At 37.3% G+C, this 71,840-nt stretch overlaps 5 protein-coding genes and 1 long non-coding RNA gene across 10 annotated transcripts; 4 read left to right on the top strand and 2 right to left on the bottom strand.

Moving 5' to 3' along the window:
• Positions 1-11,858: 11,858 nt before the first annotated feature.
• On the bottom strand, positions 11,859-16,208 carry LOC131012809 (protein FAR1-RELATED SEQUENCE 5-like). Of its 3 annotated transcripts, XM_057940810.1 has the most exons (3): positions 15,864-16,208; positions 14,007-15,206; positions 11,859-12,770 (listed from the first exon to the last, which is right to left on the bottom strand). In XM_057940810.1, the coding sequence occupies exons 2-3, from the start codon at positions 15,202-15,204 to the stop codon at positions 12,733-12,735; spliced, it is 1,236 nt and encodes a 411-aa protein (XP_057796793.1). In that variant the 5' UTR covers positions 15,205-15,206; positions 15,864-16,208; the 3' UTR covers positions 11,859-12,732. The 3 variants fall into 3 exon arrangements, 1 of the variants encoding a protein (XP_057796793.1); XR_009097459.1 differs by lacking the exon at positions 14,007-15,206; XR_009097460.1 differs by lacking the exon at positions 14,007-15,206 and having other exon boundaries at positions 11,859-12,742.
• A 2,009-nt stretch (positions 16,209-18,217) lies between these two features.
• On the top strand, positions 18,218-20,032 carry LOC131012807 (F-box protein CPR1-like). Its single transcript, XM_057940809.1, has 2 exons — positions 18,218-19,453; positions 19,645-20,032. The coding sequence occupies exons 1-2, from the start codon at positions 18,465-18,467 to the stop codon at positions 19,847-19,849; spliced, it is 1,194 nt and encodes a 397-aa protein (XP_057796792.1). The 5' UTR covers positions 18,218-18,464; the 3' UTR covers positions 19,850-20,032.
• Positions 20,033-23,354: 3,322 nt separating this feature from the next.
• LOC131007888 (uncharacterized) lies at positions 23,355-24,142 on the top strand. Its single transcript, XM_057934800.1, has 2 exons — positions 23,355-23,413; positions 23,488-24,142. The coding sequence occupies exons 1-2, from the start codon at positions 23,355-23,357 to the stop codon at positions 24,140-24,142; spliced, it is 714 nt and encodes a 237-aa protein (XP_057790783.1).
• A 2,894-nt stretch (positions 24,143-27,036) lies between these two features.
• LOC131012806 (protein JASON-like) lies at positions 27,037-30,004 on the bottom strand. Of its 2 annotated transcripts, XR_009097458.1 has the most exons (7): positions 29,724-30,004; positions 29,564-29,624; positions 29,380-29,474; positions 28,316-28,531; positions 27,855-27,922; positions 27,679-27,734; positions 27,037-27,181 (listed from the first exon to the last, which is right to left on the bottom strand). XR_009097458.1 is itself a non-coding variant. In XM_057940808.1 (6 exons), exons 3-6 carry the CDS (start codon positions 29,416-29,418, stop codon positions 27,731-27,733), a joined length of 327 nt encoding a protein of 108 aa, XP_057796791.1. In that variant the 5' UTR covers positions 29,419-29,474; positions 29,564-29,624; positions 29,724-29,989; the 3' UTR covers positions 27,037-27,730. The 2 variants fall into 2 exon arrangements, 1 of the variants encoding a protein (XP_057796791.1); XM_057940808.1 differs by having other exon boundaries at positions 27,037-27,734; positions 29,724-29,989.
• Positions 30,005-32,589: 2,585 nt separating this feature from the next.
• Positions 32,590-33,740, top strand: LOC131012805 (uncharacterized). The gene is made up of 4 exons (XR_009097457.1): positions 32,590-32,719; positions 32,813-32,874; positions 33,066-33,138; positions 33,463-33,740. It is a non-coding gene; the product is annotated as an uncharacterized LOC131012805 (long non-coding RNA).
• Positions 33,741-45,031: 11,291 nt separating this feature from the next.
• LOC131012804 (uncharacterized) lies at positions 45,032-49,436 on the top strand. Of its 2 annotated transcripts, XM_057940807.1 has the most exons (5): positions 45,032-46,173; positions 46,263-46,589; positions 47,717-47,960; positions 48,023-48,482; positions 48,587-49,436. In XM_057940807.1, exons 3-5 carry the CDS (start codon positions 47,898-47,900, stop codon positions 48,730-48,732), a joined length of 669 nt encoding a protein of 222 aa, XP_057796790.1. In that variant the 5' UTR covers positions 45,032-46,173; positions 46,263-46,589; positions 47,717-47,897; the 3' UTR covers positions 48,733-49,436. The 2 variants fall into 2 exon arrangements, with proteins under 2 accessions (XP_057796790.1, XP_057796789.1); XM_057940806.1 differs by having other exon boundaries at positions 48,023-49,436.
• Positions 49,437-71,840: the final 22,404 nt, after the last annotated feature.

The raw sequence follows: 71,840 nt of genomic DNA, 5'->3' as shown, positions 1-71,840 counted from the left end.
CAGGATTGCCAAGGACTTTGGTCCAGAATATATCGCCTTCATGCTAGATGAAGAACCTTCATCTATCAAAGTGGCGTTCTCTAGACCAGACGGACTACTCTGGAGGGAAGCAGTCCAGAGTGAAATTGATTCAATCATGCAAAACCACACTTGGGTGTTGGTTGATTTACCTGAAGGTTGTAAACCCTTAGGATGTAAATGGATCCTAAAAAGGAAATATAAAGCTGATGGATCAATAGACAAGTATAAGGCGCGCTTAGTCGTTAAAGGATTTAAGCAGCGTGAGGGGTACGATTTTTTCGATACCTATTCACCAGTGACGAGGATTACATCCATTCGAGTGCTTCTCGCGATTGCTGCTCTGCACAATCTTGAGATTCATCAAATGGATGTTAAAACTGCGTTCCTAAACGGTGATCTAGAAGAAGAAGTCTATATGGAACAACCTGAAGGGTTTGTAGTACCTGGACAAGAGAAAAAGGTATGCAAACTAGTAAAGTCTCTCTATGGACTAAAACAAGCGCCGCTGCAATGGCACTTGAAATTTGACAATGTCATGTTGTCAAATGGCTTCAAAATCAACGAATGTGATAAATGTGTCTACATCAAGAGCACTAGTAATGGGTACGTTATGGTGTGTCTCTATGTAGACGACATGTTGATTATGGGAAGCAACAATCGTATCATTGTTGATACGAAAAACATGTTAAAAAGGAATTTTGACATGAAAGACATGGGGTTAGCTGACGTGATCCTTGGAATGAAAATTCTCAGGACCACCGATGGAATAACTTTGACACAATCTCATTACATTGAGAAAGTGCTCAAAAGGTTTAATGCGTTTGACAAATCGCCTGTAAAAACCCCATTAGAACTCAACGTTCACATGAAGAAAAACATGGGTGAACCTGTCGCACAGGAAGAATATGCAAGAATCATTGGGTGCCTTATGTATATTACAAATTGCACTCGACCTGATCTTGCATGCCCAGTGAACAAACTAAGTCGCTATACAAGCAATCCAAGTAAAGAACATTGGAAAGCGCTTGAGAGAGTTTTGAGATACTTAAAGTATACTCTAAACTTTGGAATACACTACACGAGATACCCCCCGGTACTTGAAGGGTACTGTGATGCTAACTGGATATCCGACGCGAAAGACTCGTTATCAACGAGTGGTTACGTGTTCACTATAGGGGGAGGAGCAATCTCGTGGAGGTCTACAAAACAGACATGTATTGCTAGATCCACCATGGAATCAGAATTCATCGCTTTAGACAAAGCAGGTGAAGAAGCCGAATGGCTACGAAACTTTTTGGAAGATATTCCATGTTGGTCAAAACCCGTGCCGCCCGTCATGATAAACTGCGACAACCAAGCAGCTATTGGGAGGGCGAAAAGTGGGTTGTACAACGGTAAGTCTCGACACATACGTCGACGACATAATACCGTAAGACATTTGATCGAAAGTGGAGTTATCTCAATTGACTATATAAAGTCAATAGATAATCTGGCCGATCCGTTCACTAAAGCTTTGAATCGAGATCAAATGTATAAATTGCTAGAGGGAATGGGTGTAAAATCCACAAAATAAGGATGATTATAGTGGTAACCCAACCATGATGACTGGAGATCCCAAGAACGTGGTTCAATGGGAAAACTAAGCTATAAGATTCCAAGTAGAACACTCATCTACTTGCATTCCCTAGAGAGCAACTGAGTGTTGAAGCCTGCTTAGTGGTAAGGTTAAGTCATTGACTTTTAATGATTCCTAAACACCTCGGGGAGGTTGAGTATAGCAGGATACTCGGGAAAGAATCACCTATACAAGTGAGATGTGGGGGCCGCATCGACCTAACACTTATGAATCCAAAGAGCTGTCCAAGGCCCGCAAAGGACAAAAACGTGAGAACGAAATGAGGTTGAGGCGTTAGTGTGTTAATACTGTTGTCTCGGTATACACGAAGGAGAAATGGTTCAAAGACATCAAGTTCTACCAATTCACCAGTATATCCGATAGTATTAACTAAGGATGGTTCAAGGCCGCAAACCACCTATTCTAATGCACTAAGGTCTCTTGAGAACAGAGCTTGTGTCTGCATTTGCATTTGGCTATTTCCACTCATGTGGGGGATTGTTGGAAATTGGTTGTGAGTAACCAATGTTTGATAATTTTTCGAGTACCGAAAACATTTAATTTAGCATAATTAAATGGGACAGGATCGATCTACGTTCCGAGTAGATGATCGTAGTATATTTATTTACTCAAAACCAATTTCCGGTGAGTGAGAAATAATTGTTTAAAGTTGGGTACTTGAAACATTGAGCTGTGGGAAAAGATAAGCATTAAATAAGATTTAATGCTTATCCCACATCGGAATGTGGATAACATTTATTAAAGTATAAAAGTTATTACATCACAGGATGTAATAAAACTGTGTGCACAAGTGACGGGTTGCAAAGCCCACACGCGCGCGCCGCCGCCGCCGCCCGCCCGGCCCGGCCCCGGCCCCGGCCCCGTCGCCCGACGCCCGGCCCCGGCCCCGGCCCGTCGCCCGACGCCCGTCGCCCGTCGCCCGACGCCCGGCCCCGGCCCCCGGCACCCGGCGTTCGGCCCCGGTCCCGGTCCCGGTCCCGTCCCGTCCCCGTCACCCGACACGCGGCCGTGGACTTGGACTTGGATCTTGGCAATTGGTCTTTGGGTGGTCTTTGGGCTGGCCTTTGGGCCTACCTTAGGCCCACATCGACTATTATCTTTTTGGACCAATGAAAACTTGGTTCGAATGGGATGAGGCCCAACTCGGTTGGGCCAGCGCATGCACACGAAGCCCACTAGGGCTTGGCCCGGGAGGACCCTTGGTCTCCCAGGAAGCTTCCCACGTAACTGCTGCTGTCGGAGGAGTCATGGCAGATTCAAACAGCAGGGCTGTTACTGCCTGTAACTCCCGACACCATTTGAATACCATCATTGGTATTAACTCCGCAGGCTCCCCCATTGATGTGGACTGTGCCTATATATAGGACAGCCTCCATGCATCATCGAACACCTGAAAATCATACAAGCAACATCACTCTGACATTCTGCATACTGCACTGTTGAGTTCTGTTCTCGCCTCGTTCCAGTTCACCGGAGCTCGTTGGTGTGCGGTGCTGCTACCTACGAGACGAAGCCGTTTCATCTTTGGGGACGACACGCCAAACCGAGAGCACTACCGGGGCGTATCTCGTCTTGCGGACAGAGGATCCTCCTCGACTCGGCTGCCTTTACTGGTTTATTAGATTGTAATTTTCAATACAGTTTTCCCTTGTATTCTCATCTCCTACATTTCTGTTTCATTGTAATACGCCCGCAAGCTGTAATTCCAACAGATACTCCCACTAAGCAAGTCAAGTCCATCAAGCAAGTTTGCCAAGTGCATGACATGCTCGCGCACTGAGCTATGCTCGCTCATAAAAATAATAAGATTACTTTCATCAAATTTAAACGAGCAGCTCGGTCCGACTCTCCAAACACTTTCTTGAGATTCAGCATGATTCTAAGAGCATCGTCCATACCCTGATAATAGAGCTGCAAGATTTGTGACATTATTCTCATAATATAGTATATAACCACATTATTCGTCTTATGTCACCTTTTATGCAATTCTTTTTTCCCATCAGTTAACTCATCGTTCGGACATATAGAACGTGGAGTAGTAAGAAGCACGAAAAATTTATGCTTGTTCGTGATGAAGATAAACTCCAAATTGCGTTTTCATGTATATATGGACCGGTTAAAGACTTTGTGCAAGAATAATAAACAATAGGAGACATAGACATATACGAAAAAATTAACATAAAAGCACATAATTCGTAACAACAATATTGAAACCTTTCGATAAAATAATATTGATGAAACCTCCAACTACCCAAGGAATCTCATGTGTAAGCCACGTTAGGATGGTCGTTTATACATGAACCCCTCAATCAGACTATCAACCTAGTCGTTTAATTTCAATCCATGTCAACTTAATCTTTTGACAAATGAAATTAATAGTTGGACTTTAACTAAACCATATCATATTTAAGAAGGGACTCCGTTGGGGAGTTGTACTTAATATGATATCTAAGCAATGACCACAATCTAACTTTAAAAATTAAATTCTCGAAATTAACATACTCACTAGGACCATGCCACATTCAATTTAATTTCTTAGTTATCTCGTTTAATACCATCTTCTAAAGTAATTGTGTAAAATTATACGAGTAAGCCACGTTAGGGTGGTCGTTTACCGTATAACTCCCACTACTTAAATAGATTAAATATTTATATAGAAGTCTCAACTTGACAAACTCGTGAGAAACAAAGGTGAAGTAAGCCACGTTAGGATGGACGTTTACTCATATTGTCAAACACTTTATCTTGAGAACGTTTGTGAAAATCTAAATAATTTTTAATCAACTATAAAATTATAAAACTACTTAATCTTTTTCTTTCAAAAGGATTGATCATGCAAGAGAAACTCACATAATCCTAAACATGCTTTTCTAGAACTCAACATATAAAACGTGCTCGCAGAAATTCTAAAACATGCTTAATAAATGCGATAAAACTTATCATGCTCGTCTAAGCGCAATTAATAAACAAATATTAACAAATTGGATATGCTATAACTGCGATATCCAACGCAAAGACATACACTACATGCTCTTGCATAATTAAACATCCACGACATGCAAAGAAAAAAAAATCTTCGGAGCCCATTCGTGGAATCCTTTCTAATCTATTAAAAAATTAAAAAAGAAAAGAAAGGAAAACAAACAATAAAAAAACTGGGCCAAAAAGACCCCACAACTCGGACCCAAAAGACTAGGCCCGCAAAGGGACTGCTCCAGCCGATTCTTCTTCTAATCCGCAAGCCCAGATCCAAAACGGCCCATGAAATGCAGCCCAAAACCCTTCCAGACCCGGATCCAGACACCAGGATCCGCGAACCCAGCCACTCTGACCCGCGTCTTCCTCCTTTTAGCAGCTAGGGATCCGCGCCGCCAAGTGCGGCGCCGCCGTCTGCCATCCGTCGATCTGCCACGACGTCCACCCAGGCCCCCCCTGCTCAGACGCACATCCGCCATCCCTCACGGCCCAGCCTCAGCATCGCCAACCTGAAGCAGGCCCGATGCCGATCGTGGTGAACTCACGAAACTGCTGAAGCCGCGACGCCCTTCTGCCAAAACTATTCGTTGCATAGCCGTCGAGCAGGCAGAGGTTGCCGGAGCAACCTCAGCCCTCAACGCCAACGAGGAGCATTGCGGCGGTAGCGCGAGGAAATGCCAGAGGGCTGCCACGGTTTCCAGAAGCACCTTCGCGCCGGGCGGCTGTATCCCACGAATCTTGAGTGCGCTAGGTACACCGGCGCCTGCCGGAGGCGCTGCGTTGCGTGCTGAACTCGCATAGTTCCCCATGTTCTTCGTCCAGGCCTCGTGTTCTTCGTTGTGCTTCCTTCTTCGATTACAGATTACATTCGAAAACAAAAACAGAAATCAAAATTTTAATCTAACCACGAATTTTATCGTGGTGGAAAAACGATTACAACGTCAAAACAACGTATCCCACGAATCAACAAACCAAGAAGAACAACAGCAGATAAATCGAACGCGAATTATCCGATAGAGCCAAGAAAATAAATTCGAGCTATGATACCAATTGTAGGAATATTAAACTTAATTAATACTCAATTTGTTCGATGATCGTTTCTTGGATTATCTTAATTCAGCATACATCGATTAAACCTAGCATCCTCCTATTAATTTAAATACTGCACCGAGGAGTTCAGAAATACCTGATCGTTTGAAGCCTCAAACGTCCTCGAATCGTATTTTTCCCAGAAATACGACTTCTTCGTCCTTCAGAAACCTTTCTGTGGCCGCCTATTTCACCTCAATCAGATTTCTGTAGAGGAAGTTATGGCCGTTCTTCGAAGACTGCCAAAACTTGATTTGCTGCGAAAATCTAGCTCCAGCTCTGATCTTCTTGACTGTGTCCCGCTCAATCCCCAACGTCGGATGGACGACGATCTTTGAGGATTCCCTGGAGAAAACACCCACTCAACAGGTGCCACTCAGCTATCACAAAAAAATCTAATTTTGTAATCTGAAATTACATATTACGTATGGTCTATCTCTGAGAGCTGAACTATATTTTTAATTATAAATACAGGATATGGGCCAGACTTATGAGTTAGATTATTTTTCTCCTACTGGGCTCAGGAGTCTTTGGGTCAGCCCAGGGATCAAATACAAGGAATAAAGATGTGCCTCAAATGAATTAATTCTTATGATCAGCCCAAATCATAATTAATTCATAAATATTAATTCATTCCATTAGAGAATCAATATTGACTTACCCCTTTATTGCCGATGATGAGTCGGGGCTTGTATTTAGACTTATCGAACCCCCGTATTTAAGATATCCAACATCCATTAAGTAATTAAAGCTTCTGACAGCTTATATTAATTAATATCTTATTAATCCTTAAGTAGTACCACTCAACTTTATTATTGCACCTGAACTTAATCAACATGCAGGGTTTAGTGCAATAAACCTTTTGAGCTTCTTACGGGGATGTTATCATCCTATACGGGATACGGTCACCTAATACAGATTACCAAACGTCATATATAAATTGCTATCACCCAAGATACAGAGTACTCAAGTTAATATGTAACTCTCACCCATAGTAAGTCAAAGTGATACACAAATTTATATATACACCTGAAATCTTATTAGGATTTAGGTCTAATTAAGTCACCGAGATCTTGATTCTTCACTTAGGTTAGACAGAAGAATACATCTCATTGTGATCCTATTGACGAGTCCGTTTTTTGTGCTCTTTTCGTGTCTGTTTTTAGGGTTAGATCGAGTCTTTTTGCATGTTTTTGTGTGTGCTTGTGTGCCTGGGAGGGCAAGTTTTGGGCACAGGAAGTGTGCATGAGGAATAAGGAGGAAACTGGCTCCATTCCGTGAAAGAGGCAAGTACCCGACTATAAGCAAGGGCACAGACCATTATGTGCCCACATCGAGTACCGCGCGGAATAGGATCGTGTTTGGGCAGGAGGCCCAGAAGAAGCCATATGAGCAGAAGCAAGGGAAAAGGCGAAGGAAAAGAGGTCAAGAGAGAAGTTAAAGATGGGCACAGCTGGAATGAATAGGCACGGGCGGGAGAATCTACCCCTCGGGTCTAGAAAATGAATGAAATCCACTTACCTTCCACAGCTGAGATTCTTGCCATACCGGAGGCTCTGCAGATCCTAGGGCACACCATGGAAGAAAAGAACCAACCATGCAAACCCTAGCTCAGCCGCTGCCTGTTCAGGGCCAAGCCCTAGCCCAAAGCCTTCTCTATAAATATGGATACACCTGCCCAGAGGAAGAGTTCGGAAGTTAGGCAACATCAAGCTTCTTGGAGAGCTCCGGCGGTGCACTGTTCCAGGCCGACCCCCTACGCGGCCACTTTTCTTTAATAGCTTTCCTAGTTCTTTGTTCATGTGTTGAGTGACTGTGAGGCAGATACACGACCACAGGCCACCTTACTTTTCTGTTTTATGTTTAGTTTGTCTATGCCCGGAGTTGGTGCCGGGGCGGCAAGTGCTTTGTTTGATTTCCGCCTAGACTATTTTCAATTCAAGTATATTTTTCTTTACTTACTTTGCTTTTATTTTTACGTCTATGAGTAGCTAAGTTCTTTTGCCCGGTATGGGCTTAGGGATGGCAACGGGCCGGATCTGGACCGGGTCTGGCCAATACCAGATCCAGATCCGTTTTCATATACCAGATCCAGATCCGGATCCAGATCCGCGGATTTGAAAATTTTGGATCCAGATCCAGATCCGTCAGATCCGCGGATCCGCGGGTCCAGATCCATGGATCTACTATTTTCAAATTAAATTCAAAAATAAATTCAAAATTCTAAAATGAATTCATATCATTTGTGATACAAACAATTCATATCAGAATCAAAATTTGAGTCATTCGAATATAAACAATTCAAATCAAAATCGAATTCGAATATGAATAAAGCAATTCATTCCACTTGTGATACAAACAATTCATATCATTCGAATATGAATTCATAAATTTCGAATATAAACAATTCAAATCAGAATCAAAATTTCAGTCATAAACATGCTCAAAATCAAAATCTAACCTTTGATTCAGAGCATCCTGTGGTAGACAAACTCATGGCTAAACGACGGCGGCGGTGGAGTGCGGCGAGCCGGACTGAAGTGACAGAGGCGGCAACGGCGGTGGAGTGCGGCGAGCCGATCTGGAACTGGAGGCTGCACTGCCGCTGCTGCTGGCGGCCGAGCGAGCGCGGCGTGACGGCGGCCGATGGAGGGAGAGAAGCAGGGAGCGAGGCAGGGACGGCGAGCGAAGCAGGGAGGGCGAGCGAAGCAGAGATCGGCGATGGAGGTGAGGCACGCCGACTCCAGCAGGATCCTCGCTGCAGTGCCCTCGTTGTTTTCGGCGATGGAGGTGAGATGGGAGATGGGAGTGAGTCGCTAGGGATGGCAGAGATGGAGGTGGTGCGGCGGGGGAGTGAGAAACCGAGAGGGAGATGAGAATCAGGAGATGAATTAGGTTTTCAAAAGTTAATTCTATTTTTTTATTTTTAATATATCTAATATTATTAATAAAATAAATATAAAAAATAAATAATATATTTTTAATTAAATCGGATCCACGGGTCGGATCTGGGTCGGATCCGGATCTCAAATGTCAAGATCCAGATCCAGATCCGTTTTAGAAAATGAGATCCAGATCCGGATCCAGATCCGCGAATCCAGAAAATTGAGATCCAGATCCATCAAATCGGATCTGGATCCACGGATCTGGACCGGGTCCAGGATCCACTGCCATCCCTATATGGGCTAGTTGAGGTTGATGTGGGATAATTATAATTCGTGGTCAAAACGGGCACAGGAGTTGTGCAGTCACATTCCCGAAGCATTTGGCCTGATTCCAATACAACTTGGCCAAACCTGGAGCTTCAAGCGGACGGTGACGCTCTGGGCATAACCAAGTTACAAGCAACAAGTGGAACCATTAATGGAGAAATCCGGTTCCACATAGTGCGGCAATTGTGGGAAAGGTGATCGTATGTCTTCGGACATGCTTATGGGTCATTTGGGTCCGTCAGCCACATGAAGGGCACGGATGAGGATGGGGTAGGCTGCGCACGTGACGAGTAAAAAAAGGAGCCCAGCCTATTGACTACTGTCCATAACCAAAGATGTGACCGCACAATAAAAATTCTTGAACCTATGACCGAAAGGATTATCCCATATCAAACCAAGACTATGCCCAGACCGGGTCCTTTTTATTACTGATCTTTCTCTTATGTTTTATCTTTCAGTTTTTACATTCTGCCCATAGATAGATTTCAATTCTGTTTTGGCCACAGATTGGCGAGTGACAGCTTTGCCCAGAGACGGGCAACCAAATATAAAGCTTGCGACACGAGTACTGTGATACACCGATTCCCTGTGGGTTCATCCCTATTACTTGCCATTAATACTAACTTTAATTGCAGGGCATAGGAAAATATAAATATCATTTGGCCGAAGTCTCACGACGGGCTTCGGCACCTATCAATACGTTTACACGCACCAGTATACACAAGTAGCCAAGACAAACTACTTCCATCTATACTGCAGCCTAAACCAACAACTTGTCCTAGAGTCGTCTCGGCTGTGATCAAGTTTATATCTCATAAGGTGATTCCAATTATATAGTCTTCTATGATCTACAACACCATATAATCTACTTATATAGAGATAATTGGACATACATATGCAATTATGAACAATTTAGATAGGAGATTAGATAGTGAACTCACGAATTATTGTTTATAAGCATAAAAGTTCTTGCTTTTAGTATACAAATCCAACAGCCCTGTAATGGGTCATATTTGGAAGGGAAGCTATATGCGCTTTATTACACAATCAAGGTGGAGATTGTTGGGGTGTTTGTGTAATTAGCTTATTCTTGTGGACTCAATATCAGATTCTATAAGCTTTTGAGGACCTACTGTGAAGAAGCTTCATCAGTTAGTCGAAGTGGTTAGTTGCTTGAGTAAAAAACAGAGATCTCAGCCGTTCATCAAGATCTGAAGATCAGTTTCAGCTAATAAAGATTGTAGTTAGAGTTAGTTTGCTTATGTTACGAACTTGTAAGTAATAAAATTATTGAATATTGAAAATTATGATGCAAATATAAAATACAGTCCCTTTATAGGCTTGAGAAATTTCTAATTAAAACTATACAAAAAGATATTGTTTAGGCCTCGCACAGACACCATCGTCTTCACTAATCCACATAAGGCTCCAATGATCCGAAAAATAAAAATAAAAAAGGAGGGGGACTGAACTGAAAGAATTGAAATGTGGATTTAATTCGCCACATTTCAAAAGTCAAGTAAAAATTATAATTTTGAAATAGTTTGTAATTTTATTTGCCAAAATCCCTATTTATTATCCCAATATTAAATTTGTGGAGATGATAACGAATTTTCACTTAATTTTGATTCTATATATGAGTAAATTTTTATTTTAAATATATATTTTCTTTCGTACGGTTGTCAATTACTTTCAAATTAAAGTTGAGGTGGATGCTTAAAATGTTAATATTGCTAAAACGATTGATGTACTAAAAGAATAATCAAATGTATTTGAAGGTGTATTTTTTTTATTTATTTATACTCCCTCCATCCCATAAAAAGTGTCCTAGTTTATTTCGGCACAAGAATGTAGGTGCATAGGATTTATAGAGTAAGAAAAATAAAAAGTGGTGGAGCTCCTTTTATTATGAATAAATTTAAAGTGAAGATTATTAAAGGTAAAAAGGTAAAAGGTGGTGGAGTCCACTTACTTTTTTTAGAATTATGACACTTGCTACGTCCTACGGGACACCTCAAAAAGAAAACTATGACACTTGTTATGGGACGGATGGAGTATATAAAATCAGAATTAAGAGAAAGTATACATATTTAGGAATACCCCTATTCATATCTAGAGAAGTAGGGTGTGTTTTCTTTGAGGTATAATGAAGGAATAAATTACATTTACCATCTTATACTCGTTTGCTTTGAAGTATTGAAAAGTTCATGCAAATTGTATAATTTTTTGGGCATCTCCTTATCTCTTGGGAAATGGATAATTTTATACCTACGAGAGGGCAATATACCAACTAATAATGAGTGGATAAATATATTATCCTATAAAATATAAAAAATGTGATCTCTATTTTAAATGATAATTTTATACATCATTATATTATCAGTTTTGATATGCTAAGCACCTATTTGAGCGATTTTTGTGAGCACTTATTCTTATCTCATTTAATTCCCTTCCACGTTTTTAGTTAGTTTCTTTGAATAATTACTGATATCTTTATTCTTTTATAATCATAATGGAGTACCATATTTGTCTCTTTATTTCACCATTTCTTATATTCTTTTTTTGCCACACATTCTGCTCCATTCTTCATCTTTTTTTTCGCCGGACGTCCCCTGCCGTCCCTCTTCATCGTACTTCTCTCTCGATATTTTATCCTCTCCATCTCGTCGGCGGTGGCGACTCATTGATTGTGAATCGAGGTCCTAAAAATCAGCATATCAACCCTCCCTTACTCCTCAACCTTTACCCGCAGCAATGAAGCTCGACGTCGGAGACTCATTTCCGAAGGCATTACTCTACAAGTTTGAAGGCCGTGGGGTTGATTCAGAGGTTTTGTGGTAGATCTGGGTCGTGCATTTGAAGGCAGTGGGTTTGTTTGAAAAACTTCTCTGAGACCTTTCTTCGAACACTTGGCGAATGCAGTAAATTTGATGGGCTAATAGATTGATCTGAAGTTCCAAGATTATGTGCACTAACTTTGACTCGCTGCTTGGTGCCCTTCACTTTATAGTTGTTTTGTTTTTTAAGAACAATTGCTTATATGCTTTATGGTTAAATTTTTTGAAACTTATGGTGTCTGATTTATGATATTTGCTAAAATAAAGTCATCTGCTATTTGAAAATGTGTGCTGTTGCTTCGTATTATTACTTAATACGATGAACTAGTGGTATTCATCAATACAAATATGGTAAAAGTTATAGCTATACAGATTGTTCTCAAGTTCAATACAAATGTAACAAGTATGAAATCATTCACTTTCTTTCATATGTATACAGATGGGTGATATGAAAAGAAAACCAAATCCTACTAAATACCTAAAATATTCTGTATCAAAGCCCTTTTCAAAATAGAGGATTACTCTCCAACAACAAAGTTTCATGTTTAGTGCAGCACGTCTAATGTATACCAGCTACAAGTAGCATCCACATTAATACATTTGTTAGAGGTGAGACACTTATTCTCAAACATAAAGAAAGCACATACAACAAGTAGAAACATATACTAGTCGGTGATCATCCCATAAACTAGTGAGATTCAATACAATGAACTAGAACATAAAGAAAGTATAAATTCATCCAACAATCATGAATAACTGGACCACCAACAATTGTCATCAGTAACAAAGCATCTCTTCGAGTTCTTATGTAGTAGATCAGTGTGTCTCTCTATCTCAGAGAATAAGAATCAGAAAAAAAAATGTCTATCCAGTAGAAAAAATAAATCGGTGGCCTTAATCTCTTTCAAGCAGTTACAAGCTCAAACTCAGACAAAATTCTTAGCCTCAACTTCCCTCATAATTAGGAGCAACTACATTTAGACCACACATTGTTAGAACCTGCACAAAATAATAACATAATTAACCACTCTAATTACCATTGTTTATAATATTATAATGAGATAATCAATAATATGCAAGTCATATAAATTGTACCAGCAATGCACACAAAATCTTCTTTATTAATTTGCATTGTCATTGTTGTTGTGATGATCATACATATTTGACCTGAAAAATATAACATTAGTATATACGAAAATTATAGCAGAATTAATATAACTAATAAATAAATAATAAAACATAATTAGTAAAACACAATTATTTTCACATACCCATCATGCAAAATTGGGCAATTTCTTTTATCATGGGATACTCCACGTTGCCCACATCCATGGCATGCTCTAGACCTTGAAGTTGATTTCTCCTTTGATGATTGAAGCCTCTTCCCGCATCCTTTTGTTCTTATTTCAGACGGATCATTAATATTATTTGTCTTTTCTAAACTTGTCCTCCTCTGACTTCCATCAGTAAAATTTGGACCAATGTTCATCTCTTTAATCTTACTTTGTAAGAGATCCAAGTGTTCAGCCAAAAATCTTGTACCTTCATCCGTCAAAGATGCATCATCAACTAATACTGAAGCTTTAGATAATAACATGGAGTGTCGCGACATTAAAGACCTCATTGGAGTATCATTGATATTTTGGTCATCTATGACATGAATTGCACCAGTCTTCGCTTCTCGTGTCCAACGCTTGAGTATATATTTTTCCGGTAGTTGAAATATTTGGGTAATTCGAAAGAAAGCTAACATGTGTCTGCACGGAATACCTTCAAACTCAAATTTCCTACAACTACAGGATATATGGTCTCTTATTTTGTCATTTGTAAGCAGCCTTGGTATGGAGGATGAACAACTTTCAGAACCAATCACATTATAAATCACTAAGTCATCTGTTGTAGATGTAGGTTGCACATAGTAGCCATGACTCTGACTAATTTCACTCTGGAACTCTAACCATTTCTTTTTTGTATATACTTGAACCATTTGAGTTTCCATGGGCCAATTAGTCTTGATTTTTGGACGTTCATTCATGTCAATGTGGTCAGCAACCAACTCATTGTGCCTTTGATTTCTTAGAGCCCTATTGAACCGTGTGATAAAATCCATCAATGAGTTTCTATTTGAGACGTACCTTTTAAAAAACGCATGTGAACTTTCAGCTCTCTGACTGCTTGACATGCCTGCACAAAATACATGACTAAAATATACTGGAACCCACTTCTGACGTAGACCATACATCAATGATATCCAATCATTTAGCTCCAAATTAGCACATTTGATCACATCTTTCCAAGATTGCTCGAATTCATCGGGAGAGGTAGAATTCATTATAACCTTCTTTATGCTTTGATAATGATCTCGTAAAGTGACTGGAGAAACTTTGTCAGGGAATTTGTTCAAGATGTGCCACAAGCAATATCGATGAACAGTGAACGGCAGAACTTGTGCAATTGCTTTTGTCATAGCAGGATCCTGATCGGTGATTATTACTTTTGGAGCACCTGTTGGCATAGCTTCCATCCACTTATTAAGCAACCAAATGAAAGATTCTGTCTTCTCGTCACTTAAAAATCCACAACCAAAAACAATTGTTTGGTGATGATGATTAACTCCTACAAACGGCGCAAAAATCATCCCGTATTTATTGGTATTATATGTGGAATCAAAGACAACCACATCACCAAATACACTATATTGCCTCCTTGATTTAGGATCTGCCCAGAAACACCTCATAAACTTCTTATTTGAATCAGTCTCATAGTCAAAGAAAAATGTTGGATTCTTATCTTTTTCAGATGCAAAGAACTCAAGCAAGGTTTCGGCATCAACTCCCTTTTGTTCATCTCGTAACTCTTGCTCAATGTTTCTAATATCCCTTTCTGTGCAACCTACATATTCAGGTCCTCCATACTCTATCTCTAATAATCGCATTTGCTGACAGGTTGGTACATTGGCTTCTGAAAATTGTTGAGTTAATGCTCTCTTTGCAAGAGAAACACTGCGATGAGAGCGTAGCAAATGCACTTTTGAAGGACTACAAAGTGCATGATTATGAGCTTCCACGAAATTGTTGATAATCCAATCAGATCCAGTTTGCTGTTTGATAAGAGAAATTTTTGCCTTGCAATTAGTTCTAACTTCTCCACGAGCTCTTACCGTTTTTGGCTGACCATTTACCTCTCTTTTATTAGAACGCGACTGATCTGTGTGACCTTCTTTGAAGCAAACAATTTGTTTCCAATAAATTTCATTTGTCACCTTGTTCTTCTTACTATTGCTTATTCTAGCACTAAAGCCCGCTTCTCGTGCATATTGGTTGTAGAATGAAAATGCCGCTTCCACTGATAAAAATTTCATTCCCGCTTTTGGCATTCTATCTTCCGCAACTTGAGGAATATATAACTCATCATCATTGATACTTTCTCCCATTGCTGCACAATAGTATAAACAAATTAATGAGACGTCAGACAATTTTACTCAAAACTCAAAATATATACATTACCAATATGATATAACTACATATATTTAACTGAGTTCGTCATTAGAATTTTTTTTTTTTAATTCTGTATACAAGACAAACATGGAGAAAAATATGAGAAAACATTAGAATACCTCAAGAATCGTTCTTTAGAAAACAAATAGCTCTTGATCCTATTGTGAACTATTCATGTTTAATCAGTCAACTTCAAATCCAAGAAAATAAACGAAAAATCACAAAGATGAAAAGAAAACAAGTGACGAACTTCCGATGCAGAACACAACAGAAAACAAGTGACACACTTGTGCTGCATAACATGGTCTCCAAACAATTTTTCCATTTATATTGTATTCTATTTAGGATATTCTAGGAACTATCTTTAATGAACAGTGCATAAGAAATTGTCCTATTAATATAACAAAGTTATATTTATTAGTGGAAATTGTCAAACTAATCGCAAATTGCTTAATTATAAGCATGATGAGTCTGCTTCTATATCTATTTCGCAAATTCGTAATAGCCAAGATAGGTAAAAAGCTTAAACCATCCCCAACGCCACCTATCCCATGACGAATGCATAATGAGCAGAAAATCTCTGACGTCGACTTACGCTGCAGAACAGGGCCTTCGAAGAGAAATCTCCAACGTCAAGCTTCGTTGTTGCGGGTGAAGGTGAGGAGTGAGGGGGTCGGCCCGCTGATTTTTGGGACCTCGATTCACAACTTATGAGTCGCGATTGCCGACGAGATGAAGAGAGGCAATATTGTGAGAGAGAATTATGATGCGGCGGCGGGATGTCGATAGAGAAAAGAAGTAGACGGGGAGTATTATATGCATATCAAATATAGAGATATAGTTGTAATTAGTAAAAGGAAATATAATATAATAAAAAAAGGAATTAAATGAGATAAGAATAAGTGCTCACAAAAATCGCTCAAATAGGTGCTTAGCATATCAAAACTGATTATATTATTATCCCTCCATATAGTACATCATTATATTATCCCTCCAGGTAAAAACCAAACGGGTGATTCTATTCATAGTCCTCATTTTACTCTTTTATAGCCATCATTTTAAAATAATAATAAAAAATAATTTGAAATTTACTATTTGATCATATACTACATAGTCTTCAAATTAAATTAAATTTATGATAAATTAACCATTATATTTATATTAATTTTAAAAGAATAAACACGTATAACTCCTCTGCAAAAAATAATATAGCCCCAACTCAAAATTCTAATAATCCACTTTCAAAAAAAATCCTTGACATCATCCGCCACATGCTTCCGGTCCGATCGATACTTAGGCAGGCTCGGCTGAGCTTTTTTTTCCGTAGCTAAAGAAAGTGATTACCATAGTGATTTTCTGTTGGAGGAAAATGGTTGGTGGCTGGCTGGCTGCTGTGAAAAGGCAGAGTTATGTACACGATCTCTTGTTGGAAGCCTTCAAATTGATTTAGTCTAAAAACAACTCTCCAATTTTCCCCAAAAAAGGTGGTTGTTAAATTGAAAAGAAAAATTGAGAGCTCATTTTTGAGATTGGCAGGAAGAGATCATATAAGATCTGTAGGGTTGGTAAATCGGTGCCGGTTTTCCAGTTAAAACCGTAACCGAACCGAAAAAACCGGTTAATCGATAACTGGTTTTTTCCAGTTCGATTCGGTTATCGATTATCGGTTAGTGTATATTCAGTAAACTGGTTCATCGGTTAACCGACCGGTTAACCGATGAACCGGTTTAAATTTATTAAATTAATTAATTTGTATTTTATCATATTAAAATTTCAAAAATCCCACCACATTAGTAGTTAGTAGTTACGAGTAAATATAGGATTGTGATTATTGTGATTTGTTGATTGAAGCCCATGGATTATTCGAGTAAACTGACGTAAGATACAAAGTTTCATTGTTTTGCTAAGATGTTATATCAGAACAAAAGATGCACAGGAATTTCATAGATCTTCTAATTCAGAAATTATGTATTAATCGGTTAACCGAAGTATAAACCGGTTAGAAAACCGCGCCTTATCCGGTTCTGGTTAACCGGTAAGATCTGAATTATTATTTTTTTTAGAAGAGAAGGATATATTATTGAGCACAAGAATATGATACATGGAGATGACCCACCACAAAAGGAGGGGGCTCATTCCAAACATGATGTGTAGAAATATCATTCGCGGCCTTAGCTAAACTATGAGCAATGTCATTTTGTTCCCGTCGGACATGCTTAATGATGATATCCGGTGCAAGCACCAACTCCTCAAGGCAAAGAGAGGCAATGACGCCCAACTCCAAAAGATTCCTCTCCCCCGAATTTATCGCATCACACGCACTCTTACTGTCGGTAAAATCTGAATTATTAGCAGTTACTTTTTTGCTCTTTCAATTTTCAACGTGCTTTTTATTCTTTCGAACATTGTAATTACGGAGATCTAATATTCAAAGGCATTGTTTCGTATTTTGCTTTAGATTCACAAAATGGTAGATGTGATGCTTGCAATTGTCAAAGCCTTTATTCAAAGCCCGTCGAACCCCCTTCAAATTGATTTCTTAAAACACAATTCTCTCATTTTTCACACGCAATTCTCTGGTTTTCTGAAATGAAGTCTACTGTAAACTTGAAAAGAAAAATCGAGAGCTCATGTTACATATTTAATTTAATTTGGGACTTTAAAATATAGGATAATATAATAAATTTTTAATTATTATTTTAAATATAATAAAGCTATGAAGAGTTAAATAGGGGCTATGAATAGAATCATTCAAAGCAAACACATCCTATTTATTTCTCCACGTGCATGTCTACGTTAGGCCCAATAAAGAAGTACAATACGTTAGGCCCAAACAAGTAGGCCCACGATTAGTGATGGAGGAGCTTCAATTATTTGTTTACTTTTTTAAAGAAAACCTCACAAGTCACAAATGACAAATTTTAACAGGAAAAGATATATAGATTGAAAAGAAGGCAAAATATAAATTCCATGTGGGTTTCGAAAATAAAGCGCATTCCATGTCGGTTTCGGTATAAAGTTTGTTCAGATTTATAAAAACCCTAGCTTCTTCCCAAATTGATTTTCAGCACGCCTATTCAAATCAAAAGGCAATCCTATCGTGTCTTCTTTCCTCAAAGCTAAGAAATCGACAAAGCTTCCCCACCCAAAGATAGTTCGTCGGAGACGAGAGGTTATCATTAACCCCTTTTGCAGAATGAATGGTTTTTTTTTGAAACGCAAGTATGATGATGGTGGCGATAGAAATTATTTATCTTTATTTTCTGGGCAAGATTGGTCTAGGTGTGAAAATCATCAAAGTATAGTGCTTCCATTCTCTAAAAAATCTCGTATCCATGGTAGTAGTTGCGGTGGATTATTTTATTTTGACAATTTTAAAGGTAGGATTATAATTTGCAATCCAACCACCAAAACTTTCAAATCTCTTGATCCGCCCAAAATGCCAAACCCTCCAAATATAACAATGTTCAGTTGTAGCGGATTGGGATACGATCATATATCGGATGACTATAAAGTTGTAAGACGATTTTATCATAGTTACGGCGGCTGCACATATCTTGATACTGTGTATAAAGCTGAGGTATTTTCACTTAAAAGGGGTTCATGGAAGGAGATTAATAGTCATGTTGATGGATCCATCCTTGATACGAGGGTATGCACCGATGGTATTTATATTAATGGAGTTTGTTATTGGTTAGCAGCTTCATGGAAAGTTGTATCATTTGATTTTACGGATGAAAGGTTCTCCTTTTTCAATTTACCAGTGAGGTTCTCCTCTTTCAATTCAACAATGAAAAATCTTTACGATTACGTGAAGTTTAGATATGATCTTATCAAAGTTAATGATATGGTGGGTGTTTTTCGCTCTCAAAAACCTCCACCACTTGGTCCCGGGTGTTTTGGATTTTCTACCCCTTTTGAACTTTTCGTAAGAAAAGAAGGCTCATGGGTTCCTTGGTGCAATGTTAACCTTTGTGATATTGTGAGGCCGCTGCTATTGAATGAAGATCGATTTTTATTTCTTGAAAAACAACTAAGTGAGCGTCTCAGTCAATTAGTCGTTTATGATTTGAAAGCAGAGAAGTTAGAGGAGCTAGATATATATGATTATCGAGAAGTGATGACGATCATACCATATGTTGAAGACAGATTTCTACTGCGATATTCAAAACCAATGGGGGATAGGTATGATTCTCCTTTCTAGGTTATTTCTCTTGATGATTATTAATTCCGATTGTTAACTGTTGAAATGAGTTTACTGTGGAATGGTAAAGTTTGTTGAATAATATATGTGCTTAATCATAGTTTGAATTTCTTGAATGACTTTGGTAACAAAAGCTTTGTCTTGATCACTTATGTCAAATTTATCATTACAGATCCTATAGTAAGGATGAGGAGGAGGAAGAGAACAGGGACAAGTTGTGGGAGTGGGAGAAGAAGAGGTGGATGAGGTTGAAGAAGAAGAGGATGAAGAAGATAAAGAGAAGGACAAGGACTATGATGAAGATTCGTCCCAAGTGCAAGTGGTGGATAATGTTGAACCACTATCTAAAGAGAAAGATTAGGGAGGACGATCGATGAAACATCGTCTAGTTTATAGTTTATATTTAAGCAAGTCTCCTTTTGGCATTTTCTTCTTCTATTTCCATTTTGTGTTGTCGACTTCCTTTAGAATTGAGCTTGTGATAATTGCAGAATTGAGCTTGTGCTATTGCTGTATGTCTTAAGGAATAAAGTTTTTCTATTATTGACTATATTTGTTGACCTCGAGGCGCAGAATCTGCAATTAGTGATCAGAGTTGCTCTCCGAATGATGTCATGTGACACCCAGTGGAAGTGGTTAGATATTGTCCTTTTTCTCTTCATCGGATACAACACAAACACATGATTACTAATCCCAAAATTTCGAAAATTTGGGTTCCTACATCTACTCAAATTCTTTAATATTTAACTAGTGTGTAACCCATCGAATTTCATAATTTATATAGAAAAATGAAAGAAATTATTTCATAATATATTTATAAATTATGGAGATTGTTCACTAAAAAAGTGTTCATATGTCATGTAAAATAGAAATATTTTTTAAAAAGAACTTTCATCCACTCTTTTTATTCCATCTATTTTACCTGCAAAAACAATCATAAAAATGAACAATATTTTCAAAATTCAATAATAAAGTTATTTGAATAATAATCATAGAATGTTTATTCAATCTCTATAGCATGACATAAAATAAAATCAAATCAAATCAAATCAAATCAAATTCACATAAGTTTCTTCTCAACAATTTATACACCATGGCATCCCACATTTCACTCTGCAAAATGTAACAGATAAAGCATTAGTGAAGGAGAAACAATATCCTCTTTGTTTCCACGGCCAAAAATAATACAATCGTCAGCGAAAAGAAGGTGGCTCACTCTCGGGACCGTACGACATAACCGGGCACCATGAAGTAAACGTTGTGTCTCCGCTCGCCTAAGAAGACCAGATAAGGCTTCCGCACAGAACAGGAACAAGAAAGGGGAAATAGGGTCTCCTTGCCTCAAGCCCCGGCTCGGCGTAAAAGAGTCGCCTGGAAAACCATTAACAAGAACACGAAACGTAACAGAAGAAACACAACGCATGAGTAAATCCACAAAAGGGGCACAGAAGCCCAGCTGCAACATAATAGCTTTCAAAAAACACCACTCAACACGGTCATAGGCTTTAGCCATATCCAGCTTAAAAGCAAAAGTCCCGTGATCTTTAGCTTTATTCAACTTCATCATATGAAAAATCTCAAAGGCAAGAAGAGCATTATCAGTAATAAGGCGTCCAGGAACAAAAGCAGACTGACTTTCACTAACTATGGAAGGGAGACATAACTTCAGACGATTTGTGATGACTTTTGAGACTATTTTATACACCACATTACAAAGACTAATTGGACGATAATCCGAAGGAGACACACACTTTTTCTTTTTGGGAATGAGACAAATAAAAGTAGAGTTAAGAGGGGCAGGAGAGACACCATTATTAAGGATATTCAACAGCATAGGCACAAGATCAGGGCGAATAGAGTTCCAAAAGGAAGTATAGAAAAGAACGGGCATACCATCAGGTCCGGGGGCCTTAAGAGGGTGCATCTGTTTGAGAACGTGGACGATCTCAGCCGGAGTGTAAGGAAGCATGATCTCTCTGTTCATCTCAGAAGTAACGACAGGATCAATGGACCGGAGAACATCGTCAGGGTTATGAGGATGACCCGAAGTAAAGAGCTGCTGAAAATGAGACCTAAACACCTGATCCATCTCATCAAAGCGTCTCACTCTAGTACCATCCGCCCCCTGAACTTCCTTGATATAATTTCTTTTTTTCCTCCCTTCGGCTACTTTGTGGAAGAAGCCAGTGTTTCTGTCCCCCTCGTTCAACCAATCAGCCCTCGACCTCTGCTTCCACATGATTTCTTCTTGTTTTAAGAGCGTATCCAAATCATTCTCGAGAACCCTCTGTTCGTCTTTCGTCCAAGCATCATTTCGAGGCTTCTGAAGATTAGCCAGCTCTTTTCTAATCTCATTGCAACGTTTCTTAACATTCCCAAAGGTATTATGCTCCCATATTTTAAGTTCCTTTCCCATACCTTCCAGCTTGTTCTTAATATCCTCCACCGAGCCACCCTGACCACCCGCCATCCACAACCTTTCGCAAAAAGGTTTACACCTTTCGTCTCTTAGCCACATGGCTTCGAAACGGAAAGGTTTTGGTCTATTTTGCGTCACATCCAGTCCACTCTCAAGACTAAGAAAAATCGGGCAGTGGTCGCTCGATTTTCTAAGAAGGTGAGTAACTTCGAACCCCGGGAAACGGTGAATCCACTGAGTACTCCCAAAGACACGATCAAGCCGCTCAGAAATGTTGTCAGCACCTTTCTGATTGTTATTCCACGTAAAAGGATCCCCCGAGAAACCAAGATCCGCGAGGCCACATGCGTCAACAGTATCGCGAAAACTCATCAAGCGAGCATCAAATTTGACAATACCGCCCCGTTTTTCATAATGGTACATGGTCTCGTTGAAATCTCCACCACAGATCCACTCATCGGAGACTTGCGAAAGAAGAGAACGCATGAGCTCCCACGTTAGCTTATGATCCTCAGTATTGCTCCAGCCATAGACTCCACAAAAATCCCAACCTGCATGCACCCCATCCTCCACCTTCGCTAGTATGTGATTAGCAGAAAAAGATTTCACGGACAAATTCAAGTCCTCAGCCCATATCAGACAAATGCCTCCTCGTCTACCCCCAGAAGAACAAACACAGTCCACAGCATGGAAATTCGAAAAACCAATCTTCAAAAGAACAGGTGACCAATCCGACAGAATGAGCTTTGTTTCCATCAAGAAGATCACATCGGGCTTCTTATGTTTGGCCAGCCAAACCAGTTGACGAATTGTCGTAGGGTTCCCAAGCCCTCGACAATTCCAGAATAACGAATTCATTGTGCCCGGCGGGATTGCTCTGAGGCAATCTCCGCCGTTATTGCAGAAGAAGGAGTATCGTCATCGAGCATAGTCCCTTGAAGACGTTTCTGGACAAGCTCAATGACCTCGGGTTTCACCATAGTATCATCACTTATCTCCTTATCTAAGTGACGTTTCTTCAGAACAGATTTGGGGTTAATATTATTGGGATTGGGGTGTCTGGAAGAGTGTGAAGATCGGGCTTGGCGTTTCCACTTTTTACCTTTGGGGTTATTAATGGAACTGCCCGAAGATGGAGGGTTACCGGGGTTAAGGTCGTGGTGTTTTTGGTGTTGGGGCTGGAGGTTTAGGAGTTTGATAATTTCGGATGTTGGAGTGAAGGGAGCTGTGCCAAGTTGAGGTGGGATCTGATCAGGTTTGGGTAACGATTTAGGGGTGGCAGGAATGATTTTGGGCTCGGTTTGTTCGGAGAGGCACTTGGTATTGTAGTGATCAGCGGGTGGAGGTCATCCCTAAAGTGAAGATGTTCATGTGGCGTTGCCTTGCAAACGCTCTCCCTACGAGGCAAGCACTGCGGAGCCGATCTATTGATGTTGATGTGGTTTGTGGACGTTGTGGTGACCATGAAGAATCTATTGAACACGCTCTACGCGATTGTAGTTGGGCTGGGATGCTTTGGCAGGTGTCTCCCCTTCGGCTGCCACCTCTGGCTCAGGATGATAGATGTAGTTTGTTTGATTGATTTGAGAGGATCAGGGCTAATCCCCAAAGAGAGGTTCATGCACAGTTCGCCACCGTTGCTTGGTCCATCTGGTATGCTCGAAATTTGGCTTTATTTCAGCAGAAAGATCTTTCACACTATGACTGCCTTGGTATAGCTACCCGAGCTTTGTGGAATTCTCCTATCTGTTCATCTCCTAGAATCCCTCAAGCCTTTCGTGTGGATTGCACCAGAGGAAGCCAGATTAAGATATCATCTGATGCTTCTGTGATTGCTTGCAAAGGAGTGGGGATCGGTGTTGTTATGCGAGATAAGGAGGGGCAAGTGCTAGGGTGCAGATATGGTTTTATTCCTGGAGCGTTCTCAGTCATTGAAGGGGAAGCGTTGGCCTTGCTTGAGAGCTGTCGTCTGTGCAGAGAGAGAAATGCTTCGGACATCATTTTAGAGACGGACAACCAACAACTTTACTGGATCCTTCAACGGCAGGAAGATGATCTTTCTTACTTGGGGAATATTCTTCGCCAGAATTACGACCTTAAAGCTGCGTTTGGTCAAGTGGTTTTTAGCTGGACACCTCGTGAGGGAAATTCCGTTGCTCATTGTTTAGCATCTTTTGCTTTTTCGCATTCTTTACCTTTGTGTTCTTCCTCTGTTATGCCATCTGATGTAAACTCTCCTTCAAGTGGTTAATGGCTAGTTTCCTTTGTTTCTCAAAAAAAAAAAAAAAAAAAAAAAAAAAAAAAAAAGAAGGAGAAACAATATCCAGGAGATGCAGAGAAGGTTATCCAATTCCAGGGATGCCTTATAATGATATGAAATTTTATTACATAAATTAACAACTGACATAGCAACTCCATATATAAAACCACTACAAATTGCAACAAAAGAGCTGTCTGTGTGGGATCAATCTATCACACTTCTATGAAACTTCACTTTATGTCAACCCAAGAATGAGAAATATGCTTTTCCTTGCCAAGCCATATCTTGCAATTGTTTCTTTAAGAGATCAAGCATGAATGCAAGTGAAACCGAATGAACCCCAAACCAATATCCAAAAAAATATTTTCTCCAAAAGATTGAATGTGCTCTTCTCCAGCTTGTTTTTATATAGGCAACACTGCATCTACGCCGGGCTTCACTACTCCCGTAAGCGCCTTGGCCGTTCCACAAACTCCATCCTACTTCTCCAATTTTGTTAATTGCATACTCCACTTGATCAAAGAATTAATAGGGTCTCAATACTGCAATTTCCCTCCTCAAAAATAAAAGTAAAAACAAAAAAGAAGCTAAAAACCTCTAATAAACATATTCTCAAATCTTTTTTCCTCTACTATTAAGCAAGTAATTCAATTTATAGAGAAAAGTTAGCAAACTATAAGCCAATGCTGGGAGGAGAGCTGAATAACTTTTAGAGTTTATAAGTTGACACTCAGAAAAACTAATGTGACAATTCAACAAACACACACACAATCCAAATTTATCAATTGCAGACTCCAACTGATCAAACATCCAATAAGGATTAATAGGATCTCAGGTCTGCAATTTCCATCCTCAAAACAATAAATTAAAAAAAGAAATAAAGAAGAAAAATCTCAAAAACTTAAAAAGTATCCTCGAATCTTTTTTACATTTCTCTACTATGAAGCAAGTAAAGAGAAAAAGTGAGCGAACAATAAGCCAATGCTAAAAACATGGAGCCGAACGAATTTCAGAAATTAGTTAACACACAAAGAAACTTACAACACACAATATATGTGAAATAAGTAGATTTAAAACTCAAGGAATTCGAACAATCAAAATGCTAATACTGAAAAGTGAAAAACCTTCCAACCTGAGTTAGAGAAGAAAATCAGGAGATACCTTCTTTAAGTAAGGGCGAACCAAAAGAAAAGAGAACTTCAGTATATATTATTGAGAAACATGTATATAAATCGGACACACGTATATGTATAACAAAATAATCAGAATACCATTCATGGTTTCCAGCAAGCAATTTTTCATTTCTTTTCCAAGTTTAGTTTATTAATCAAGTGCTCAAAAATTCAAAATTCAACTAATGCAAAGAATTATGCCAAGCATTAATTACTGCAAGCAACAGTTTTTCAGACACTGAAGCATGACAGAAGATACCCCAAAGACGATATCACGCAGTGTGCGAGAATAACCAAAAAAGAGGAAATAGAGTTTTGGAATGGAATGGATCAACTCTTTCTCAACTGTCCACTGACAGGTGGAAAAACTATGCTTTTTTCTGTGATCAAAATTATGTTATACCAGGTTTTTTTCTAATCGTGGCAGCCCACAAATGCTTCTGAACTACTGGTACACACACACACAGTCCCCAAACAAATGGCTACGATTAGAGAAAACCAGGTAAAATACAATTTTTCATAGTTTATCGTTGACTATTCCAACTAATCAATCGTAATATTTTACTATATAATTAGTTTATTATTATTTTTAATTATAATATCTTTAATGATATTAAAAATAAATAAATTCCAATGAACTAATTAATTAACCCTGTATGTAAAATTAAGCTTAGCCGGGCCAGGGCCCACACCAGAAAATCTCCTATCTCCAGTCTTAAGCTCGGGTGATTCTATACATAGCCCTCATTTTACTCCTTATAGCCTCTTATTTAATAAATAATAAAATAAATTAATTAATTTACTATTTTACCCTTATATTCTTATTTTAATATATCAATAGGATAATAACTAAAAAATTAGAAAATAAACTATCATTCTTAAAATAACATCATAACCCCCATCCACTCAACCGATGAACATACTGGGGGTTATACGCTATACATTTTCTTTCATTGCTATTGTTTTTCTTCCAATTCTCTTTCTTTCTCTCCCTCTCACACACACACTTAGTGAAGGAAAATGTGGAACCTAACGAGAAAATGCAGGAGCCACTGCAAAAATTGGAACTGCATGCCCTTAGGTATAGATTATTTGGCATCTTTTTTCATTTCATAGATTCTCTGTGATTTTTATTCTGCATCAGAGAAAATCATAGAAGATGCAAACTGTAGAAGTGAAAAAAAATTATGAAAGATAGTAGTACAAGATAGAAAAGTCGGAAACTGAAGAAATGGGCATTGATATTTATAATGAGTGGCGAAGCATTGAGGAAGTGGGAGTGAGGGGTGTTATGCTTCTATTATACGTGGACAAAAACTAGGGTTTCCATGGAGGCTTGGGGTTGGGCCTCTTTCCTGGATTAGAATGAATCAATTCCAGTGGGTCGGGATCAATGTTTGATTGCAGGCCAGTTACATATAGCCAGCCCCATACAATTTTGAGCTTTGATATTCTGACAGGGGTAGTCACGTCCTACAGTAGTGTGAAGGATACTAGACAATATATTATGCTCACTTAGATAACTATACAGCACACAAGAGAAAGGGAAATGCAGCATATGGTTATCCTAAGTTGTGAAATTTAAGTATCTAATGTTCCTTAATCTGTTTCCAGAATGCCAACATGACTACCGTTCAACCCTTTACAAGTTCCTCCATTAATATATAAATGCTTATGCTTGTGGAGTTCCACGACCATGTATACATGCTGGAGTAGAAGATGTTTAAACACGCTTTGGATTGAACAAGTTAATAGGTTGTCACCTCATCATTCTTGCAACATTACATAGCACATAATACATGTGTTCACAAATATTGTGGCAGAAAATATTGGTCCCTTCCCCATCATCCTGAGCTGCCTGCTCACAACAGTAAGATATTAAAGATAATGTACTGAATAGCAAACGTTTATAAACAAAGTAACTGGAGTAAATCTGGCATGAATTGTACAAGATTGTTAGAAGTTCAATTGCACAAATGGCATAACAGCCATTATCTCCTCAAAAGATACCCTTTTAAATCCAATTCATTTTCAATTATTTCAATCAGTATACAAATGAAAGGTTAAATCAAATCCAAAAGTATAAGATAATAGCACAGAAACCATGGTATAAGCATGGAACAAAAGCACACAAACCACAACACGAAGAAAGTTTAAAGATCCATGGGATAGATGCTCAAACATGGAGGACATTGCAGAAAGAGAGTTTAATATGCAACTAGTCTTCATATTGTTGTGTGCTTTTGTAGGGAGGGGGAGAAGGTGGTTCTAAGAACCCGTGCATTAAATTTGAGCATGAAAATAATCTTCAGTTATTAGTATTAACTAAATGTCTAAATAACTACATAAACATACCGGCCGGAGTTCCTGGATCCCGAGCAGGAGAAGCATTGGTACAGTTTAGCAACTACCTATAACAGAGTGTCAAAGAGCATCAAGATTAATAACAAACCCCGAACTCATATTGCATCATCTAAAGCATTTACCAGGGTCATCAAATACAAAATCTCAATCCCAGAAAGCTAACTAACCTCAGAAAGCGTCTTCCGATGCTTAGAGTGTCTTGAGCAGAAACTTCAGTTTTATCATTGTAGAGTTTCTGGTCAATCAGAGAACAAACATCAATATTAGGGAGATCATAAGTGAATAGCATACCACTGAAAGGAAATTAGCTGAAAGCTTCATCTGTTTCCTAAGATCAACCAACTGCATACATGAATTCTTAAACAAAGATAATAGAAAATCAACTTCAGGAAAAACGGATTCCATGGCACTTGGGTTTATTTTGCTGCATTCAAATTGACAACTCGTGACAAATTGACAACTTATATCTGATATCTACTGATTATGCAACTATATCTGATATCTACTGATATGCTGAAAACATGACAAATTGACAACTCATGTATAACTCAACATTATTTTTGAGAACCAGAGCTGCTCAATACATTCAAATTTATATGCATGAGACATATCTGCTCAGATTGCCTACCAAAAAACCTTCACCAGTTACCCATTTTCCACAAGTTTTAACAGGCGTTGAAGATTCATCAAGTGGATCCTTTAGTTTCAGTTTCTCAATGGATGCACAGGTCATCAATGGATTGAGTTCTTCTTTGTGAGCATCTGTATCCAGCCTTTTACGAGAGACTTTATGAATTTCAACAGGAGTCTCAAGCAAAGTTCCACATGCTTTCAGGAACTTGGCCTGCAGAATAGATATTTAAATGTACAATTAAATTATGTAAGGTATTGTAAGCCAAATTAAGGATCCACTAGTGCACATAGTACATTTTTCAATTCTTTTTTCTTGAGTACGTAACAGACAATATGCTTAAACATATCTGGAGAAAAGCAAAACAAAACATTGGGCATACTTCATTATCCAAGCTGTTATGCAATTATCTCAAAATATTTGAATGTATAAAATCAGGATGTCTCAAATTAGACACATATGTTAGACAAAAACAAATATGGAGTGTAACTGAAGTACAAGATATGTCATTGCTTGAAGATTTTAAGGCGGCTGGCTCTGCATAATGTAAAGGTAAGATCAAATTCAAAAGCAGAACAGTATGATCTAAACGAAATAAAATCATTCACATTCCCCACACAACTCAAAGTAAGAACTTCATCTAGATTTCGTTTTAAAAAAAAAAAAAAAACATCATCTAGATTTAAGTGGTAGCAATTTTGAAGCTCACGCAACAAAGATCAAGCTTAACTCAGCTGTCACGTTGAACAGATGATAAGTTAACATATGTATTGCTATACCATGAAGCTATAGATTAAAAAATCGAAGAATTATCATCCATGAACATCAAGAGAAAAGTCATTTCATCACCATTTCATTCGGCAACTGACCTTTTGTATCCATATATGCAATATATTAATGCTTCCTCTGTTCCTCATGATTAATTAAATCATGATAAATTCATTTATCATATAAAAATGCATATCAAGATTCTCACGGTGGACACAACAGGCTCTTCACAGCCAATTCAAAGAAAAATGTCTTAGAAGTTATATTTTTCAAGAATCTAAACTCACACTGACCTCATCCTTGAGCTCCTTAATATCAATTGCTTCAGACATTGGACCCCAACTTTCCTCAGTCTTTCGAATTAAATCATCTTCTGAGTCTAGTTAACCTGATTAATAATCAGTAGCACGAATCAATCAAGAAATTTTAAAAATTAACCAGTTTATACGCACAAAAACAGAAAGAAAGAAAAAATACCATCGGGAACAAATAGCGATGACAGTGCATTCCTATCGCGATACACAAGGCGCTCCTTCTCCTGTAATCGAGAATGCAATCAAATCAAAACAAAAAAATTAAGATAAACAATAGATTCGGCTTCACAATACAAACAATAATTGAAAAAATCAAATCATACGGGAGTTGTTTTGAGACGAGAGTGCGAGTCTTTCACTCCAAAACAACCGAGAAAACAGCCCATAGTTGCAGCTACCACTCTCCTCAGGAACCCTAATACGCCCATCTTTCACCTTCCTTCTTCTTCACTCCTAAAAACCACGCCATACCATTTACTTGTATAATGATGAATGTCTTCAACTTCAATTGATTTCGAAATCGTTGTGTGGAGAAATCTTAATAGGAATACAATTGATTGAGAGAGAGAGAGAGAGAGAGAGAGAGAGAGAGAGATGACTGTTCGGATTTGAAATTCGAATAAAGAGGGAAATAAATTGAAATAATGGAATTTTATTTACCTCCCCTAAACTTTCAAGTTCTACAAAATGAGGTACTCTTTCTAAACTTAAATTAAATACAACTAAATATAAAGTAATTTTTAAAAAATGGTGCATGTTTTAAAAAATTACTAGCATTTACCACCCGTGCACAGAAATATTTTTATATTTCTATATTTATATAAAATTGTTAACAACTCAACTATCATCTTTATAAATATAATAATAATTAATTTTAACTGAATATATTTGAGTTAATATTAAATAAATAAAGAAGAATTCACAATAATAAAAATTGATATTATGAAAAGGCATAAAAAATAGGTTAAAAAATAAATTTAAAAATAAAATATTTATTAAATAAAATCAAAATATAAACAAATATAAAATATATTTTTAAAATGAGATTAATTTGTTCAAGTTTGGATTTATTTGGTTGATCCAAATAAGATTAATATTTTAGCGATTTAGAATAAGATTAATCCAAACTTGAACAAATAATCTTAGGTATAATAAGATTTACATTAAGCTAGCCCTACTTTTAATTACATGCAAATTAGTGGGTCATGTCCCATTATGCTAAGTTTTAGATTGCAATTATATATGCAGCACCAAAAAACAAAAAAACAAAAAAAAAAGTTATGTATGTGTGTCAGTGTGTGCGAAAACCACATTCAACCTAATAATCATAGGCAAGATTATCATTTTTATCTAAATTCAAGAATTCAGAAACATTGATCAATAAAGATTGTGGTTTAGTTGACGGAGCAAGTAAAATTACAAATAAAATAATATATTATGTACTTATAAATTGAATTATGCCAAAACTTTCAAATTCTTCAAAATATACATATAGTTACTAGATAAAGACATAAAGTTTACGGTGACGACGTCTTTACAAAAAAAATGAGTTGATATTACACCTAATTAAATATGTTTTTTTTAAACCTAATTAATTAAGTTTATTAGTCTTAATTTAAATGTAATCTCAATGCGTATTTATGTAAGAACATCCTCACATAGATATCATTGCTGAGTAGTAGTAATTGTTAATATATTTTTTAAGAAATGTGAAAATTAACATCATTACTTAGATTACTTTGGCAATTAAAAATCGGTAATTTAATTTTATGCACTCTCTTAAGATAATATTTTAATTTTTGTTTTGTTTGTGTTTCGGAGAAGCTCGCTAAGGCATATAATATAATTATTTTAATACTGAATAAATTAAATCATTAAAATAAGGGACCACGAATTGTTGTACATTATGGGGTGTTGTACATTACGAGCACGCACATGCATGCGTGCTCATTGTTCCAAGAATTGGTCCACACTTTCTTATATGTGGTATTTGGTTTAAATATTTGCTGATGTTATCTATTGATGCAGGTGGAGGATTGGTTGTATACTGATGGTGAAGATGCTCCTGCCTCTGAATTTCAACGTCGTCTGGACACATTGAAATCTATTGGCGACCCTATATTTTTCAGGTCTCTTTTAAATTCAATATTCCAGTAGTTTATTACATCTCTTTGTCTAAGTTGGTCTTAATGTTGTTATTTGTTGTAGGCATATGAACTCACCGCACGGCCTGCTGCATCTGAACAAGCACGAAGATATCTGACAGAAATAGAGCATGGTAGATAAACTATAGTTTTGAAGTAATATAAATTTTTGCTCACAGCTGGATATCACAAGAAAAGATGTGATTTAGGCCCCGTTCTCTTTGTGGGAAAAGGGTGGAAACAAATAATTTTCCTCATTTTCTATCATTTTCATGTGTTCTCTTTGTTAGTAAATTTTCTCTGGGCAGGAAGGAAAATTTTCCCGAGCAGCCCCTTTTCCCACATTTTCATCCAAAAATCAGGATAATATTATCATGACCTGTAGATGTGATAAAATTTTCCCATGATGTATATTTTTTTGATCTTCCAATTTTGCCCTTAACACTAGGAATGTCATGGGTGTATTAATCGGATTGGAACCATTAAATTTTATTTTTCTTTAATTTTTCTCGCCACCCCACCCCAGCCCCACCCACCACCCCCATCCCCCACCCCACCACCCCCCTCCAAAAAAAATTATAAAAAAAAATTGGGGGAGTGGGGGTGGGGAGTAAAAAAAAATTTTAAAAAAAATTCGAGGGTGAGGGTGGGGTGGGGGGTGGGGGGTGGGTGAGGGGGGGGGGTTTAGGGTGGGGGTGGCGAGATAAATTAAAAAAAAAAAAAAAATTGGGGGGAGGGGTGATGGTGGTGGGTGGGTCAACGAAAAAATTGAAAGTATAGCATAAAATAATTAAGTAAATAATAAGGGTAATATAGTCATTTAACAATTTATCCATCATTTTCCAACAAAGAGAATATGTGTATAGGATAATAAAAAAAATTCCATCAAAGAAAACATTAGATAACAAGAGTGAAAATGATAAAATTTTCCCACCTTTTCATTTCCATCATTTTCTCATGATAATTTTACAACTAAAGAGAACCCACTATTAAATGATAAAATGGTGGAAAAGAGCGTTATTTTTTCGATGTGTACTTGTTTTTAGACGAGGTGTTTATGTATACGACTTGAATCTTTAGATGCATGCTTGGACGTGTTTCTTGCCCTAAATATTCAGATTGTGGAAGGATGGGAAAAAAACAAGTCCTGGTTGCCAAGAGAGAGAATAGACGAGGTATCTAAAAGCATGAATATATCTCATGCAGACACACAATACCCGAATATTAATGTCATGGTGGGCATCACCTTGATGTCTGTGGTTTTATAGGTCTTACGTGGAGCTGATAAGTTCAAAACTTGGTTAAGTGACAAGGAAGCTGTGCAGCAAAAGTAAGTTCCATTGGCTGCAACCTTGCTTCCATCTTACACAGTTACACGTGACAAGGAGACCCTCTTTTATTTTAAGATAATATTTTTTTCTACCACAAAATATTGGAAGACAAGAAGTTTTGTTCTTTCACACTGCATCATTCTTTCCGAAACCTTTCCATGTGCTAATGCATTAATGTCTCCTCTAACAGGACTACTGCATTTAGCAAACCGGCTTTCACATCTGATCAAGTATACGACAAGATTTTAGATCTCCAAGACAAGGTACTCATAAAGACTACATATGCTCGAATATTTTACATTAGTTTTTATCTTTATTGATGCCTTGTTTGTTATTCTGGTTCCAAGCCATTCAATTCATGATGAGGCAAGGCTTAGGTCTGGAATTATACTAATAATAAATAAAATATTTGAAGTCACTGTTAGGGTGCATGCGTTTATTTTTCATGATCAATAAGATAACATGTAAGTATTTTTATCCTCATGAATAGGATACAAATCAAGTAAAAGTTAGCTCAAATGATACAAGTTATCAAGGGCCTTGATATGAATCATGTTTTTTATTTCTGTTTGTGTCCTCATGCATAGGTTGCAAGTGTGAACAGAACCCCCAAGCCAAAACCGAAAGTTGAGAAACCGGCGAAGGTGGAAACAGAGAATGGTGACGATAAAGCAAACAGCACAGACTCTGCATCTGAAGAGACCACCTCTGCAAAAGACCAGACGACAACTGAATCAGACGATGTCGAGGCTGAAACCGAGTCCAACGGTCACGATGAGCTGTAATAATCATTTAGTAACACACACAAAACCAAAGGTGCCAATAGATATGAACAGGGGCGTAGCCAGGGGGGGCTAGACCCCCCCCCCCCCCAAATTTTGAAAAAAAAATTATAATATGTCTAAAAATGTTGTTATTATTATTATTATATTTGTATTTTAGTAAAAAATGTCTAAAATGTATTGAATGCCCCCAAAAAAAATTTTAGTAAAGGCTACCGCCCCCGAACCCCCGTAACAGTTCAGCCCCCCCCCCCAAAAAAAAAATCCTGGCTCCGCCACTGGATATGAATGCTGCTGCTGCTGCATTATGAAGATGATGATGATTAGACGTAGGGAAAGCTTAGCTTAGTGTTGAGCCCTTCTTTTGATGGTCGGTTTTTGTCTTGCCATCGCGGCCGCCTTGGATCGGAGACTACTTAGGGATACCATTATTTTGCCTCTTTCCTCTTCTTATCTATCTCCTTGTAATACTAAGATACCCACAGATATTATTATTGATGAGCCATTTTTGATTTATTTAGAGAATTTTGTTTGGTCTCTTGTACTACATTATACAAGAATTTTACTACTTTTGTTCAAATAGTGGTATATCAATATCGTGCACATAGCAGTTCTGTTGTTTGTGTGTGAGTTGGATTTCTATTGTTTGCGCTTTGGTAAATTGGATTTGGATTATCTAATTCTTTTAATGAATCAAGCTTAGCTTTATGCTAGTATTTTTCTTCTTAATCTGCGAACAAACTCGTTATTGAAATTTGCATAACTCATTATTTACATGAAATGTCATTGTGGTTCTAATATAATTATTTCGCCTTTCACTTAGAAAGTATTATCTTTATTTCTTTCTGGATAAATATACCCTAAATATTATTTTCGCGCTCCTATTTTATTATAAACTATTTGTTTCTTACCATTTGTATGAAGGTCATGTGGATTATTGAATTGGAATGGAGGGAGTGTAAAATTATTTTTTAAGGGGAAAAATATAAAAATATTAATCACTATGACTTGTGTTTTTATACTATCATTAGTAATAATTATAAAGGCATGTTCAATTTGTAGGATTAGATACGATTAGTCGCGTAATATCCTGTTTGGTTGGGTAGGAAGAACCCAATACTCAATCTCGAAATAATACCACATAGAATTAATCATGACTTTTGAGTCTTAGCCTATCCTCCGTGTGACTAAAATAATCTCGAAACAATTCAATCTCAAACAACTGAATGACCCGACCCCTAAATGTATTAAGTCTCTAATTAATTTCATTTGTTATAAGAAAATATTGAATATATTATTATATTAGTGAATAAACTATTATAAATCTAAATTTAGAAAATTTATTTGTACTCAGATTAAGCTTGTAAACATCATAATATTCAGTAAATCAAGCTCGAGTCAATAAAGCTGGAGGTGGCTTTGACCTTGTATTAGATTTTGGGATTATTTTACCATCTATCAATTTTGTTTATGGATTTAGTTTTCTGATATTTTACCTCTTTATTTATTTATTTATATAAAATAATGATATTTTAAAATTCTAAAAATAAATGACCATACTAGTTCTTGAAAAATGTCGATTTAAAATAACTATATAAAAAAAAGAGGAAACTAATAAACAAATACCAAAATTTGAAAAAGATAAGTTTTTTAGCCCCTCTTTAAAACTAACTCTTTTGTATACCAAAATCTGTGAAAAGACTAAAACAGCCCTTACGGTTCCCACCATTTGAAGACAAAGTCAAACCCGTGTCCACGATCGCGGACACGATGGCCACGTTCGTGGCCACGATGGGGCCTGCCGTGATCATGATGGGGGCTCCCATCGTGGACACGATGGCAGCCATCGTGGGCCACGGTCGTGGACACGACGGCACCATCGTGATCACGATGGGGGCTCCCATCGTGGACACGATGGCAGCCATCGTGGGCCACGGTCATGGCCACGACGGCACCATCGTGTCCACAATGGGAGCCCCCATCGTGATCACGGCAGGCCCCATCGTGGCCACGACCGAGGTGAAGGGGGCTGCGGCAACGGGGCACGACGACGGCACGATCGTCGCCCACGTCGTGCCCACAATCGCACTACGGAGAAGAGGGCGATGGGCGATGGCACGAACGGGGGGGGTGCGACCGGCGAGGGGCGATGGGGGTGGGAAGGGGGCGAAGGCCATGATGGGGGGCGAGGAGCGAGGGGACGACGGGGAAGGGGGCGATGGCCACGACGTGAGGGCACGATCGTGCCCTCGGTCGTGCCCACGATGGAAATGTCTCAGCCGATAAGACCGTCCCCCAACATCGTGTCCATTGTGGGCAGGGGGGCACGACCGTCGATGTCCATCGTGGGCACGGTCGTTGCACGATCACGGCCATCGATGGGCCGAAGGCACGACGGGCCGGGGGGACTGAGGACACGACGAGGCCGGGGGGACGGGAGGACACGACGGGGGGGAGGGGACGGAGGACACGACGATGGGAGGGCACGATGGACACGATCGTGACCACGATCACACCATCGTGTCCACCGGGTGCACGATCATATGTTATTATTGTTTGAAATTTTTGAAATTTATGATGTTATATTCGACTAATTTAAGTTTGAACATGTTATATATCTTCTAAACAACATTTTAATACATAGTTAATAAAACCATTTAGTCTTAAAACACATAATTTAAGTGTTTTTGTGAAATGAGTCGTGACAACTATATAACATTCCATGAAATGTTATAAGTATTTTCCAAGTAGATATTCATAGATCTCGATGTATATAACTCAACTCGTTAAATTTTAATTACAAATCAAGCTTGATTGCTAAATTATGATTTTAAACATAATATAATACATTAAACAAGTCAATAATCATATTTAAATTCAAAATTAAATGATTTTAATAACCACACGATGACTCGTGAGAGCCATCGTGCCTATGGTCGTGAGTCTACCATCGTGGACACGATCGTGCCCAGAATGGCACCTCACGATGGAGCTCACCGTGGGCACAACTGTGGGCACGATCGTGCCCTCGCGTCGTGTCTTCCCCGTCGTTACCCAACTTTGAAACTTATTGAGATTTATTCCATGTTATTTGCCGAGATCACGATGGAAACCTCCCATCATGATCACGATGGGAGGCACCCATCGTGCCCGCGATGGGTTCGGGCGGGAGAAACGGAGGGCACGATCGTGGTTCACGATGGCCATGATCGTGACCACAATCACACCATCGTGTCCACGACCGGGTACACGATCGTGTGTTATTATTGTTTGAAATTTTTGAAATTTATGATGTTATATTCGACTAATTTAAGTTTGAACATGTTATATATCTTCTAAACAATATTTTAATACATAGTTAATCAAACCATTTTGTCTTAAAACACATAATTTAAGTGTTTTTGTGAAATGAGTCATGACAACTATATAACATTCCATGAAATGTTATAAGTATTTTTCAAGTAGATATTCATAGATCTCGATGTATATAACTCCAACTCGTTTAATTTTGATTACAAATCAAGCTTGATTGCTAAATTATAATTTTAAACATAATATAATACATTAAACAAGTCAATAATCATATTTAAGTTTGAAATTAAATGATATTAATAACCACACGATGACTCGTGAAAGCCATCGTGTCCACCATCGTGGACACGATCTTGCATGATCGTGTCCTACCGTCGTGTCCACGATGGTAGGACACGATGGTGGACACGACGGGGCGAATGGCGGGCGTGGGCGAGGGCACGACCGTGGCCCACGATGGCGCTGTCGTGACCACGATGGCTGCCATTGTGTCCACGATGGGAAGCCCCCATCGTGATCACGACAACCACCAACATTTTTTTGTGTTTTTCTTTAGTTTCTCAAGACAATAATATACAAAAATCAACATAACAAATAGTGTGAACAACATACCAAACTAAAAATAAATAACATGGAATATGTCTCAATAAGTCTCAACATAAGTCTCAATATGTTTCAAAGTTGGGTAAGACAAAATATTCTAGATCCTACAAGCCAGCTATACTTCTTGATAGGACCTTCAATATCAAGTAAAATCTTGTTCACATCCTTGAATATTTCGGCCCTCAAATAAAGATTAACCCACGGGTCACATAGATCAATGTAGGTCTTTTCAAATACAATTAACCTACAAAATCAATGTATTAAAAGCAATTAGAAAGAAAATCATGTATTTGAAAGAAATAATACAACAATTAAAAAAAAGGTGGGGGGGGGGGGAGAGGGTTGTCGTGATCATCGTGGCCACGACGGCGCCATCGTGTCCACGATGGTCGTCCCCCTTGCCCGCATCGTCCCCAAACAACAAATCTCACTGGAAACCGCCGAAAATTTCAAAAAAAAAAAACTTCATTCTCAATAAATTTTCAATAAATCTCAAGAAACTCAAGTTATTTACCAACTAAACATGATTCTCAAAGTATTATAACACACATACATGCATTTAACAATGAATTTAAGCTACAATATTTTAAAATTTTGAAAGGGGCGAAAATTAGGGTTCACCGGAGGAATAGGATGCGTCGCACACTCCTCGTCGGAGCTTTTTGCCGACGCCGACGCCGACTCCTCGTCGTTCCGATCGCGGTCGCCCATCTCGATGTCGTCGTGAGTTGGTGATCGGTCGTGAGATTTCTCCGATCGTGAGTATGTCGTGAGAGAGAGAGACGAAAATTGAATTTGAGGGTGGGGGGGGGGCGATTGGCTTGGACAAAAATCTTGTTTCCTTTTTTTTTAATGATATAATATGAGGGTGTTTTAGTCATTTAACTCATTTTGGTATACAAAAGAGTTGTTTTAAGTTGGGGCTATAAAACATATCTCTTTTAAATTATGGTATTTAAAATCTTGGACCCCAAAAAAACATTCTTCTATAAAGAAAACAATAAAAAAAGCAATTCTTGAAAAAAGTGGATTAAAAATATATAATCAAAATTATGTCCTTCTATCCATATGATTAAATTACAAAAATTACTTTTGATCTGATATTGCTGCTCCAACTATATTTTGACTTTTAATATCTTTTATTTAGAACACTCAATTCTCGCCTATTTTGGAAAAATTGGATTATATATTAGGATTTCACAATATATGCAAAGAATAATCTTAATGTGATATTGAATCCACCACGGAAACAAAAAGAATGGGAAAACATATTTCTTCGTCAGACAATTGCCAATTCAATTCTAATTACTTATTCCAAATACAATCTTAATTACTCTTCTGTTCATCAATTAATTGCCTTTCCAATATGTTGAGAAAAGAAATTCTTTGTCAGACACGATTTTCAATGTGTTGCCCTAGTACTTTTATCAAGTGCAAAAAAGATGTATGAGGTCATGGGTTATAGGGTATTTAATTTGGAGGCTATGGGCTATATAGTATTTAATTTGGGGGCTATGAGCTATAGGGTGAAATAGTAAATTCAATTTATTTATTATTATTACTAATACGTCTACCCGTGCTATGCACGTCGAGCGTCAAAATTAAAAGATATGTTAAATAAATATATTAAATAAAATTAAAATATAAATAAATAAAATTATTTAAAAATAATAATAATCCACGTCAATAACGCAATAAAGAACCTAAATCCGAAAACACGTAAATTTTCAATTTGGTATAAAATATAATCATAATTATAGTAATTAAATAAATATTTTATACTATATAATATTAAGATAAATATAAAGTTAAATTATATTTAACTGTAAAAAAAATATTATTTATATATATTTTTTAACCGATATTATTTAGATATTGCATTTATATTTTCTATATTCTTGTGACTTCAATCTCCTAGCTTTTAAAAAAATACATGTCCTATTTTTTTTCATAATCCAAATTTCCAATTTCGTACCCGTGCGATGAACATAATCAAAATTTATAGAATTTTACATACATAAAAAAATCTAATTAAACATACATATAGCAATATCTTAATATACACAATATAATGATATGGATAAAAGTATCCATCAAACACTATAAAAAAAGGCACCAACTAATTTAGATGGAACAATTTAAAAGATAATTTAGATAATTTTTTCATGAACCCACACAAATTATTAGATTTTCGTAAAAAAAGAAATCATAAATCTATTGTTGTGAAAAAATATCCTCATTTTTTTGTTTAATAAAATATCATTATAAATTTTAATTTTTAAAAATACTATTTATACCTTCTATGAGCATACACCCTAAGAAAGAGTATATATAGTTGAAAAGTAAATGTGTTTGGTCTCATAGTAAAGTGGTATAGATTGGCGCTAAAGATATCAAATTCAAGTTTACTGTCTTAATCTCTAACATTTTATTTATTTAAATTTCAGTTTTTTTTTTTTAAGTAAAATTGATAGTATAATTATTAGAGCAATCCAAACACATGACCAAATATATTAAAACAATTAAGTACTCTATAAGTCTTACCCCTCTACTAAAAAAAGTATAAATATTGCAAAATGGGGGAAAAAAACTATTAATATTGATGAAAAATTAAATTCATGAATTAAATGAAAAAAATAAACAAAAATTTGTACTAAAAATAATACAGGCACTAATAATTAAAATTATACAATTATATTTCCATAATAATCATTCACAAAAAAATTATGTGCAAGTAAAGAAAAGAAAATGGAAAAACAAAAGGAAATAAATAAATTTAATTAAAAGAAAAAACGAAATAAACAAATGATATAAAAAAGTAAAATAAAATGATAATTGAAGAAAAAAAATAAGAGAGAGGACAGAGAAAATAGTTTTGTTTGAAACTTAACTTGCAATATCTTTATCATCTCAAATTTGTTTTTAATATATTATATATCAGATTAAAGATATTATCACGTTCTTCAAATTGATATGCATATTGAATATTTTATTATTAGTTAAAATGTATAATTTTTTAGAAGAGAGAAAATAAAGAAAAAAAACAAAAGATAAAGGAAATGAAAAAATAAAAAAGAAAACCGTAAATTAGCATAAATATACAAGAAGTGAGTTGGATATGGGAAACCGTTGAATTGTCATTTGATTAGTCAATAACTGATTTTTTAAATAATGAAGCTAATTTGTTACCATTAAAAACTGCATTATTATTTTATATATAGATTTTAATTAGGAGGCTATACTGAGTAAAACATGGACTACAAATAAAATTATCCACAATTTAAACTTAATGTACTTAACTTAAAATCAAATTGGGCTCATATGTTAATTATTGCTATTATGATTAATTGAATATTTATTTAAGCCCATAAGAAAATCCAACTATTTAATAAAACTGAAGCCCATAAAATAATTTAAAACCAAACTAGGCCCAAAGCCCACTTTATGCCCCAACACACCCACATAACTCACGCACCCTCCGGCCTCCTCACTCCCTCTCTCCCAGCCGCTCTCACCTGTTCTTGAAAAATGTCGATTTAAACAAACTATAAAAAAAACATTCTTCCATAAATAAAACAATAAAAAAAATTGAAAAATGTGGATTAAAAAAACTATAATACCACCCCGCAATTCTTGAAAAACACTTCCACTTTTACAGTCTAAAAAACTCTTCCTGAAGTTTCTTGCCCGCAGCCGTCCACAGCCGTCCGCCGCCACAATTCTTGATAGTTAGTAGAAGATTCTTCTGCTGTCCGCCAATACTGGTAAGTAGTTCTAGTAGAAGATTCTTCTAACATTCCTTTTCCGCCGCAATGACGTTTGTATTTTTCTTGACACTTTTATTTTATCCCGCGCAGGGACACACGGCTCAATCTGAACTTCGACAATAACAAGATCTTGTCCGACTCCGCCGCCGCAGCAATTCTTTCAATAGCATTTGTGGTATGTCCGCAATTCTGCCAATACCATTCCGCCGCAATACCATCTTTTGTTTTATCTCTTTATTTTGTCCGACTCTTTAACCAGTACAACAGCAAATCAATGTCAGATGAAGTAAATGCTATTCCTAAGAAATTAAAAAATAAATAATCAAATACTAATAAATACTATATTCTATTTCGTATTGCAGTTTAAACATGAGACGCAGTTTAAACATGAGACGACACTACACTTTAAGTATACAATGGGCACGCACAAAAGGAGTCAAAATAAAACAATTCAAAATCCATTTTGGTGATCTAAGACCCAGGTATAGGAAGACTCCCGATAAACAGTATAACGACTTAAATCCAGTAAGTATTTTTCATTATGTTAATTAAAATTATGTTTTTTAAATATGTTGTGCTAACTTTTGAAAACATGTTTTCTAACAGGCAACAGCTTTAAGTGAGCCCCTCTATATGAATTTATTTACATATTGGCCTGATCTTTACACATACAACCTTCCCCGATACAATAATATACAACCTTCCCCGATACAATAATACAGTCGTTGACTATCCGTGAATTTGAGCATTGATGGAATGCGAGACTGATCCGAAGATGCACGGACGTTCCGCAACTCATTTTCAACATTAGCTAGGCGAACAAGGACGGGGCGAAGTTCTTTGGCAATCATTAGCTCGGCATGAGTGGAAGTCATGAATTCCTTCATGAATTCCTTCATGAATTCGATCGACTGGTTGAGTTGATTCTTGATCTTCAGTTGTTGGCTTTTAGATTCGATCTCTGTTTCCAGGACGTACTGTTGCAGCTCCTTAAGTTCTTTCTGGATTTTGGGAAACCCAACTTGAGCAGGAATCAAGTCCCTCTCGAGTCGGAGAAGATCCATTTCTGCCTGCAGGATCTTGCGTTTGTGTTCATTTATAAGTTTATCATGATGGATCATATCATCTAGAGACTGTTTCTCCACTTCGATGAGCTTCTCCACATATTTGGCACCATATATGTCATGGAGATCGCTTGCGTGCTTGAGCTCCTCGATCTCGTTCTGTTGAAATGAGACAAATTCCAACAATTTTTCAACCAGTTCCCTTGTGCTTCCTGTAAACCGATGCTTGATCTTGACTGGTTGAATTTGACTCCATTCTTTAATTAGAAGCTTGTTGGTTTCTTTATCTGAGTCATATTGGAGTTCTCCTGTTGGGGAAGGCACCTCGATGACTTCTTCTTCTTCTTCTTCTTGGAATTCAGGAACATCATGAGGTGTTCCAGTGTTCTGTTGAGAGGGTGAGGCCGCTGGAGAAGATGGAGGAGGACCTTCCGGAATGTCCTCAACTCGTCCTTCTGGAGTGGATGAATTAACATCCTTTTCTGTCGACTTCTTCTCAGCTTGAGGAGTTGATGAGTTGTCAGCCTCGTCTTCATCCATGGGCTGAGATTCTTCTCGAAGTGGACATTGAGCAGGCTCAGTTGTCGGAGAAGTTGGTTGCTCTGAAGTGGATGAGGTTTTCTGCAGTTGGGGTGACATGAGGAGCTAAAGTATCCTCAACCATTTCCACATCTTGATTTGTTTGGATATCAGTACGAACATCCACATCCATTTTTGCAGCATCAGAATTCGGATCAGCCTCTTCAGTAGCATCCTGAGCTTTAGAAGATGCATCATCATCACATTGAGCTGGATCATCTGCAAGGATTTCAGTGGTACCAGCAATGATGGTATCCTCAGTAGAAGCATCATCAGTGTGCTGCTCTCCAGTACCAGCTGCATGTGTTGGTTGCTCCTCGAGCACAGCATCATCAGTCAGATGAGTGATGGCTTCCAGATCCACAAAGACAGGATCAGCATTGAAGCTTGCAGCACGGGGCTGAGTCCGGTAAACCTGATTATAGGCTTCCTGCTTGACCGCCATCAGCTCAACATTTCCTGCTGGATCCCTGCAATCAAAACCAGCAGCAGATAGGTAATCACGATCTTGATGTTGAATCGGGGAGTCAGGGACAGCAGAATCACGAATAACATCAGTTGGAATTGATTCTTTATGTGCCCTTGATGTGGAAGTCCTGGCTTCAATGGTCGTGGGGATGGATTCTTGATTCTTTATGTGCCCTCGTATGACCGTAAAAGATCATAACAAACTTGTGATCATTATTTCATCTAGAGTTTGAAATACCATAATTGAGTTATAGTCATCTCGTTTGTTGAGTGGAGAAGGGACATGTCTTTTACAAAAAAAAAAAGAAAAAAGAGTGATTTATTTATCATGAAAATAGTTACAAAAAATAAGCATGATACGAATTGGTGGACGGATCAAAATGACAAATTAGAACACGAATTGATGGACAGAGGGAATAATTAATTTTAAAAGTGGTTAAAATGTGTTATAATTTGTATTGAAAATTGTGAAAAATATTGAAAAATAAAAATAAATAAAATATTATTATTGATGGGGTAATATTTTAAAATGGATAAAAGTTATTTAGGGATGTTTAAAAAAAGAAATATAGCAGCTTATCTAGGGATGGGGGTAGTTTATTTTCTTTAAATAATTGTATAAAGAAAAATACTTCATCCGTTCACGAAAGAACTTTATAGGAGAGTGTTACACGAGTCTTAAGAAAAAAGTTGTTGAATCTATTGAGAGTGAAGAAAAAGTTGTTGAGTGTATTGAGAGTAGAAAAAAATTGTTATAATTAATATTAAAAATTATGAAAAAAGTAAAATATATATATATATATATATATATATATTTATAAGTAATTAGTATAATTTACAAGGTAAAAAAAAATTATAAACGTCTCAAAAAGAAAAAATAATAAATAAATGGTAGCGGACGAAGGGAAGAGCATCTGCAGCGGCACTCTAGAATAGAGTGAACCGCTATTTTGCAGTCAAATGCTCCCTCCAACAGCACGCTAATTTACGCCAAAATGTAGAGTGAATGAACAGTGCCCCGGCAAATGTAGTGGGCTACTATTCATCACGTTGGTTTATTTATTTATTTTTTTTGCTTTTCTTTTATCCTTCTTTTTGTGGTTTTACTTTTACTTCTTTTTGTTATTAATATGAAATACACTTCTTATTCATCACTCTAATTGTCTCGTTATTAATATGAAATACTTCCAATGTGCAATTTAAAAATTGACGATCAGAATATATATTTTTATTTTCTATATTACTCCATTAATTTATTTTATTTTTGTTTAAATTATAAAAGATATTATATAGAATTTTTAATTTGCAACATCATAAAAATACAATAATATAAAATTGCAATAATAATAAAATTACAACAACACAAAAATATCATAAACATAAAATTACAAGAAATAGAAATACAATATTATTAAATTAAGAAAAGGGATACATTAAAAGTAATATGCCCAATTACGTAGAAACGAAGGAAAGAAGCCCAAGCCAATAAGAATAAGGAGAAAGCCCAATCTTCTCAACATCAGTCGGCCCAATTGAATCTATCTCTCTCTTTTATTTCAAAACAGTCGGCACTCTCTCCTCTCTCAGAATCAGTCGAGCTCTTTCTCAAAATCAGTCGAGAACTCTTGTTTTCTCCCTCAAACATCAGTCGCGGTCTCTCTCTCTCTAAATCAGTCGAGGTTGCAGCCGCCGCCTCTGCTCCGACCGGCGTCGGCTGCCGCCGATCCTAGGTCCGGCGTGGCCGCACCCGCCTCTCTCTCCTTATCTTCTCTCTTGCTGACAGTTCGTCCGAGGCGAGAAGGGCGAGCCCTAATTCCTCCCTGGCATTGCAATCGCCGCTGCAACTCCCGGCGAACAGCCGGGGACTCGTTTGAGCCCTAATTTCCCTCTCTGATTTTGAACCGCCTCTCTCTGCTCGGCGCCGCGGCGTTCTGTAAACCCGGCGGTTTACAGTCGCCGTCCAGTCCTCTGTCCATCAATCGGGGGGAGGTCGTCTCGCCCTCTCCTCCGAAATTGCCGCTGTTGTCGTCTCTCAAAATCAGGGGAGGTCGCCCCTCTTCTCAAAACCGCTCTCCTTGCCGTTTGAAAATCTGCCGCCGCTGCGTCCGGATGATCGGCGGGATTCGCCGCGTTGCTGCACTGTCTTGAGGTGCCGCTGCCTCTCCGGCATTCGGCTCTTCCTTTTCTGTCCGTCGAGTTCCGACCAGCAGCAAGGTTCTGCCCATCGCGCCGTCGCAGTTCCGACCGAGCGGAGATGCGCCGTTTCCGGTTCGGAGCAGGGCAGTCGCCCACTCCTCTCACTAAAGCTAAGTCAAAACTAAAACCCCCTTTCTATTGGCTCTTAACGCGAATTAAAGACAAGTCGTGTAAGCTCAATTTATGCTCGTTTAAACTACATATGAACTGCCACTTGCACAAGAAAGTAGTTGGTGTTTGTACTATAAAGAATGTAACTTTGCTAAGTCCATTTGTCTACAATGGTTTTCTATCATTGGAAACTGATCATGCTTTGGTATGTATGCGTACTGGAATGGATATTTGATAGAGAATTAATACCTTGGGAATGAATGTTGGTTGGCTGTTTGCCGTTGAGTTTAATGAACTGGAATGATTGAACTGTAAAGATTCAACTTGTTCATTCCAATAAATGCTAGTTGCAAATTGAAGAAGATGATGGATCAAGGCTGCTCTTACCTTAAAGTTTGGCAGAGCAATGAATGAAGGTTATCTCTCTACTCCTTCAATTGTTGAGGTATTGAGCCAATTGAAATGGCTGAAATAATTAATAGTTGTTGCTCTTCATTAATCGCAGGTGATGTCAGGGAATAAGGTGGAAGAAGTGTAGCCAAAGTTTACCTTGAAGTGGCAGAGCACTGGATGAAGGTCCCTGCTTCTCCAAAAGCTTCTAAGTGTAAAAATGAGGAGAGTGGTGAATTGGGACTGAAGTGTGAGACTAAAGGAGAAGCTGTTGCTACACACTTGAGTGTGCTAGTATAAGCTGCAGAGATAGGGTGGCTGAGTATGGGGTGGATTGGATGGGGGCAGACATAGGGAAGGTGGCTGAAAGACTGCACACTTGAGTGTGCTAGCCAAAAGGTGCAAAAATAGGGTGGCTGGAGCAGGAGGAAGGAGTGCAGTGGTGAGGCAGCCCACGTTTCCCTTCCTTTTCTTTTCTTCCCTTTGTTTACTTGCTGTTGGTGTAAATAGGAATATAGAAATGGGAGTTGATTGTGAGTAAAAGTTGCAAAGTTTGAGAATGAGATAGTGGTGAATAAATGAAGTATATTCTTAGGTCTCGGTGATTCTGTAACTGTAATAGGGATCGCGTGCTCGTGTGCGCTTGATACTGTCTATTTAAATAAATCCCGTGTTTCGACATATGATTTCCTGCCTTGCTAGAATCGACAGGTTGTAAGATGAATCTAAATTAAATCCGTAGATTTAATTCATTCGTTGTTCTAATATCTAAATTAAATCCGCAAATTTAATTAACTTCACGAGTCGGAAATAATCCTCGACCTAAGTAATTATATAAATAACAATATCTAGTTCCATCTCGCTTAATAAATAACATGACTTCGCTAAGTCAGTTATAACTTTTGAAATAACATCATTGACTGCTTCAATAGTACAAATTCAGGATCATAAGCTGAATTCATATCAGAGTAATAATCGGGTTTCATTCACTGATGATAAATAATAATCACGCATTGCTGGCATATATATTTATATATAAAAGAGCGGGTCATTACACTGTTTGAGCTATATATTTGCTATGACCACCACTTGTGAAATTACTAGGTAGTATTGCTTCATCATCATCACCACCACCATTATTAATAATCTTTTCTGTGTCTTGCTAGAAATTACTAGTTTTGTCATCCCAGTGTTCAGTGTGAAACTCCCCTTAATTTGGATCTTACAACTTTGTTGTGCCTTTGGACTATTGAAGAAGGGGGGGAGCTGAAGATAGTTTCACTAGACAAATTCAACTGTATAGCTTACTGATTTTAGGTTATATGCTGATGGAGTACAGGGAATGAAAAATGCACAATTAGTCCATATATCTAGAGAACTGTTTTGAATGCCCATAATTAAAGAAATTCTAATTGAATTGACGTTTGAGTTTAGCTTTTTAAAATCTTGGCTAGTTATCATTGTTACCAGGGAACACAGAAATCCAATGTGGCAATTGTATTTGCTTGTATTTCTTATTTTTGCTGGTCATTCTAAATGAGCCTTCTATTTTTCTTATCACTTGGACAGAGGGAATTTGTGTCTCACACTAGTGCCTACTTCTGACCTCCGTGTCTCATTTAATGGAGATGATGGTTCTGTGGAGAGACTGGCAACATTAAGCTCTGAGGCTCACTGCACTAGCTTAGAGATTGAAGAGATTTCTGCAGACAACTCTGGAAGATCATTTTTACTCAGGACTGCTGATAATATGGTTTTTTATTTTTGGTGCTCTGAGAAATCTCAATATTTAGGGAATGAAATGCTCAGGAAGGTATGATTAGTAAAACAATATATGTCGAGCTTATATATGTGCAGCTGAATTTGTAATTACAGATGATTGATTTGCTTATAAGAAAACCTTCACTGGCTGAATTAACTGGAATAAGTGATGGCCGCCTCAACTTCTTTGCAACTCAGCTCAGAGCTTATCTCCATGGATCAGTAGTGAGTAAAGCACAGTCTATTGGTGTTCTGCCGTCTAACGGTCCTTCAGATGATGATTCATTTGATTCTTCTGAGCTTCATTATCCTCAATCTTCAATTACTTGTGAGAAAAGGTCACTATTCCAACAGTACGGCTGCAGAGGGTTAATGACGAACCTGAACCATCTTGACGGTCACTATCCTAAATCTGGTTCATTTGAAGCGAGCCTGCCAAAAAGTTTGTCCTTCGAAAATGTCACTGCCAGAGAAAATTTGATGCAAGTTGGAGACGGCAATGCTTCACCCAACAGCTTGTTTCTTGCTTCAACAAGCGATGCTGATCTATCGAATTCTATAGGCTTTGCCAAAGGCAAGCTTCCTAAAGCAAATTTAGTTCACTCATTTTCTGTTCTAAATGTTGTGGATGCATTTGGTAAACCTTTGGATGTCCCTCTTTGTGGTCCAAAAGTACAGGTTCATTCCTCTGGTCCATCTCATTTGTCTCCTCAATACTGCTGGTGTCCTCCCGTTGCTTCAGTGCTGCATTACACTCTCAGGAACTCCCAAATGTCAACCGAGTCTCTTCATTTGCCGCCACTTTCTTCTCTACTGGCCTCTAAATCATCTCCAAGCTTGTCTGAAGTTCCAGCTATGGATTTTCCTAGCTTTCAGCCGCATCCATTAGTAACTAGTCTACACCTTTGATGTGTGACCCAATTGTCCACATTCCCATCTATTCATCCGGCCCGGGATTATTAGTTAGTACTGGCCCAGCCATTGCAACCACGATTCCTCCATTAAATCTGAATCGTGTGGATCCTCGCATCACAAATTCTGAATCTGCCCTAGAACAAGGTGCTAGGGAGACTCTCCGCATGCTCATTAATGGCACCAACAGCCAACCCAACTCGAAGCTGCTTGAGATGTTGCCGCCTGTGTTGAGCAGCAGTGATGACATTGACAAGCCAAACCTACTTAGTATTGGAGGAAGCAGGGGTTTCTATTGTGGGACACGAGATGTCTCCGGTGGTCCGACCAATATGAGCTTCATGTTTCTGTCGGAGAAATCGCCGGGAGGTGGTTTTGGCTCCAGCAGTGATGATTCAGTTGATAAGGACAGGCCACAGGACTTTGACTCATCTGGTTTGGATTCCGGAATGGAATGATTAGATGCCCAGAGCCAAGCATTTTCATGCTCGTATATACTGTTTTTGTCAACAAATGTAGATATTATTAGCCTAGCTCTTAGGCTAGAAAATCAGCTTTGTTATAGTGTAATCCTAAACTTTTGTCAAATGAAGCCTATTTGTTTCTTTGCTGTCTATTCTTTTGTTTCTTTCACCGAGTTCTTTTGAGTTACTATCTTTTATGTGATTTTCCATCCATAGTCAAGAATTCAAAATTAATCAATAGGTGTATTTCTAGTTGAAGAAGTGATATTCATCCGTTTAGGTGTGTGATTTATTATTCCTCCTAAGTGAGAGATGTGATGCTCCTGTTAAAAGCCACAGAAACATAGGTGGAAATAAGGTCCCATGTCGCAGCTCTACTACCACTATTTTTATTGGTCCATATTCTGCTAAAATACAACAACGTCAACAAATAGAGCCCCTGCCCCTGCCCCTGGCCCTAGATGATTGAACAAAGAAAAATCAAACTTACCCCTTTCTCTTTTGATATGACAACAAGAGATCTACACAATTAATAATCTTTATTTCTTATTTATCTAGGGTCCATAAAATGGGAACCGTCCATAACTATTACTACTTCCTTCGTCCCGCGAAGCTTGAGCACTTTTCTTATATGACAAAAGTTTTTCTCTTTATTCACCTTTTTAAAATACTAATTTTTTAAAACTTGTGTCGAAAAAAAATTACTAAAGCTTCGAGGGATGGAGGGAGTATTGCCAGGAGCAACATGACTGTACCATATTTTCACCTCTAGTTTTTACTAGGTTTTAATGATGTCCTTGCTTCAGCATCCCTACAAATGTTATACTTAACATCTTGGTCAAATCTAATTAATTTCTTAGGCCTACAGGAGAAAAAGGCAAATTATTAGTTTCCATGTACTCTCTCCGTCCCATAAAGTAAGACCAAGTTTCCTTTTTGGTCTGTCCCACGAAAAAAAAACCAATTTATAAAAATAGCAAAAAATTTACTCTTTATTCACCTTTTCACTTTTTCACCTGCCACACTTAAAACACAAAATACCAATTTCTTAATTCTCGTGACGAAAAGAACTAGGTCTTACTTCAATGGACGGAGGAAGTAATAAATATTGATGCAGTAGTTATAATAATTTGGTGATAATATAAACAAGGGTTAAGGTACAAATCCACCCCTAAACTAGACATCCCTAGAGCTTATCGCTCCCCATTCTCGACCTTGGCCCAAATACACCCTCAGAGTCCATAAAAAATGTGCATTTAAAACCCAACAAGTTAATGCCGTATCTCTCCATTAACTTTTTTTTTTTTTTTTTAATTTAAATTAGGGATTTTGCCCCTTAAAACTTTTCCGGCCAGTCTTCGCCGGAACCCCGACTTTCACCGCCATAAAAAAAATAACCCTTGGTTGCAGCTCCAGTCTCAACTCTTCCAGTTTTACCTCTTGTCGTGACCGCTCCACCGGCACCAGTGCCAATGAGCACCCCCAGTGCCGACACCGACAGCTTCCCAATTTTAAACACACTAATCAAACAAATCAATTCACACAAAATCATTAAATTTAATCAAGTACCAATATAGACATAATTTTTCAATACTAATAAAAAACTTGACAAATTAGTGAATATCATTTTTGAGGCCATTAAGAAAGATTGGACTAATTAATCAATTATCAGTTAAGTTCCCAACAATCAGTCAGGATTATCAGTCATCAACTGATATCAAGAGAATGTTCCCCCTGAATTTGATAGTCAGTTAACAACAGCAGGGACAACAAAATTTCGATAGCATAAGAAGCAATTGCCAGAAACATGAGAAGATCATAAGAAAAATAAAGTATCATGTTCAGACACCAAGCAACAAATAAATCCTAAGATACTAAACATTAAGAAAACATCAACTGAGACTTAGAACAACATGTAGAAGAGATTAGTAGCTAACACTTGTTGTTCTTGACCTGTCTCAATTTCAGTTGATACGGAGGGATTTGCTTGGTCTCTTCTTTGGGCTTTCAGCAGATTTCGCAGCTTCCTTTCCTTTTCTCTTCTTATTCTCTTCAGTAGGAAGGCATGCTTGACTTTGAGATCAAAAGTCTCATTTTCCTGTATGAGTAACCTCTCTTTCAACTGTTGAATATCCTCATCTGATTGCTGCTTTGTAGATTTGGGGATATCTTCAGCTGGACCTTCGCTTCTTGTGTTTCCGTCAGTAGACTGGTCTTGAAGATTCGGGGACTCATTGTGAGTTTCCTCAACGTTGAGCGTGTCTTTCTTGACAAGACCTTTGATGATAAGGTACCGCTGAACGTTCAAGGACCATTCATGGATACCATCCCAAATGTTGTTGACATTAAAGATTTCCAGGATGTTACCCTCGAGATCTTTCATCTCAGCACTTGTTAGGACTTCGTCTATCTCACGAAACTTCGATCTAGGCATTGTCTTGACGAAGATGTAGAAAAAGTAGCTGACTAGATCTCGGAATTCCTCTGGATGCTCGGTTTCCATGTCCGAAGGGACGTTGAGTGATACGCAATGTTGGGAAAGGAGCAACAGATAATTCTTCAGTCGAGCTGGAGATGACTCAGCAGAGGATGATGCTGCTTGGTCGTCAGTGGGTTCAACAAAGTTGACCCTTTTCTCAAAGCTGTTGATGCAGAATTGAAAAAATCCCAAGAAAGGAGGTCGTTCTTCATCAGTTGGAATTTCTTCTTCATCAGCAACTGGTGACCTGGTTGGCTGACGATCCCCTGAACTTGAGGTAGGCTTGGTAGGAGAGGTTGTATCTTCCTGAGGAATGGATTGCTCCTCTGTTTTCTTCTCTGCGGCTCTCTCTTGATGTTCCTCTGACTTGGCCGGTGAAGTGTCAAGATCAATCTTGACAGGAGAAGATGAACTCCCATGATTCCTTCTGACTGAATCTCGAGTTCTATAGCGAGACGTCGAAGCTGGTGCAATTTGTAGCACTTTGGTAGTGCTCTTCTGTCCTTCGAACAGGCGAATAGTTGACGGAACACTGACAGCATTCTTCCAGAAACATTGGAGAAACCTGGTCTCTTGAAGAATAATGGAGGATACTCTTGTACCTTGTCTAAGATGCTTGGATGAGTGAGTTTCCCCCTTTTCTTCTGCGAGGATCTGGAGATAAGCTTTCTCCCAGTTGAATGGCCCTTCTTGCATGAGGGCGATCAGCACAAGTTTGTGTGGTCTCGATAGGTGATTAGGTGAACCAAGAATTCCAAACCAGCACCTTTTAATCATCTGGGCAATTGGTCTGAGATGATCATGCACAGTACCTCCTTAATATTCGTCGATGACGCTCCATCTTCTTTTAATGCTGCTTTCAGGAGAACGGCAGCTTCTTCATCTGTGTAAGAGGGGAGAGGTCCTTCGGATGGAAGTTGGAGGATATGTCTCGCAGCCCTTGAGACATTGATTTCAACCTCTTCTGATGAGAATATGTTTATCCTCGCAAGATAGTCTCCAGAATCTTCATCAATTTCAATGGTATCGTAGAATTTCTTGATGGTCTTGAGAGTAGAAAAAAATTGTTATATATATATATTTTACTTTTTTCATAATTTTTAATATTAATTATAACAATTTTTTTCTACTCTCAATACACTCAACAACTTTTTCTTCACTCTCAATAGATTCAACAACTTTTTTCTTAAGACTCGTGTAACACTCTCCTATAAAGTTCTTTCGTGAACGGATGAAGTATTTTTCTTTATACAATTATTTAAAGAAAATAAACTACCCCCATCCCTAGATAAGCTGCTATATTTCTTTTTTTAAAACATCCCTAAATAACTTTTATCCATTTTAAAATATTACCCCATCAATAATAATATTTTATTTATTTTTATTTTTCAATATTTTTCACAATTTTCAATACAAATTATAACAAACCACTTTTAAAATTAAGTATTCCCTCTGTCCATCAATTCGTGTTCTAATTTGTCATTTTGATCCGTCCACCAATTCGTATCATGCTTATTTTTTGTAACTATTTTCATGATAAATAAATCACTCTTTTTTCTTTTTTTTTTTTGTAAAAGACATGTCCCTTCTCCACTCAACAAACGAGATGACTATAACTCAATTATGGTATTTCAAACTCTAGATGAAATAATGATCACAAGTTTGTTATGATCTTTTACGGTCATACGAGATAATATTCACGACTCAATTATGGTCTTTCAAATTTCAAATAAAATGATGCTAACAATTCAATTATAATCTTTTGAGTATCAAACAAGATGATGCTTTGATAAGTTAAAGATGACCCGTCAAGCTCCGGACGAGATGACTCTCATAAGGCATGTATCCATAAGTTTCATAAAAATAAAAATAAAAATTGTGTTGAAGTCAATTATTTTTTTTTATCTCAATATTGCACTTTTATCTTTTTATTAAAAAGTAGTACTAAATTAATAATTGGTTAAATTAAAATTATCAAAAAATAATCTATTTATTTGGTCATCAAATTTAGGCACAAACAATACTACTTGCAAATTAAAATTGATAAATATTAATTTGATAATTAAAAATATAGCTATTTATTTGGCCAACTAATTAATTAGTCATATTATATTTGAAATAACTATAGCATGATTATGATTAGTTTTCTTCTTTAGTGGGAGAATAGAAATACTTTCTCTCCGTCCACAATTTAAAGCCCTATCTGCCATTAAATTTTTATCCACAAATTAAAGCTCTATTCTGTTTTTTTGTACCCTTTTACTCTCCATCTTTATTTAAAATTAATATCCTTTGTCATTAATTATCCCACCCCATTTTTTAACCCACTTAATTATAGAATTACATATTTCCTTAATAAACTCACTAACTATTGGTGCTCATTTATTAAACTAGCGTACCTCCCGCGCAATGATTCTAGACTTGTATAAATAATTAATATTCAGCTAGCTGGATGAGATAATATTGAATTAGCATTTCATAATAAATTGTAATGTATGCAATATGATACCATTTTATGATAATTACATAATGTCCTATTAATAAATTTTAATACTATAAAATAAATAGGAATACATAAATTGAAAAATTAAAATATTAGAATTACAAAAAAAAAATAAAAAAATCATTGAAGTTTAAAATTTAGTTCTAGAAAAATAATTACTTAAAAATTTAAATTTTGTATTATGCTAAAACTTTAAGTTGTTCTAACTTGCTCGTTTTAAATTGATTTTTTTACATAGCATTTATTAAATTAGAGGTCATTTCATAATTAATGATATTTCATTCAAGATGTATATTAAAATTTTTATTAACGAGGCTCAGCCCTTAGTTTGCTCGTTGTGCTCTCAAGGGTTTCTTTTGTTCTTTCTCTTTTAATAAAATTTTAATTTAATTAATATTAAAAATTTTATCCAAAATATGATTATATGAAAATGACAAAAAAATTATAGTTTATTATACTAAATGAAATAAAATGGAAGATATTAATTAATTAAAATTTTAAACAATTTTTACAACAATTGCAACAAAGTCCACAGTTTTAAGTCCTATTAATAACTTTTAATAGTAGTTTATAAAAAAAAACTTTTAATATTATATAATAAATAGAAATATATAATTTAAAATTTAAAATAATAGAATTACAAAAAATAGAAAATTATTGAAGTTTATAATACAATTTATAGTTTCTAGAAAAATAACTACTTAAAAATATAAATTTTTTAATATGTTAAAACTTTAAGTTACTATATGTTACTCATTTTAAATTCTTTTTTTACATAGCATATAGTATTAAATTAAAGGTCATTTTATGATATTTCATTTAAGATGTATATTAGATATGTTATCCAAAATATAATTATATGAAAATAACAAAAATATATTTTATATACAAAATGAATGGGAAGAGTAATCTATATATAATATAAAAGATCAGTACAACGGTAACTTTTTACCGCCATATTTTCTCTCTCCCATTTTCTCTAAATTTAACCAATTTCTATCAATTCTAACCAACTACCCGTCACTCACTCCCTCTCTCTCTCTCTCTCCCTCTATTTTCCTTTTTCTTTTTCTTTGCAAGTTTTCAATTTTTGTTTTCTTTTCTTTAATTTTTTTTTTACATTTAGATTTTTTGTTTTTCCTAAAATTTATACAATTAAATTAATTAAAAAATTTAATACACATATCAAAGTAAATATCATGACACGAGCTTTAATTTAATTTATAATAGTATATAAAAAAACTTTAAACTAAAAAGAAGATATTCAAATTAATTTTTTTTTTAAATTAATCTCTTTCTCTCTCTTATTTTATAAATGAAGTTAGTTTTTCATCTTTTTTCCTATTTGCATAAAATATTTTACGAAATCATGAAAATTATGTACATTTTATTATGCAAGACTGCAATTATTTTTATTACTATTTTATTTCAAGTTTTTATTTTATTTTTTCACTATATTCATGTTTTAAACTTGCATGAGTTTTTCATAATTTCTTTTTGTGTTATACTTATAGGTTTTTTTTTTTATTGTTATTAGTGTAGAGAGATACGGACCATAGTGCATTTAATTATTTTCATATGCTTTGATTATCGAGTGCCACAGACATTTGGATGCCCCTTATTATCTTATTATTCTATGCAATATAATATATAATTATGAAATAATGAGAACATAAAGTAAGGGTTGTCAATATTCAAACAATTATAGTGATTAATTTCACATTATTAACTAGTTGTTTAATTTTCCTATGATTTTATAATTTTATGCACTATAGTTTAGAATTTTGAAACTAATAATAGCATATGGTACTAGGGTGGCATGATTCTCGAGATTATACTATTTTGTATTATATTATAATCTTTATATCAATTTTCCTATACAATCTTATCATTTTATGTACTTAAGTCAATAAGTTTCAAGTAATTTTATAATATAGTATTGGTATTATATTGTGTGATAGTTTTTGAAATTATACTATTTTATTTTTATCTTTTTTATTTTTAATATCAGTTTACCTAAAATATTATCACACTAGAGATACATTACTATATCATTGATGGATACGTCGGGCCACGGACCACAAGTGTCAAGGTGGGGCAATAAGTGCCCCATATTATCTTGTTATTTTATGCATTGTATAATTATAAAATAATTGGATCCTATAGAGAAGGTGCGGCGATAATATTCTCAAAATTATAGTGTTTAATTGTAGAATTATAATTTATTTAAAATTTATATACAAACTTATGATATTACGTACTATTATTAAACTGCTTAAATGAATTAAATAATTGGTTAGCTTCCTAAAATATTTCTAGAATAACAGATTAGCTAATCTTATACATAGCCGCCAATTTAGTTTAGGGTTATATTAGTCATGCTCTTATATAATTAATGATCCAATCATATATAGAAAATAAACTTTAAATTTTAAGGGTATTATGTATATACATAATATGTATGCATAGATTAATTGTTGAAAGAATTGCTGCGGCGGCGGAGTCGGACAAGATCTTGTTATTGTCGAAGTTCAGATTGAGCCGTGTGTCCCTGCGCGGGATAAAATAAAAGTGTCAAGAAAAATACAAACGTCATTGCGGCGGAAAAGGAATGTTAGAAGAATCTTCTACTAGAACTACTTACCAGTATTGGCGGACAGCAGAAGAATCTTCTACTAACTATCAAGAATTGTGGCGGCGGACGGCTGTGGACGGCTGCGGGCAAGAAACTTCAGGAAGAGTTTTTTAGACTGTAAAAGTGGAAGTGTTTTTCAAGAATTGCGGGGTGGTATTATAGTTTTTTTAATCCACATTTTTCAATTTTTTTTATTGTTTTATTTATGGAAGAATGTTTTTTTTATAGTTTGTTTAAATCGACATTTTTCAAGAACAGGTGAGAGCGGCTGGGAGAGAGGGAGTGAGGAGGCCGGAGGGTGCGTGAGTTATGTGGGTGTGTTGGGGCATAAAGTGGGCTTTGGGCCTAGTTTGGTTTTAAATTATTTTATGGGCTTCAGTTTTATTAAATAGTTGGATTTTCTTATGGGCTTAAATAAATATTCAATTAATCATAAGGGTGATTCTATTCATAGCCCCCATATTACTCTTTATAACCCCCTATTTAAAATAATAATTAAAACTAATTAGAATTTTACTAATTTACCCCATATTTCATAGCCCCCAAAACAATGCAGCAAACGGACATAACACGCCTCGCTCGTTTCATCACAAGCATTCAAAATCAAAACTGCCCTCAACGTCCACTGATCAGGGCTGAAAGATTCCTCCAACATCTTCTTGAAAACCCACAGACACCATTCGACTTCTCCCCACTTTGCATAACCAGCATTAATAGTATTCCATGCTATAACCACTCCGGCATGTCATAAGAAATGTTATGCAATCCCATCCCAGCAAGAAGGAAAAGACATGGGAAATCTCATATCACATCCAATAATAGATAGCATCATATGCACATCTTGCTCACACAAGCAAGAGTTGCTGCTCCCAGCAACGAAAGCCACAACCCGATTCCTCACTTCGACCCAGCTGCAGCCGGGCATTTTCTTGATGCCATGGTCAGCCATTGCCTTCCTCAGAGCCTCTGCCCGTCTCCACTGCCCGCTAGCTGAATACATGTTCGACAGCATCACATAGCTCATTTCGTCACCGGGCTTCAGCAGATGCAACCGTTCTGCTATCCATCTTAACACAACCGTTCTACTTCTCAACGATGCTGCTTTTCCCATTTTGAAAGCCACGGTGAACCATAGCAATCTTCACATACCTTATTAATCTTGTTAAGGTGTTTGTGGAATTATTTCTTTTGTGAAGGCTCAAAGTCAGAAAGTCAGAAACATGAAGGTCTTATATGCAATATATAAGATTAGTTAGTTGTGCAGATGGACAGCTCAAATTCAGGAGCTATTCTCAGCCGTTTATCCAGATCTTAGATTAGATATATTCTTTCTTGTATTTGGTGAGGTAGAGTGAGATTTTATCTGGATCTTCTTCTACTTGTGAGAAAAAATCTGAGAGAGCAGTTAAAAAGGAAAACAGAGAGTGTTGAGAGTTGTATATACTTGTGTGTGTATTGTGAGTTCTCTGTGAGAGAGTTCTTCACGTTCAACTCGAGAGATCATCTTTGTATTTTTCTTCTTGTTTTGTTGCAGTAATAAAAGGCTCTATTCACCTTCCCGTGGACGTAGGATTGGTAACAATCCGAACCACGTAAATCTCATAGTGTTTTCTTAGTTGTGTGAATAGATTGTGTGGCTGTTGAGAATCGTTGCTTATTGCTGATTTGTTGCTGTTGATCTTGGTGTTGGAGTTGATCGGAGATCAATCCAGACTTACATTTGGCGCCGTCTGTGGGAATTGCTCACGGCAAAGTCTGATCCGATCGCGATCTGTGGAATTGCAATCAATTTGTTCGAATCAGATCATCAATGGCGACAACACGGTATGAGGCCGAAAAGTTCAATGGTAAAAATGACTTTGCCATATGGCAAATCAAGATGAGAGCTCTTCTTGTTCAACAAGGGCTCGCAAGTTTCTTGAATGAGGAAGTAGTGAAAGATGCGAAAGACGATGCAGCAGAATCAAAGAAGAAGGTTGAATTACAAGAAAAAGCTCACAGTGCTATAATCCTCAACTTGAGTGACAAAGTCTTACGTGAGGTGGCCAAAGAGAAGACTGCAGCTGCAATCTGGAAAAAGCTCGAAAGTTTGTACATGGAGAAGTCCCTTGCAAATCGACTTTACTCAAAGCAGAGGTTATATTCTTATAAAATCACAGACGATAAGAATATAATAGAGCAACTTGATGAATTCAACAAAGCGATCGACGATTTGGAGAACATAGAAGTTGTTCTTGATGATGAAGATAAGGCCATAATGCTGCTCAACGCCTTACCTAAATCCTATGAACATTTGAAGGATGCCATGATGTATGGCCGACAGAACTCCATCACCTTGGATGAAGTAGTTTCAGCAATAAAATCTAAGGAACTACAGAAATCAGCTGGAGTGAAATCTGAGGTTCCAGCAGAAGGTCTCAATATTAAAGGAAAGCAAAAGAAATCCAAGAAATCCAAAAAGCAAGGTGAGGCTGGGAAGAAGTTTCAAAAGAAACCTAAAAAAGATGATACAGAGAAGGATGAAAGGAAATGTTTCTATTGCAAGAAGCCTGGACATATATTGAAAGATTGTTTTTCGTGGAAGAAGAAGCAATCTGAGCAGCAAAAGGAGTCTAACTCTGCAGACATTGTGGAGGGATGTGAGGATGGTGAGCTTCTCAACATCACAGACCAAGAAATTAGTGGCCAATGGATTATGGATAGTGGGTGCACTTTCCATATGTGTCATCTAAAAGAATGGTTCACTGATATTCAGTTTAGGGAAGGAGGATCTGTAATATTGGGGAACGATCAGTCATGTCAAGTGAAAGGCATAGGCAGTATTAAAATCAAGACTCATGCAGGACAGATCAAAGTTCTACAGGATGTCAGATACATTCCCAAGCTTAAGAGGAATTTAATTTTCTCTAGGCATGTTGGAGAAGAAAGGGTTTGATTTCATGTCAAAGGATGGGTTCTTGTATGTCATGAAGGGGAGCACAGTGATGTTAAAAGGAGCGAGGAATAACAGCCTATACTACTTGCTCGGATCAACAATAGTTGGTGAAACTGAGGTGAATGCTTCAAGTGAGACTGAGCTGTGGCACAAAAGGCTTGCTCACGTTGGAGAGAAAGCAATCAAGGACCTGTGCAAGAAAAATCTTCTTGACATTACCACACCATTAAAGCTAAAGGTGTGTGAAGACTGCATAATGGGGAAAAGCAAGAAGACTCCCTTCCCAGTGGGAAAGATGACATCAAGCAGACCATTGGAGTACATCCATGCAGATCTATGGGGGCCTGAAAAGGTTAACACTATCAATGGAGGAAGGTACTATTTCTCTCTTATCGATGATTATAGTAGGAAACTCTGGGTGTATATCTTAAAGCAGAAGTCAGATACTTTCTCTAAGTTTGAACAGTGGTGTGCAGAAGTTGAAAATGAGATTAGTTTGAATGTGAAGTGTTTAAGAACTGATAACGGATTAGAATTCTTGTCTGAAGAGTTTGAAAACTTCTGTAAAAGGAAAGGAATTAGAAGGCATAAAACAGTGGCATCTAATCCCCAACAGAATGGAGTGATAGAACGTATGAATAGGACTATAATGGAAAGAGTGAGATGTATGCTCACTAGTTCAGGATTACCGGTGAGGTTTTGGGGAGAAGCAGTCAATACAGCTTGTTACCTCATAAATAAGTGTCCTTCTTCTGCAATTGATCATAAGGTACCTGATGAAGTGTGGAGTGGAAGAGCATCAGAGTATAAGCACTTGAGAGTATTTGGTTGCCAAGCATTTGCACATGTCAAACAGGACAAGTTACAACCAAGGGCTATAAGATGTATTATGCTTGGATATCCAAAAGGGGTTAAAGGTTATAAACTATGGAGTGTAGAGCCTGGAAACCACAAATGTGTAATCAGCAGAGATGTGACTTTTGTGGAAGAAAAGATGCCTTACCTTGAGAAATCTGATAGTAATATCACCAGAAAAGAGGCAGCTCAGTTTGAGGTGGAGCTTACTGAGCCTGATCAACTTACAAATGAGCAGCAAACTAACCAAGGAGACAACATGATAGAAGAGGGTGAAGCTATATCTGATGAAGATGAACAAAATGGCAATCTGAGAAACTACATGCTGGCCAGAGATAGGGTCAGAAGAGATATACATCCACCAGATAGGTTTGGTCAAGCAGACATGGTGTCTTATGCTTTGAATATTGCAGAAAACATCAGTTATGATGAACCAAGGAATTACAAGGAAGCTATGAATTCTAAAGAGAAGGATCAGTGGGTTCATGCTATGATGGAAGAAATGGATTCAATGTATAAGAATAATACGTGGATGCTTGTAGACAAACCAAAGAAACAGAAGTGTATTGGTTGTAAATGGATATATAAGAAAAAGGTGGAGCTTATCAATGGAGTTGAAAGAATCAGATATAAGGCCAGGTTGGTAGCGAAAGGGTTTACACAAAAGGAAGGAATTGACTTCAATGAAGTCTTCTCTCCAGTTGTGAAACACACATCTATCAGATTGTTGTTGGCTATAGTTGCACAGAAAAATTTGGAGCTAGAGCAGCTTGATGTTAAAACAGCCTTCTTGAATGGAGACTTGGTGGAAAACATTTATATGTTGCAACCAGAGGGTTTTATAGCTGATGGTGATGAAGGAAAGGTCTGCCTGTTGAAAAGATCCATATATGGACTGAAGCAAAGTTCGAGGCAATGGTACTTAAAGTTTGATGAATATATGGTATCTATTGGATTCAAGAGGTCAGCTTATGATAGCTGTGTGTACCTCAAATCTACAGCAGGTTCAGAAACGACATATCTCCTCCTTTATGTGGATGATATGTTATTGGCTAGCAAAAGTATGCAGGATATTGAACAAGTGAAATCGGATCTAAAGATTAGATTTGAGATGAAAGATTTGGGTCAAGCGAGAAGAATATTAGGAATGGATATTCTTAGAGACAGAAAAGTGGGAAGACTGTGGCTTATACAAGAGAATTATATCACAAAGGTACTTAAGAAATTCCAGATGAGTGAATCTAGAAAAGTGCAGGTGCCTCTGGGGCAGCATTTTAAATTGAGTACTAAGCAGAGACCAACTACAGAGGCAGATAAGAGATATATGATGAATATTCCTTATTCTAGCATTGTTGGTAGTGTGATGTATTGTATGATTTGCACTCGGCCTGATCTTTCACACGCTATCAGTGTTACTAGCAGGTATATGAGTGAGCCTGGGAAAGTTCACTGGGAAGCTCTTAAGTGGATCATGAGATACTTAAGAGGAGCTGCTGATCTTGGCTTAATGTTTGAAAGTAAGTGCAGTAATGGTGAAGCTAGTTTGATGGGTTTTGTGGACTCAGACTATGCTGCTAATGTGGATACTAGGAAGTCACAGACTGGATACATATTCACATTATTTGGGACAGCTGTGAGTTGGAAATCGGTTCTACAATCGGTGGTAGCTCTTTCTACTACGGAAGCTGAATATATGGCATTAACTGAAGCTGTAAAAGAAGCTCTGTGGTTAAAAGGGATTCTATCAGAATTCGGAATTCAACAAGACTCTGTGGAAGTTAAGTGTGACAGTCAAAGTGCGTTATGCCTTGTCAAGCATCAAGTGTTTCATGAGCGAAGCAAACACATTGATGTAAGGTTTCATTTTATAAAGGATATTGTGGCAAAAGGAAGTGTGAAGATAGTGAAAGTTGGAACTGAGGATAATGCCTCGGATATGCTAACTAAATCTTTACCAATAGCTAAATTCAAACATTGTTTGGATTTGGTTAATGTGCTGCAGAAGCAGCTGTGATCTCTTGAAAGAAGTGTTAGCCCTGTAGTGGGGCAGATTGGAAGGGAAGTAGATGCTCATTATTGCACAAACAAGGTGGAGATTGTTAAGGTGTTTGTGGAATTATTTCTTTTGTGAAGGCTCAAAGTCAGAAAGTCAGAAACATGAAGGTCTTATATGCAATATATAAGATTAGTTAGTTGTGCAGATGGACAGCTCAAATTCAGGAGCTATTCTCAGCCGTTGATCCAGATCTTAGATTAGATATATTCTTTCTTGTATTTGGTGAGGTAGAGTGAGATTTTATCTGGATCTTCTTCTACTTGTGAGAAAAAATCTGAGAGAGCAGTTAAAAAGGAAAACAGAGAGTGTTGAGAGTTGTATATACTTGTGTGTGTATTGTGAGTTCTCTGTGAGAGAGTTCTTCACGTTCAACTCGAGAGATCATCTTTGTATTTTTCTTCTTGTTTTGTTGCAGTAATAAAAGGCTCTATTCACCTTCCCGTGGACGTAGGATTGGTAACAATCCGAACCACGTAAATCTCATAGTGTTTTCTTAGTTGTGTGAATAGATTGTGTGGCTGTTGAGAATCGTTGCTTATTGCTGATTTGTTGCTGTTGATCTTGGTGTTGGAGTTGATCGGAGATCAATCCAGACTTACAAATCTAGACAATTGTATTTTCATTTGGTGTATGAACTATAACTATATAGACAAAATATTTATATCTTGCAAAAGTTGGTCCTCTATTTTGGCCGTTGTTGTTGGCCGACAGCACCGGCGGCGGCTCTGCTGCTATTCGGACAGTGAGAGGGTGAAGACGGAGACGGTCGCGAAATCGAGGAAGGAGGCACGATGGTAGAGAACGAGAGGCGAAGAGGCTCTGGGCGACGTGCGGCGGTCCTGCCGCTGCTGTTTATCGGAAATCTGAGAAGGGGGGGGGGGGGGGGGGGGGTCACGGTGGATTTAGGAAGAAGGGTGGGGCAGCGTCTCTTTGTGTGCGTGCGTCAACTGGGTCCCGAGAAAGAGATGGTTAGAGGAAGTAAAGAAGAGGGCCGATGGTGGTGGTCGAAGCGGCGGTGATCTTGCCGAAATAGGAGACAATTGCGGTAGATTGAAGAAGATGAAGGGGGTTTTTCTCTTAGATTGGGGGCTATACAACAAACGGATTTGATTAAGAAGATGAAGGGGGTTTTTCTTATATTTTAATTTAGAGATTATGATTTATTGGATAAAACAGTAAATTTATAATTATTTTTTATTATTATTTAATATGAGAGGCTATATGGAGTAAAATGGGAGCTGTGAATAGAATTACCCAATAGCAATAATTAACATATGAGCCCAATTTGATTTTTTTTTTTTTTTTTTGAGACCAACAGAAACATTCCATTAAGCACTAAGAATGTTTACATCAAAAGGAAGAACCAAAGCAGACGAAAGAGAAGAAAAATTACATAAAGCAAAAGAAGCAAGCTTGTCAGCAACAACGATTCCATCTCTGGGCGTCCAGCTGAGCATTGCATGGCTAAAAGAGTCCATCTCCCTGTTGATGTCTCGCAGCGTGTTTCCCAAGTAGGAAAGATCTTCCTCACGCTTAAGGAGCAACCAATAAAGGGATTGGCTGTCAGTTTCGAAGATAGCGTCTTCAACTCCGTGTTCCCGACCTGTTAAGGAATTTAACAAGCTGCTGAATGCAGCACACCAATTCCAATCAAGAAACGCAGCAACACTTCCTCAAAACTCTCCAAGTGTTTCTCTCACGAATTTGAAGTAAAAGTAAAACAAGAACAATCAAAAATCAACACAAGGTTTAACGTGGTTTAGCCGAAGCCTACATCCACGGAAGATCAAAGAAGAATATTCACTATCACCAAGAGTAGAGCTACACGAATTACAACAAGAAAAGAACAACTGAGATCACAGCTTAACAAGCCAACTTCAAGGCTGTTGTATACAGATCTCCTTACAATCTTTTCTCTCAAAATTCTACAAAGCTTCTAAATTGCAGAATGAGGATTTCAGAACATATTTATACACATCATTTGGTGAAGAAATGAGCTGTAGAGATAGCTGAGAAGAAGGCCTCCTCGCAACTGAATTGAGCTGCCAATTTTCGGTTATAACTGCCAGCTTCCTTCTTTTCAATTTGAATCCTTCAACTTATGAGAAATAACACTTCAGCCCCTCACCTTTAATGCACTTATACATTCACCCTTATCTCACAATTCTCCACCTTGAATGTATCAGTGGCATTCTCCACTGATCTTCACAAGCATCATAACAAAACTTCACTGAGACACTGAACTCTCTTGCAGAGAGTTAAGTTGAACAATACCACAACAGTACTTGAACTTACCTTTAGGTAATGCTTTAGTAAGCATATCTGCTGCATTATCCTCAGTTCCTATCTTTACTATCTTAACATCACCCTTCTCAACTATATCTCTAACAAAATGCAATCTTACATCAATATGCTTAGAACGTTCATGAAATACCTGATGTTTAACAAGATGCACTGCACTTTGACTATCACAAAATATAGTAACAGAGTCTTGAACTACTCCCATCTCTTGCACCATACCTTTAAGCCACATCCCTTCTTTAACTGCCTCTGTGACAGCCATGTACTCTGCCTCAGTTGTAGAAAGAGCAACCACAGACTGAAGCATAGACTTCCAACTGACAGCAGAGTTGAACAAAGTAAAGACATATCCAGTTTGAGATTTCCTGGTATCAATACTCTCAGCATAATCTGAATCAACAAATCCATGCAAGGCCTCTCCATCTTTATCATTCTGTTGCTTATACAGAATTCCAACATCCAGAGTTCCCTTTAAGTATCTCAGAATATACTTTAGAGCTTCCCAGTGAGCTTTTCCTGGATTAGACATGTATCTACTGGTCACACTGATTGAGTGAGCTAAATCAGGTCTAGTACAGACCATAGTATACATAATGCTCCCAATTAAACTTGAATAAGGAACATTTTCCATCTCCACCTTCTCTCTGTCAGTTTGTGGCTTCTGCTTTTCCTCCAATTTGACATGCTGTGGAAGTGGGACACCAATAGCTTTGGCTTCATGCATTCTGAACTTCTTAAGAACCTTACCAATGTAATCAGATTGAATAAGCATGAGTTCTGACTTTTCTCTATTCCTCTTGATATCCATTCCTAAGATCCTCCTTGCTTCCCCCAAATCCTTCATGTCAAATTCAGAATTTAAAGCTCTCTTGACTGCATTCACTTCCTTCATTGATTTGCTAGCCACTAGCATATCATCTACATATAAAAGTAGATAAACAAAACTACCATCCTTTGCTTCCTTAAGATATACACACCTATCATAAGAAGACCTCCTGAAATTTATGCTCAGCATAAACTCATCAAACCGCTTATTCCATTGTCTTGGACTTTGCTTAAGTCCATACAACGATTTCTGTAGCAAGCAAACTTGTGACTCCTTCCCTGGAACACTAAAGCCTTCAGGCTGATCCATATAGATAGTTTCCATCAGTTCACCATTGAGGAATGCAGTCTTTACATCCAGCTGATGTAATTCAAGGTTAAACTGAGCAACTATAGACAATAGTAATCTGATTGAGCTGTGCCTTACAACTGGAGAATAGATTTCATTGAAGTCTATCCCTTCTTGTTGAGTAAAACCCCTGGCCACCAATCTTGCCTTATATCTGATGGTTTCTTTCCCATCTATCACCTCAACCTTTCTTTTGAACAACCACTTACAGCTCACACATCTCTGTGTCTTTGGCCTGGGAACTAATTTCCAAGTATTGTTCTTGAGCAAAGAATTGAACTCTTCATTCATTGCCTCAATCCAGAACTTTGACTCTTTACAGGTGATAGCTTCTTTATAACTTCTTGGTTCTTGATAACTGATCTTCTCAGCAACAGTTAAAGCAAATGATATCTGATCTGCCTCTGCAAACCTAGATGGAGGCTTGATGCTTCTTCTAGCCCTATCTCTTGCAAGCTGATAACTGCTCAAGTCATTTTCAGGTTGATCCAAAACTTCATCCTCTGATTCAGCATCAACTTCTTCTTTTACATCTAGATCTGCAGTAGGTGTTGCTTTATCTCCTGTTGTTGATGGCTCCACCTCAAAATCAGTACCAGCATCATCCTTCTTATATGGCATAACCTCTTCTCTGAAAACAATATCCCTGCTGATCAAAGCTTTTCCTTTCCCAGGCTCAATACACCAAACCTTGTATCCTTTAACACATGCTGGATATCCTATCATGACACACCTCAGAGCCCTTGGTTCAAGCTTATCTTGCTTGATGTGCATATAAGCAAGACATCCAAACTTTCTTAAGTTTGAGTAATCTGCAGGTCTTCCAGTCCATTTCTCTTCTGGAGTTTTAAACTCAATAGCAGATGATGGACATCTGTTAATAAGATAAGCAGCTGTGTTTACAGCTTCTCCCCAAAACCTTGCTGCTAATCCAGAACTTGTGAGCAAGCACCTAACTCTCTCCAAGAGAGTCCTGTTCATCCTTTCTACCACCCCATTTTGCTGTGGATTTCCAGGAACAGACTTGTGTCTCTTGATCCCCTTTGCTTTACAGTAGTCTTGAAATTTTTCAGAAACAAATTCTAAACCATTGTCTGTTCTTAGACATTTCAGTTTAGAATTCTTTTCATTTTCAACTAAGCTGCACCACTCAACAAACTTATCAAACACATCTGTTTTATGTTTAATCACATAAACCCAAACTTTCCTGGAATAATCATCAATTAGAGATAGAAAATAACTCCCTCCACCTATAGTGGTAGTTCTAGAAGGCCCCCACAGATCAGCATGAACATATTGGAGAGGTGCAGATGAAGTATGTTTGCCTATGGGATATTTCAGTTTCTTACTTTTACTTAACATACATGATTCACAATTATTCAATTTGATTTCATGTTGTAGTTTAAGAGTTCCTTGCCTTTTCAGTTCAGTCATGCCCTTTTCACTAACATGACCTAATCTCTCATGCCACAGCATAGTATCATTATTAGCAACACTTTCAGTTTCTCCAGTTATTGTAGAAGCTATTAAATGATATAAGCTATGCTTTCTAATACCTTTCATGATAGTTCTAGAACCCTTAATCACAAGCAAACTGTCTTTATCAGATTTAAACTCATAGCCTTTGGCTTGCAGAGAACCAAGGGAAACTAAATTTCTCTTGAGACTGGGAATATACCTGACCTCAGTTAACTTTCTGATGGAGCCATCATGGAGCTTGAGTTTTACTGAGCCGATTCCCTTAACAGTGCATACTTCATCATTTCCTAGTATCACTGATCCCAAGTTTTCTTCCTGCAAATCACAAAACCAAGATTTAGTTGGACACATATGGAAAGTACAGCCTGAGTCAAGAATCCAATCAGAGCCAAGTTTAGAAGAATTTATGTTGAGAGCTTCAGCTTCTTGGCACTGCTCTGCTATATCAGCAGTGTCAGTGGTGGTGCTCTTTTGAGCTTGCTTTCTTTTCCAGCTATAGCAGTCTTTCCTAATGTGGCCTGGCTTTTGACAATAATGACACTTCCTTGTCTCTTTAGTGTCATCTTCCTTCCCCTTGGTAGTTTGCCCTGCCTTCTGCTTGTCTTTCCAAGGTTTCTTGGACTTGTTCTTTGTGAATTTTCCTTTGACATTGAGGCTTTCATTTGGTGCCTCTGATTTCGAATCAGCAGCCTTCTGGAGTTCTTTGGATTTGAGAGCATTCACCACTTCTTCCAGAGTGATAGAAGCCTCTCTCCCATACAACATTGCATCTCTCAGATTGTCATATGATTTTGGCAAGGCATTCAATAGTAAGATTGCCTTGTCTTCATCTTCCAGACTGACTTCGATGTCTGCAAGATCATCAACAGCTTTGTTGAACTCATCTAGCTGATCCAAGATAGATTTATCCTCTGTAATCCTATAGGAATACAGTCTCCTCTTCATGTAGAGCCTATTTGCCAAAGATTTGGTCATATACAGGCTCTCCAATTTCTCCCAAACTCCTGCTGCTGTCTCCTCTTTGGCAACCTCACGCAAGACTTTATCTCCCAAACACAGTATGATAGCACTGTGAGCCTTTTGCATCATTTCAAGATGCTTTCCTCCATCTTCTTCACCCTTAGGGAGTTTCTTGGTTGTCAGAGCACCAAGAAGTCCCTGCTGTGTGAGAATGGCTTTCATCTTCAGTCTCCACAGAGCAAAATCGTTCTTGCCCGTGAATTTCTCGGTCTCAAACTTTGCAGTTGACATTTCAACAAACAGCTTTCAGTATTCTCTGAATGAATCCCTTCAAAGAATCCACACACAAAAAAAAAAACTCCTTCGATCTGCCTTCTCTGAATCTTGCAAGAACCTTTACTGCGTCTTCTCTTTGGTTCCCACAGACGGCGCCACTTTGTTAAGGAATTTAACAAGCTGCTGAATGCAGCACACCAATTCCAATCAAGAAACGCAGCAACACTTCCTCAAAACTCTCCAAGTGTTTCTCTCACGAATTTGAAGTAAAAGTAAAACAAGAACAATCAAAAATCAACACAAGGTTTAACGTGGTTCAGCCGAAGCCTACATCCACGGAAGATCAAAGAAGAATATTCACTATCACCAAGAGTAGAGCTACACGAATTACAACAAGAAAAGAACAACTGAGATCACAGCTTAACAAGCCAACTTCAAGGCTGCTGTATACAGATCTCCTTACAATCTTTTCTCTCAAAATTCTACAAAGCTTCTAAATTGCAGAATGAGGATTTCAGAACATATTTATACACATCATTTGGTGAAGAAATGAGCTGTAGAGATAGCTGAGAAGAAGGCCTCCTCGCAACTGAATTGAGCTGCCAATTTTCGGTTATAACTGCCAGCTTCCTTCTTTTCAATTTGAATCCTTCAACTTATGAGAAATAACACTTCAGCCCCTCACCTTTAATGCACTTATACATTCACCCTTATCTCACACGACCTAAATGCATGCCTTCAAGAAGTGCCAAAGCTTCCCCTTCCAGCACCGAGAAATTCCCATGAATGAAACCGTACCTGCATCCCACCACACCACCATACTCCGTTGTCATCACCACACCAATCCCAATCCCATTCCCTCCATTCCACGCCACATCACACGAAATCTTCCGCTGCCCTTCTCTGTCACAAGTAACAGTTACCGCTTGTGTATGTTGGGTACTCGCACGCAGAGGGGGCTTCCAACACGCCTGATTTGCAATCACCAAACACTCCAGGTGGGAGATTTCTTTTTGCTGAAAAATGAGCAAATTTCTCGAGTACCAAATACTCCATGCAAGCGAAGCAAAGTGTGCATGAACCTGATGATCTGGGCAACTTTGGATCTTCTCAAACCAGTCAATAATCGAGCAATCACCGGACATGGGTGGGAGTCGTAGGGGAGAAACTGACCATAAGGCCTCCACCCAATCGCAATCCCTAAGAGCATGCTCCAACGTTTCCTCATGAAGGCCACATCTACGACACCAAATATCCACATCAATATTCCGACTTCGAAGGGCTTTTGCTGTTGGAAGTGCTTGAGCGAGACATTTCCACATAAATAATTTCACTTTCGGAATTACCTCAAGTTTCCAGATCCAGTTCCATAAACCCCCATAAGAGTAGGACGACGAGGCCTCCATTCTCATTTGAATTTCCAACGCCAATTTATAACCTGCCTTGACTGAATAGTTATTGAGTTTTCCATCCGGCCAGAAAGGCTTGTCATTCTCTTGGGGGTTACCACGAAGTTGGGCCGTCACTCTCCACCTATCCTCTCCAACCAACGTCTCCTCAAGTTTTCCCAAGTCCCACGAGCTTCCATCATCTTCCAGCAGCTCCGCAACAGAAATGAGTTTCGCCTCATCAGCCACCTTCGCCACCTCAAAACCACCATTCCCTTTTGGTAACCATGGATCCTTGCCAATTCGAATGCGTTCTCCATTACCCAACTTCCAAGCCACGCCAAGTTCAAGTAATTTTCTGCCCACTAGAATGCTTTTCCAAACAAAAGATGGATTATGAGTACATTAAGTTTAAATTGTGGATGCCCAATTTGATTTTAAGTTAAGTACATTAAGTTTAAATTGTGGATAATTTTATTTGTAGTCCATGTTTTACTCAGTATAGCCTCCTAATTAAAATCTATATATAAAATAATAATGCAATTTTTAATGGTAACAAATTAGCTTCATTATTTAAAAAATCAGTTATTGACTAATCAAATGACAATTCAACGGTTTCCCATATCCAACTCACTTCTTGTATATTTATGCTAATTTACGGTTTTCTTTTTTATTTTTTCATTTCCTTTATCTTTTGTTTTTTTCTTTATTTTCTCTCTTCTAAAAAATTATACATTTTAACTAATAATAAAATATTCAATATGCATATCAATTTGAAGAACGTGATAATATCTTTAATTTGATATATAATATATTAAAAACAAATTTGAGATGATAAAGATATTGCAAGTTAAGTTTCAAACAAAACTATTTTCTCTGTCCTCTCTCTTATTTTTTTTTCTTCAATTATCATTTTATTTTACTTTTTTATATCATTTGTTTATTTCGTTTTTTCTTTTAATTAAATTTATTTATTTCCTTTTGTTTTTCCATTTTCTTTTCTTTACTTGCACATAATTTTTTTGTGAATGATTATTATGGAAATATAATTGTATAATTTTAATTATTAGTGCCTGTATTATTTTTAGTACAAAATTTTGTTTATTTTTTTCATTTAATTCATGAATTTAATTTTTCATCAATATTAATAGTTTTTTTTCCCCCATTTTGCAATATTTATACTTTTTTTAGTAGAGGGGTAAGACTTATAGAGTACTTAATTGTTTTAATATATTTGGTCATGTGTTTGGATTGCTCTAATAATTATACTATCAATTTTACTTTAAAAAAAAAACTGAAATTTAAATAAATAAAATGTTAGAGATTAAGACAGTAAACTTGAATTTGAGATCTTTAGCGCCAATCTATACCACTTTACTATGAGACCAAACACATTTACTTTTCAACTATATATACTCTTTCTTAGGGTGTATGCTCATAGAAGGTATAAATAGTATTTTTTAAAAATTAAAATTTATAATGATATTTTATTTAACAAAAAAATGAGGATATTTT

This window comes from Salvia miltiorrhiza, chromosome 2 (assembly GCF_028751815.1).
Source record: "Salvia miltiorrhiza cultivar Shanhuang (shh) chromosome 2, IMPLAD_Smil_shh, whole genome shotgun sequence".
Taxonomy (NCBI): Eukaryota; Viridiplantae; Streptophyta; class Magnoliopsida; order Lamiales; family Lamiaceae; genus Salvia; species Salvia miltiorrhiza.
The sequence above is the reverse complement of the archived record's forward strand: the minus strand, read 5'-3'. Positions and strand labels throughout refer to the sequence as shown.

What these genes read in the sequence shown, in the direction of transcription:
- LOC131012807 (XM_057940809.1), top strand. Translation starts at nt 18,465, where the DNA reads ATGAATGGTTTTTTTTTGAAACGCAAGTATGATGATGGTGGCGATAGA. An exon ending in TCAAAACCAATGGGGGATAG is followed by an intron (nt 19,454 to 19,644) that starts GTATGATTCTCC and finishes TTATCATTACAG; the next exon opens with ATCCTATAGTAAGGATGAGG.
- LOC131012804 (XM_057940806.1), top strand. Translation starts at nt 47,898, where the DNA reads ATGGTTTTTTATTTTTGGTGCTCTGAGAAATCTCAATATTTAGGGAAT. An exon ending in GGAATGAAATGCTCAGGAAG is followed by an intron (nt 47,961 to 48,022) that starts GTATGATTAGTA and finishes TTGTAATTACAG; the next exon opens with ATGATTGATTTGCTTATAAG.
- LOC131012809 (XM_057940810.1), bottom strand. Translation starts at nt 15,204, where the DNA reads ATGGGAGAAAGTATCAATGATGATGAGTTATATATTCCTCAAGTTGCG. An exon ending in TTGGATATCATTGATGTATG is followed by an intron (nt 12,771 to 14,006) that starts GTCTACGTCAGA and finishes TATTTTGTGCAG; the next exon opens with GTTCTAACAATGTGTGGTCT.
- LOC131007888 (XM_057934800.1), top strand. Translation starts at nt 23,355, where the DNA reads ATGAAGAATCTATTGAACACGCTCTACGCGATTGTAGTTGGGCTGGGA. An exon ending in GGGCTGGGATGCTTTGGCAG is followed by an intron (nt 23,414 to 23,487) that starts GTGTCTCCCCTT and finishes TGAGAGGATCAG; the next exon opens with GGCTAATCCCCAAAGAGAGG.
- LOC131012806 (XM_057940808.1), bottom strand. Translation starts at nt 29,418, where the DNA reads ATGTCTGAAGCAATTGATATTAAGGAGCTCAAGGATGAG. An exon ending in TTAAGGAGCTCAAGGATGAG is followed by an intron (nt 28,532 to 29,379) that starts GTCAGTGTGAGT and finishes TCTATTCTGCAG; the next exon opens with GCCAAGTTCCTGAAAGCATG. An exon ending in TAACTGGTGAAGGTTTTTTG is followed by an intron (nt 27,923 to 28,315) that starts GTAGGCAATCTG and finishes CTGATTGACCAG; the next exon opens with AAACTCTACAATGATAAAAC.